Source organism: Pollicipes pollicipes, unplaced genomic scaffold (genome assembly GCF_011947565.3).
Source record: "Pollicipes pollicipes isolate AB1234 unplaced genomic scaffold, Ppol_2.1 Scaffold_7261;HRSCAF=8764_pilon_pilon_pilon, whole genome shotgun sequence".
Taxonomy (NCBI): Eukaryota; Metazoa; Arthropoda; class Thecostraca; order Pollicipedomorpha; family Pollicipedidae; genus Pollicipes; species Pollicipes pollicipes.
This window is the reverse complement of record NW_023597054.1, coordinates 56,961,746-57,028,497: the sequence shown is the minus strand read 5'-3', so window position 1 is coordinate 57,028,497 and position 66,752 is coordinate 56,961,746. Positions and strand designations below refer to the sequence as shown.

The 66,752-nt window shown below is 52.2% G+C and overlaps 1 protein-coding gene across 1 annotated transcript; it reads right to left on the bottom strand.

Moving 5' to 3' along the window:
* Nucleotides 1-24,511: 24,511 nt before the first annotated feature.
* LOC119112895 (osmotic avoidance abnormal protein 3) lies at nucleotides 24,512-64,529 on the bottom strand. Its single transcript, XM_037237201.1, has 15 exons — nucleotides 64,421-64,529; nucleotides 60,683-60,862; nucleotides 59,346-59,426; nucleotides 46,001-46,327; nucleotides 45,087-45,435; nucleotides 38,270-38,409; nucleotides 34,794-35,034; nucleotides 34,158-34,354; nucleotides 33,667-33,743; nucleotides 33,111-33,348; nucleotides 32,421-32,682; nucleotides 31,569-31,708; nucleotides 31,113-31,236; nucleotides 29,386-29,490; nucleotides 24,512-25,812 (listed from the first exon to the last, which is right to left on the bottom strand). The coding sequence occupies exons 3-15, from the start codon at nucleotides 59,415-59,417 to the stop codon at nucleotides 25,721-25,723; spliced, it is 2,364 nt and encodes a 787-aa protein (XP_037093096.1). The 5' UTR covers nucleotides 59,418-59,426; nucleotides 60,683-60,862; nucleotides 64,421-64,529; the 3' UTR covers nucleotides 24,512-25,720.
* Between the last annotated feature and the right edge of the window lie 2,223 nt (nucleotides 64,530-66,752).

Below are 66,752 nucleotides of genomic sequence, written 5' to 3'. Positions count from 1 at the left end.
TGACGTCACAGATCAGTTGTGACAGTGTTTTCCATTGTTCCTCAAATAAGTCTTTCTCCAATATTTCCCAGCCAAGATTTGCTCAGCATACTAAGCAACAGTACCAAACCGTCAGGTTCATTACTAGTCGTAACAATTGTAGATGGTCTCAGCACCTTGCAACATACGTGATCATTCTGCCACGCGGCGTTTTAAATTGTCGTGCCCTTTGAGACAGATGGCTTTGAATGCTCGCCACGCAGTTGTGAGCTGAAAGTGCAAAGCTATTGGCTGCCTTTGGTTATGTCCGTGTAATGGGTAGCTCATCGGCTTGAAGGGCGTAGCTAATTGTTGGCTTCTATAGGCGCTGTGCGAGGATCTTCAAAGGATCTTCCATGGAGAGTGACCTCGGTCCCTGGCCTTAGAAGCCCTGGCGATCTAGCAGGCTCGTTGTTTGTGTATACCCGAACTGTACCTTCAGAGGTCAATGTTGAGGTTAAGAGTTGAAAAGGGCGTTAAAGCGACGCATGCCAAGGATTCATCTGGCGCTTCCTGCCGCTTAGAGGAACGGCGGCTTTGGGTAAGGGGCCGGGTATCGCCGGCGTAGGCCTCGTACACCGCGCACTGCAACGTAGATCTAGCAATTGACCGGTTGACAGGCGTGAGTTGAAGCACTTCATATTGCCAATTTATCGTAAAAGGCTGTCTGAATGTCTTAGGAGTGTTAAAGAAAGCCTCACGCATCTGCTGATATCAATATTGTATGGGGCATTGTACGAGATTCCCTTGATCAAGGCCATGTTATGAAATACGGGGCCTACGTCGGTGATACTAGAGGCCGCTGGATTACCTGGCCCACGAGTGCTTGAGGTATGAGTTGAAATGCATGGTCTTGTTCTAAATTGCGTGATTTTAACTTCAGGTACCTGTAGGACCATGTTCACTGGTAGATGTACAGCTGAAGGGATGCTGTTTTGCAAAATTCGTGAGGGCGAGAGAGAGAGAGAGAGAGAGAGAGAGAGAGAGAGAGAGAGAGAGAGAGAGAGAGAGAGAGAGAGAGAGAGAGAGAGAGAGAGAGAGAGAGAGAGAGAGAGAGAGAGAGAGAGAGAGAGAGAGAGAGAGAGAGAGAGAGAGAGAGAGAGAGAGAGAGAGAGAGAGAGAGAGAGAGAGAGAGAGAGAGAGAGAGAGAGAGGAGAGAGAGAGAGAGAGAGAGAGAGAGAGGAGAGAGAGAGAGAGAGAGAGAGAGAAGAGGAGAGAGAGAGAGAGAGAGAGAGAGAGAGGAGAAGAGAGAGAGAGAGAGAGAGAGAGAGAGAGAGAGAGAGAGAGAGAGAGAGAGAGAGAGAGAGAGAGAGAGAGAGAGAGAGAGAGAGAGAGGAGAGAGAGAGAGAGAGAGAGAGAGAGAGAGGAGAGAGAGAGAGAGAGAGAGAGAGAGAGAGAGAGAGAGAGAGAGAAGAGAGAGAGAGAGAGAGAGAGAGAGGAGAGAGAGAGAGAGAGAGAGCGAGAGAGAGAGAGAAGAGGAGAGAGAGGAGAGAGAGAGAGGAGAGAGGGAGGAGAAGAGAGAGAGAGAGGAGAGAGAGAAGAGAGAGGAGAGAGAGAGAGAGAGAGAGAGAGAGGTAGAGAGAGAGGAGAGAGAGAGGAGAGAGAGAGAGAGAGAGGGGGGGACTGCTCAGGAAGACATACATGGATGAGCTTGCCTGTGAAATGTATCTGAAACAGTTTTTCCTCAAATTTCACACACTTCAGGGATGGGCTCAGGGGCGGACTGTTGCAAAATTAGCAGAAGGGAAGGGGGAGGCTCCGCTTCGATGAAAATAAATCCGGGTCATATGATGGCTGGTCCTCCACTATGAAGATACTCAAGGAACAGCCATCCAGCAGATAAAGGCTACTGAATTTTTAGCAAATCTGTCGTTGGCCACCATCCCTTGCGCATGAATCTGGGCATCACCAATATGTACGAAATTACACTTCCAAGCAATTTTGGCCTGGACCCGATCCGGTCGTGCATCGCACCGTTTCAGGCAGCTGTCCACCACCAGACCTCACAGCACATGTAGCCCCGACTGACGAACACCGACCGAGCCCACCCGGGTTGAAAGGCAAACGGCCGCCGGACGCTTATGCCCAGTGAAGCCTGGAAGGGGAGCGGGGGGCGGGGATGTGTGATGTTGCCATTCATAGCAGGCAGTGCATGACGATTACAAACGATGCATTCAGCGCAAAGGCAATGGGATGTCAGGCTTGTGACCACGGAACGCTAGCTCGCCTCCCGCGGAAAATGCATCTCGCTTACTCTGAAGGGCTGTGTGCCGGAGGCATTATGACACCTTTGACTACATATGTCGCGTGGGTCAAAAAGTAAGGAGAAAATACTTTCATTTTGGGATGCATGTATTTCAGTCCTCGCATACACATGTTTGGGCAGTGAGCATGTACAATTCACGGTTGCAGGCTTTTGCGATCGGTGGGGTGAGGGCGACAATAAAGCCAAGGTTATACTAAGGACGGGTACTTTTGGTAGACAGTCAACAACTGTTCACGTGAGTAACGATGGCTGGCCACGCATCCCAATCGTTGGAAACTGCAGATGACAGGTGCAGTTATACTACGGATAGGTACTTTTGGTGGATAGCCAACAACTGTTCACGTGAGTAACGATGACTGGTCACGCATCCCAATCGTTGGAAACTGCAGATGACAGTGCAGTTTTATTCAGTTCCACATTTGATTGCTGCAACACTCGATGACATAGTTCACAAAACGTAAAGTACGAGCCAGGCACGTTTTTTATAAAAAAAAATCCGGTTCTCACTGGAAAAAATATGATGCCTTAGGTCTCAATGACACAACACTGCAAGACGCACGAAAATATCCCCAAAACATATCGAATACGTTACGTAGCTTTCTTTACGTGAATCACAACAAATAAACAAAAAGCTGTGATGCTTCCTTGGGCATTTAGCGTGATGCAAGGCCATTGAAAATTCAGTGGTGGCCAGCTTTTCATCGTTTCTGTTAAGAAGACTAGCATGCTGTGCGCACCAAAACCTTATGCAAGTCATTCATGAAATGCTGACAGGAGGGAACTTGGAAAGCATAACATTGATTCGCACGCGTTCGGATGGGGGTCAACTTGACCACCCGAGGATTTTTCAAAAATGGTTTCCGAGCGGCGCGACGGAGGCACGCCATGTTTTGCATAGCTGTAGACAATCGAAAAGCGGATTGCATGGTAACAAAATTAGGTGTACCTTGTAAGATCGCTGACCTACGGCAGGCCAAAGTGAGGCTATGGATTCAGCGAAGTCAATTTCCAGATAATCGTTCAGTCTGATGGAACAACAGAGTGTTAGACGAAGCCATACATCTTTGAAATGCTTTCTTAAGCAACACAACAATTGCATAACCAAATCTCATTGATGTAGGGTCAGGTATAAAGGTCAGACCAGGGTCAAAACCAGCCTGTTTTATTACTCTAGAGCTTGCTGTACGGGTTAGTTTATGCTGCTTAATTGAAATTGATTAATGGCAGGAACCGCGTTAGTCTTCTTCCATGGACTTCTTAAAAGTCATGACAGGCTGCTGACATAAAAAGACCCAGGTCAGGATTTCGCAGTTAAGAACATGCTGCCTAGCATAATCTTTGTCGCTCATTCAAATGCAAAACTCAAAGCAGTCTTATATGATTCTGGTCACCATGACCTTCAAAAAGTCAAAAAGGTCACTGACCTTGAATGAGTACGTGACCTTTTGCTGAGAACAAGTATCTAGGTTTTGAAAACACTTAAGGAGATCAACATAGAGCTTGACCTCGTTTGACTTCACTTGACCCGAAGATCATGACCTAGGAATCTCAAACTTTGACCAAATTGACTTCACGTGCAGGCTAACACACCCTGTGAATGTGGTGTCCCTAGCCCTCTTAGTTGCTGAGATCTCAGAGGGTCAAATTGCCCCTTCACCCGAACGAAAGGTATCCGATCGGCCACCCGGGCGCCCAGGCGGCCGGTCAAGGTTTTCATGTCGCAAGAGTTGTTGACATTACTAACCCCACACAATGACTATGAAAGGTACCAATAAACCCCATTGATCTCAGGCCTTAATGCGACTGACAGCCACACGCAAGACAAGCATCGACGTAACACACGTAAATTACTGTTCCATTGGCACTCGGACAATGGGACAAGTGTCAATAATGTGCCTCAGGAATTCTTAAGATGGTTAGGGTAACCGAGCATAGTTTTGCCCAAATCAATCATTTGTTGAAACGGTGCTGTGGCATTGCTGACCAGCTCGATATACTTTAAAACTCGTCCTGATCGAGTGGGGAGTCGATGCGCCCCCTCCCCCAAGGTTTTTCGAGGACGCCTTTCCGGAATGTCGTGCAACAGCGCCCAAACGTTCAGTAAGCTATGGGGCATGCACTGTGCGTGTTTTGACGCTGAAAGCATGTCCCTAGTTTTATTTTGGTTTCGAAGCAGCAGTTTTTAGGAGCACTGCACGGCGATCTATGGCCTGTGAGGGCGGCAGGAGGCAACCGACGATGCCGTGAGACGCGCGTAGAACCGACATGGTTACATCGACGTTGCCATACTACATACATCATACATATATGATCAAAGAATATAAAGAATATGCGCAAATGCACTCCTAACTCAACAAGAACACACCCTTTCAGGTACTGTGTCGCTACAAGGCATGGTCTCGTGTATATGAGATTGTACAGCTGGAAAGTGAGACTTTTGGGAAATTTTAACCTTTAGCCTGGCACAATGGAATCAGTTATTGACTTAGCGACAAAATTCCCTATTATAAGTTGCGAGATCTCGTTGAAATTAATCCACTCGTGTTTTCCGATAAGCTCTGTCATTCTAAATTTGTAAACGACGGGGGTCACATCGACCCCACATCACTCTGCGTTACGAAACACGGCGAATTAGGACGAGGGTTAATCGATGATAAAACGAAAGCAACGCAAAAATGTACACCGTGACGCAGCACAGTATGGAAGTACGTTCTTTTACGATTCACATTGTAATAAAAACAAAAATTACGAACCAGCAAAGGCAACTACCCCAGGTAGGTCAAGAATCGTGTGCACACAGTTCGTTTGCCAATTTATGCAAATTTTCAGTGTCGTATGCCGTTAGTACATGGGCGGGACGAAACTTCTTATAACAAGCACTGATATCGCGCTATGCGATATGCGCTATGCGATTGCATGCCTATTTTCTAGCTAATTGTGAGTACGGAGTTCTCGTTGACCTGCTACATTGACAATTCTCGACGTTTCGGGCTACCGCAGCCATGTGATCATAATCGTGATCATAACCGTGAGCATAACCGTGATCATAACCGTGATCAAAGCAAGCTCAAGCACCACACAGGATGAAACAAGCTCAATTGCAGCTATTGATAGACACTTGAGTGGGAAAGACCGCTTTAGACAGTACAATTGTCCGTTTAGTAAATATGCTCCTCAATGCGCCATGGTCTGATTGCGTCATCGTAACCGGAACAGCATTGATTAACAGCCAATTGACGACCGCTGTTTTTGGAAATGGGGCTCGCGAGCGCCATATATGAAGCCTCGACAATTACATTTTAAGTGACGTTATTATGACGTCATGAGTGCCAAGGTGACACGTTCATCCCCTGTCCTATCCATCACATTCCATGTCTGCCACATCAACGTGCAGAGTTTTTATTTACACCTGGAGGTGTACTTTCCGCGCACATGTCTTCAGCCACAGACGTTGGAGAGCCTCTCACGAATGTGACTGACGCTGCGGTGTGACATCAAATGGCAACGCGTTTTCGCGTAGCAATGTTTGCGGTGTGTTTCGACAACGTGGGGTTTTCCACCGAAGAGATCGCTTTGCCATTTTCTATCCGATCAACCTCGGTGGCTTCATCATCCCAACAAAAAAGGGCTCTTCCGTCCTGCAATACAGCTCTTCTTCGTCTGGCCATCGGACTCTTGTCCCACACGCACACGGGGAGGAAGTGTAACGCTGGCTAAAAACTCCGCCATCTACTCGCCACCCCCCCCCCCTCCCCCTCTTTTCCTCGCCTCCTTCCCATCAACTCTCCGAGTCCCGTGTCCTTCTGCGGCCTCTCGGTGGTGGAGCCCCGGTCAGCGGCGGCGGCGCACTGCGTGGCGACATAGTGCGCGCGCCGCCAGCTCACTGCCGAAGGCCACAAGCGCGGCGCCCAGGCCCAGCGCCAGACACATAAAGGCACTCTGCATGTCGTGCAGCGTCATGGCGCGCACCTGCTCGGTGGGGAGGCGCTGGTGCTGCTGGCGCGACACGGCGTCCCGGATCCACTTGTCGACGAGGCCGGCCTGCAGTAGGCGCAGCACACTGCGGCTCAGCCGGTCCACATAGCAGGCGTCCGTCCGGATCGGCCAGGCCAGCCCTGTGGCGAAGAAGCTGGCGCTGCTGAGACGCAGCTCGGCGCCGTCCGGACGGTTCGTCTCAGCCAGCCGCAGCTGCGTGAACTCGTTCATGTAGACGGTGTCGCGTCGCATGGTCACCGTGTGGATGTCGCGGAAGCGGTAGGGCACCAGCTTGCCGGCAATCTGCGCCATGCTGCGGTCGGCCGAGTCGGCGAAGCTGAGGATGTAGGACCAGACGGCTGAGTACGGGCTGCAGGCGACGGACAGCGCGCTTCGTCCCAGGTCCTGCAGCGAGTCGACGGCCGGCGCTACGGCCGGCTTGGACAGCTCGGACACCAGCACCGTCTGGTAGCCGATGCCGATCACCATGCAGAAGAACCACCACAGCGCCAGGAAGAAGCGTGCGTAGCCGCCACGCGGGTTGACGCTGTTGGACTGGCCCATCACGCTGGTCAGACTGAGCAACGCGGAGCGCGCCAGATTGGCCTCGGCGCGGCGCAGCGCGCGCTTACAAAGTGGCGAGCCCGGCGCGCCGCTGTCGCCGCCGTCGCGGAACACGTCCGGCAGGAAGGTGAAGACCAGCGCCGAGGCGAGTAGGCTGAGTAGCAGCAGCAGCCAGGTGGCGGAGTCAAACGGTCGCACGATCACCACCCATCGCGGTAGCGGCCGCGGCTTGTGGCTGATGAAGCCGATGTGCTCCACGTGGAAAGGGTAGACGTAGTTGATGGCGCGGCGGCGCGCCAGTGTGTCCGATATGTCGCCGACGGCCACGTCGGCCAGGTCACGGTCGAGGATGCCGATCACGCCTGTCCACGAGCCGTTCACCTCTTTTCCGAACAGGCCGTTGGAGTCGTTGGGCCTCACGAAGCGCACGCCGAACCCCTCGGCGGCGGCGATGGTGTCGAGCAGCTCTACCTCGACGCCCACCTCGCGGCCATCCCGGAGCCAGGCGAACACGGTGGCGGCGGCGGCCGTCGACGTCACGCGCAGCTCTGCGCCGCGCAGCGACAGCGGACTGACGCGGAACTCGGGCACCCGCTGCCAGGCGCCGGGCCGCGCCCGCCGCCGAGCGCAGTCGGTGGCTACCGGCCGCCACGCAGGAGTCGAGGCGTTGTGCGGCCGCAGCAGCATCAGCGGCCGACGCGAGAAGGCAAACTGCGCGGCGACCAGCCGCTCGGCGTCGGCCGGCGCGGCCGGCGGCAGCGCCAGCACCAGTCGCAGGCAGAGCCGCGCCCAGAGTGTGTGCGGCCGCTGCCGAGCCGCCGCCGGCATTGCACGCCAGCTATCCGGCTTCAGCAGCAGCAAGCACAGGTCGAAGCGGCGCCGTGCCGCCGCCAGCCGCTGCCGCTCGTGAACGCCATCGGCGAAGCGGTGCGTTTCTAGCGAGGCGGCGCCGGCGTGTAGCGTGGCCTGCGCCGACGCCGCTGGGGCCGCCCAGCCGGCGTCGAAGACGAGGAGGGTGCTGCGGCCGGCGGCGACGACGGCCAGGTCCGCCGTCAGCTGACTGCTCCAGGTCGGCTCGGAGCCCGCTGCTGAGGCCCGGAGATGATTGGCGGCCGGTGCCGCGGATCCGGCTAGCGCAAGCAGTATTCCTGCGAATCAGATCAACGGGCCAGGCGTCAGAGGCGTTGACTCGGGTGTTGCCGTTGAATGAGCTATTGCGGGTGTCATGGTTAGCTGACCTCCACCGGCGCGCAAAGGGGTGCCACTCTGTTGCTTATAGAATCAATTTCCGGGGGCGGGGCTGAACCGATGGCTTGTGGCGTACCCTGCTCCAAAATCTGATTGTTGTCGCGATTTCGTTTTTTTACGTCACGTTTTACACGCTTTACATTTTTTGCGTCACTCCAATGTTTCTTGTTTTAGAAATAGTACTGTTTCTTTTCGTAAAATCTCAATTTCCCATTTCTCCATCATCCCACTCAAGAGACGTCCGACGTGCCGCATGGATTTTTAAGTTGCTGGGAGTAAGGCCGTTCATGGTGGCTATTTTCATTGACCTTACTATGACCGACTGATCCTTTTTTCGCTGTGATTGCCCACCATGTTGCAAACCCCAGCGCCTTCCTTGGCCCAGGGCATCCGCTTAATGTCATGCGAACCTCATCAGCAGGCACGCATTTCAAACGCAAGGGTTTATTTGTTTAGTTAATGAACGCACTTGAGACCATTCATCAGTGTGCTATTGAGAACAATAAATAGAATTGCTGTACCGAGACGGCTTTCTTTTTGGAAAGGGTGGCGCCGTCAGCAAGGGGGTAAAGGTAAAAAAGTAACGAGGGTTGCGTGCCCCCAACCATTTTAAAATGTTACGTAACACCTGCGGCGTTGAATGAAATCGTAGACTTAAACGCACTATCCCATCTTTTTTTGCACTTGTCACGCGTAGATAGATCATACGAGTCCGACTTCATTGGTAATGCCAGTTTTCCCGAAATGCTTCTGAAAAGCTCAGCAATTTGATTTGAAGGAGCCGTTTTGGCCGGAGCAATCTCTTGGACTACCTCTTTACCACTACGGAGGTAATTAGCTCGATTTGTTTAGCTCTTCTCAACGTGTCTGTTGTGTGGTATCCTCAATACACCAATTCGCCAAACTCCAGTGCGATAAATAGGACGTGAGCTTAAACCCTCTATTTGGGGAAGAAGTGAAACATGTGAAACCATTTCCACGCGGATTCAATGAAACTTTGCATTGTGACTTTCATTTCTCCCCGATGGCGTTAAGCAAACTGACTGTTTGAACGGTGCTTTGGCTTTGCAAAGCACTCCATTCAGATGCTTCGTTCAATGTTGCATTTATAACGCCGAGGTATACACCAGCGACACACCAGCTGGTGAAGTGACGCCTGCGTTTCACCAATGCAATGTTCACCAAAGGCTTACGCCGCACTTTGACGATTACGTAGGTTCATCTCTACTGCCAACAACCGTAGCTGATCAACACGCAAATGCCACACATGCCCACAACCGCAATATTGGTGGATATAATTGCCACGCAACTTAAATAAAGATATTTGGCTTAACTTTACCGTTTTACAAAATATGAACTGAAGCGCGCCACGGCATCGATAAGCACTAATGGCGCTGCTTGCCACGAAGTGATGACGTTTCACATGGCAAGAACCGCTTACCAAAATGGCACGTCGGTGCTACTGCAGATTATCAATAGTAGTTTTGCCTCTGGGAAAGTGCCATGGAAGTTGAAGATATCGCCTGTGGGGCGGAGTTTTAGATCCGGTCACATTGGAAACTTCAAGCAAATCTCACTCATTTCCATAGTCTAAAATCGGAGAAAAGCTCGCGCGCGGGCAGGCCAGCACGGGTTTTGTAGAAGTATTCAACTGACGGCAATCCAGAGCTTGTCAGTAAACGTAAGCGAGCGTTGGATATCGGCGAGGGGGCCTTAGCTGGTCGTCAAGGATAATTGATTGCGTCATCATCACTTGTTGTAGAAACAACATGTAGCGCCACGGGCATCATGTCCATGGCTAAACTGCCTACATTCAGGGTCAGTCAAGGCATGACAAAATGTTGAAACCCGAGCTGCGTCGCTCGTCCCAAGAATTGCAGCGTGTGCCATGGATCGTGCTTAAACCCCTTTGTTAAGTGCCTTCAAAAATGGACGTAATTTTCACGTTGGTGCCAAAGTATGCGGATGACGCCAGGTTCTTGTAACAGGAGCCCACGGCATCGAAACAAACTTAATAAAGTCATAGAGGAAGCTCTTGGATTACAGCGCGACGTATTTCGCGTCCAGCGAGATGAAGGAGTACGCAATGATAATTGACTCATGACCGCGGTCAGGGAAGTGAGAAATTTGGATGCTATTTTCGATTAATTTCTGTCTTGGAAATCCCAAATTCGTGTGACTCCGCAGAAGTACAGGGCGTTTCTGGTTGCACTTTAATTTCATCGTCATCTGATGCTAACAGCCTCATGCGCCAAACAGTGCAGTCGCTGCTTGTTATATGGCTACATGCAAAAAGCCGCCTGTTGGCGTAGACAGCTCCACCAAGATGGGCCGTATGCCGCTATATCTGGGTTTGAAGTGCCTCCAGCAACTCATCACACGTCGTCGGCGTCGTCATCATCTAAGTTAAGGAAGAATGGGCCAGGGTCCTTCACCTTCGTTTCTAGCAGAAGCCTGTAACATAAGCGAGCTTCCAGTGTGCGTCCAGCCCTGTTGACATGGTGGATCCACCGACGCCGTTTTCTCTTCTCTTATTGAGGTAGCATTTCAAATTGTAGGACTCTGGTTAGGTTCTCACTCGACTGCGACATGCATAATGTAACGTTAGAATTTGTATTAAGAGGTCAATAATAATAGTTTCCTATTCAGCGCGCCCATACCATCATCACACAAGATGCGGAAGGATGCGTTGTTTATTCGGTATCCGTGGCAACCAGTGCCATGAGTGACATTGCGCGGCTGCTGCTTGACAGCTGGGCCTCAGTCGCGTCGGGACGCGCTGAGCCACATTGGATCCCTTACTGTCCTGTCGCGTCTTTTCGTGCCGTATGGGAAATGCACAGCATGGGGCGGCACGTTCGGCTCTATGCTCAATTGTGCTTGTGTCATCGCCGATGCCATGGATGGTCTAAGCGAGCGCCATACACGCCATGACACAAACTAATTATTGACGCTCTCACAGCGGGAGGGTTTCACTCAGCTGGGGAGGGAGGGAGGGGAGTTCGCCCCGTCACACGGCGGGAGGGTGTGGCTCAGCTGGGAGGGCCCGCCCCGTCACACGGCGGGACGGTGTGGCACAACTAGGAGGGCTCGCCCCGTCACACGGCGGGACCTTGTGGCACAACTGGGAGGGCTCGCCCCGTCACACGGCGGGACGGTGTGGCACAACTGGGGGCGCTTGCCCCGTCACACGGCGGGGCGGTGTGGTTCAGCTAGGAGGGCCCGCCCCGTCACACGGCGGGACGGTGTGGCACAACTGGGGGCGCTCGCCCCGTCACACGGCGGGACGGTGTGGTTCAGCTAGGAGGGCTCGCTCCGTCACACGGCGGGAGGGGGGGGGGGGGGGGGGCGCTCATCTGGCAGGGTGCTCACCTTGCCACCGTGAGGTACGGGGTGCGAGACGGGTTTGTTGTCAAGTATTGTATCGCCCGCAACTAAGTCGGTGTAAGAGGCTCCGACGCTAACAGACCTGAGCTGTAGGTGCGACGTGAACCCCAGTAACAATAACAGGGACGCTAATACACTTTGCTTATTTCGGCTGAAAGCATATATGCACGCGCATCCAAGTGCACCACTATTTGTGAGTCTATTCCGAATGGTTTGTTTAAATACTATTCGTGGTTTATGGTTTCTTTAAATGGTTTGTTTAAATGGTTTGTTTAAACACCATTCACCATAAACAAATGGTCATAAAACACCACTATTTCAATAGATGTCAACAAGAATACACGCCACCAGGCATTAGAAATACAAGCCTCTTACTCGCATGCGCCGAATTTCTTCTGCCGCAAGGCAACGTTAATTACCAGTAACCGTGCAGCAATGTCTAAATACATGAAGTAGCAACAGTGGGTCGATGAAGTCTGTCGTGTCCTGCCACAGGCGGCAAGCCTGGCCATGGTATCCCTCGTCAGGCAACATTCAAAGCCTGACAAAGGACAATGTCTTGGAAAGAGAAAGAAAGAGAAAGACTTCTAATTAACTGACCTGCAATTTACTCTGTAGCCTGGCGTGACCACCAGAGGATCGCATTGCGTAGAAAGTTAATTTAACTGCCGAAAAACGTCAATTGGACAAGGGCCGAATGGAGTCTGAGAAATCAACGGGTACTTAGTCCGTGGTCCACTTTTCCTCACCGCACATATTAAGAGCATGCAAGCGGCAACTTCACTTTATGTAACTATTCTGCACAAATGTCGCCTGCCACGATCGCACCGTTTGCGAGTGTGTGGAGGACTCGAACCCAGATCGCACCGTTTGGGTGCGTGTGGAGCGCTCGAAACCGGTATCGAAACCGCACGGGCTGAAGTAACCAAATTTACAAGGTGATTAGGTATTGCAGTGAATATGAATGCATGCAAAACTCATTACTCCAGGAAAATATCTTATTTAACACACGCCCAGGTGGCCGGTTAAATACCCTTCGCTCGGGTCGGGCCGATTTCACCACCGTGAAATCCAAAAAATAAGGTAGCTGGAGACACCAAATTCACCGGGTGGATTGGTTTGTACGTGAACTCACTTGTGCCAATATTTGAGGCTCCTGGGTCATGACTTTGGGATCAAATAAGGTCAAACAGGTTAGAAATGCCCTTCGCTGACATTCATGCCCTGACTTTGACCTGCCACGCGCCAGCGATTTTGCAAGGCGCACCTAAATGTTAACACCAAAATATCTGCTACTCAGTTCACTACAGATATACATAGACTGGCGTGTTTGACACCCGAGCGCGTGTGGGGTAAGTGTCGCTAGGCTGGCCTTGGGGTTGGTTGGGCGGAAGCAATCCATCGCTGACAGTGCCGGTATTGCCAGTATATTCGACCGACGAATGATGCCCTGTCAGTATTTGTTGGCCGAATCATATCTGGTTTATTTTGAACGACGAGCTAGAGTTTATTTGCAGTGATTCAAACATGCATATCTTCCGATTCATTTCGGGGATATTTGTGAAAAACTTGTTACCTTACCAAGAACAATAGGCACCACAAATATTCCATGAACGTTATGAGCTTATCGGGAGTCAGGTTCTCACATCCGAGCGCCCCATCCGCGGTGTCGCCATGAACTGCCCAAAAGACAGGCGCAGGCGTGTTGCATTCCAAAAATCGGTTGGGGCCTCAGACGAAAAGGTTGACCTCACCTGACCTCAAAGCCTGAATTCTCCCTGAATTTCGGCCACTTGAATTTACATCCTCATTGCTGAAGTTTAACCAAAAACTCCTTTTGATATTCCGTAGATCTAAAATTGCGTTCCTGCGGAGAAGTGCTTCCCATTTCAAGGTAATGTGAGCTGCCTTTTTGTGAAAATTTTACAGTGGGGTGTAATTCATAGGAGAAAAATAAATATTAGCTTATCTTACTAAAGGATCACTGATGGCTGTCTTGTCGCTGGTCGTGTTGAATAACGACCACAGCCATAATTATGCGACAAATGCAATTCCACTTTCGGGGAAAACATTGTTAACACGCGCTCGGGTGGTCCGGGTGGCCCCTCACTCGGGTGGGGGTCAATTTGACCAGCTGAGATATCAAAAACTAAGAAAGCAAGAAACACAAAATTCACAGGGTGTGTTGGCCTGTATGTGAAATCACTTGTGTCGAAATTTGATGTTTCTAGGGTATGAGTTTTGGTCAAATCATGTCAAATAATGTAAAACTCGAGATTGGTGTACGAAAATTGTTGGGTAAAAAAGCTTGGATTTCTGCATTCAAATAAGCGTCAGTGATTACGCTAAGTGGCATGTTACTATGTTGAGCCGGGTCATCTTATGTCAGTGACCTGTTCTGAGCTTTAAGAAGTTCACTGAAGATGCATACTGGGGTCTCTGTTACAAATAGATTTAAAATGAGTCCCAGAAACTACCCCATACATTACGCTCTCGAATAAAAAACGGGTTGGTTTTCACTTTGGTCTGACTTTTAAACTTGATCCTAGGCCAATGAAAACTGCTTATTCAACTGCTATGTTGCCTTAGAATCTATCTCAGACATGTATGACTTCGTTTCACATTTCGTTGCTGCATTAGATTGCATGGTTCCCAAGAAATTGCCGTTGCTGAATCCACGACCTGCCTTTTACCTGTCATATGTCAGCGACCTTACAAGATACATCTAAATTGTTGATTCCAAAAGATCCATCATTTGGTTGCCTACAACTATACAAAATGTGGCGCGGCTACGCCACGCCATTCGGAAATTATTCCAGAAAAACCTTCGGAGGGGGAGGGAGTAAATTGACCTCTCACCCAAGGACATGTTAAAACCTTGGGGGAGGGGATAAATTGACCTCTCACCGAAGCACGTGTTTAATTCGCATCTGAGCCATCCCTTACTTTTAAAAGCTGTCGCGTATTGTAGTCGATTGTTCTTCATCCAAAACCTAGTGTTATCATTTGAAAAAGGTCCAAGACCTGCAGACTGGCCTGACAAATGAGGAAGAAATGCATAACAAGACCATCAGGTAACTACAGTGCGCTTGTTGGTGCAAAATTCACATGATACGTATTTAAGTGATGTGTTTAGGTAACTACCCTAAAGCATACCAATATTTAAGATAATTTTTCTGCATTTATTTAGCCCCATTATCCCTCTTTGCTCATATGCATTGAGGGAGCTCATAGAGGCCTTGGGGGAGGGCTCGAGCCAGCATTGGGGAGCTCAGGCCCCCAAATGTGTATAAAGTGACGTCCCTGGACAGGCGGCTAAGCCGGAAGGTTTCGATGACCCATACCGGGTATCGGGATAGAAAGAAATTTGCTGGCATTTGCCGGCAGTCCCCCCCCCCCCCCCCAATGCTGACTGAGCACCTCAATGTTGATCCGACCCTCTCCCCCTCAATGCACATGAGCAAAACAGGGACAACTAGGCCAATAAAGTGCAGAAAGTGTCTGAACTGCTAGTGCGCTAGGTCCTAAACACATCACTATCTATACCATCATCATTATGTACTATCATTATCACCATCACGTCGGCTTCAAATGGGAAGTCATTCCTCAACATAAAATGATTTTGGAACAGATACATATTTGAAGCTAAATTTTGGCATCAGGTACGCAAATCAAAGTGGTCAAAATAGGGGCTAATTCAGGATTTGAGCGTTGGTCGGGTTAACTGCACTGGCTTAGCATCGCTCCCCAACCGATTTCAGATAGCAACCCCAGTTAGCAGGCATCGGTGTTCATCACAGCTTAGAGGTAGCTATCACTAAACGTGCATTACCTAAGCAGTGCTCCTCAAACCAGGTCCCACGATGATGTTTCTGATAGAGATCTAGTTTCCTATTCCGTTGAGGGCTCAAGTCCCCTTCCCTCTCCTAACGCCGCTAAATTTGAGATGAAAATGGGCCAGTTTCGGAGAGAAAAATCCTTTTTGAGGTATAATGAGGGCACGTTCAGCCATTTTTTGCTGTAAAGTGGCTCAACTTATTTTGTTCAACTGCACCGCTGTTTGGTGTTCCCGGCTTCGGACAGATTTCGAATTTGCGGTGGTTCTTATGTCTACACACACACGTTGTCTTTAACTGTGGCTAGAATTTACATTGAAGTTGGTATTTGTCACCCTAGACTCCATTGCTGCGTATTGGTGCGTATTGTGTTCCTGGTGGTGTGTCCGATTTCCGGAAACGCGCGCCTTCAAGCTGCTGATTAAACTGGTCACGAATCTATCCTAGGTTTCTTTTACAAGGAATGTTCCGAGCCATGGCTTATAAGAGACCTTACAGCTCATTAACACACTAATGGGCTGAACTCATCAATAATGACAAGAAAGCGGTGCCTGCATGCCATATGCAGAGAGCGGCGCGTGTCTGTTCCGATCGCCGGTGATGTGAGCGTAGCGTAGTCTGTCTCTTCTTTTCCGCGAGAACAGTTGCCCGGGAAACCGGGAAAAGTCTCCCGCTTGGAATGCACGTTCTCAAATTGGCGCCCGGACCGGCTCGCGAAAAGTCGTGAAAAGGTAAAACAGACAACTTCAGACTGTAAAACTCCCTTTCATGCCTGACGAGCTGTAAAAGTAGGTGAATGCCGCCCTGCTCGAACGGTTTACACGGTCTTAAGCTAACGTGGGCTAACGATCCCAGTTTGAGATTAATTCTAGTTCGATCAACCCTGGAGACCCCAGCGTGTCCAGCAGGGAGTGGGACTTTTCACACATATGTTAATGGGCCGAGAGGAAATGTAAGGGAAAATGAAGTGTGTAAGATTGCCAGCCTGGGGACCACCATAAGGAGAGGACCACTGGGAGAACACATGACAGACCCACGCGCAGCAATGGCCCGTAGTGCAACGAAAGCCAAAAAAGATAGCGACTGATGATGGTACCACGAACCTCAAGATATTGGATCGCTGTGCATTCGATACTCTTTGCCCTATCTCGAACAAGCAAGATATATTTCATGTATGAGAAACAAAGCGAGGCATTTGTGACCAGGAGAGCACATGGCAGACCGACTCGCAGCAATGTACCATAGCGCAACAAATACCAGCTTCAAAAGGCAGCTTAAGACAATTATATGCGTGGGGGGTCTTCTCCATGTTCAGCCTGGCCTTCGTAAGATTTTTTGGAGACTTTGTGCGTATATCTTCAAATTACGCGCATTGCTCGTAAGGAGTACCTTTCTGCCAGTCATCATGCATGTGTCAACCACGCTTGCTAGTCCCCTCTGCTTGAACATCCTGAGTCTTGCTGAAGATGCAATTCCCGAAACGTGACGAAATGCATTGCACTATTGCATTTTCGTTTCTTCCCGCAGAAAGTGCGCTTCCAAAACGCATTGTTGTTGGAGGTTTTATGCAGCCAGATTGTCTTGGGCGTGAGGTACCGATCACGCACGGGCATCTGATCCGCATGTGCTCAAACTAGAATTGGAGTCTTCGCCAGCTCTCTAGTGCGAAGGCTTTGGTATATTCACAGCATATGTGGGTGTGCTAAATGTCATACTTTAGAAAACAACACTGGTGCTGGTCTAAGAACTAACGTACAAAAAATTCATCACAAGCCCGTACGTATTATTTATCGCCTTTGGGGCGCTGTGCAGTGCCAGTTTCAAATTGTGTGGTTGCGTTGTGAAGAGACCGCGTTAAAAACATTGATCAAAACATCGGCAAGCCCAGATAGCTGGCTATTACCAGTAGCCTGTGCCATATAAGAAAATGAAGCTCAGTATAAGCCCCGTGAGATGTCGAAGCTCATCTGCCCGGTAGTGCCTAATTAATCCGTAGCGTGGTATCATGAAATGTCAGTAATACAACCGATCGATCATTGACTTGCTCACTGGGGAAATCAGGTAGTTATAGTTTGGTTCGAGAGCATACCCATTGCATCTAAATGCTATGATTCAATCTTGTTTTTGTCATATCTAGGCTTGCAAGTGTACTTAATAGATAATCTATTGTCTCTGCGAAGAAGCATCCCGAATTATACCTTGACCTTTCATTTTGTGCCTCACCAGACCGCTGTAGGATGTGCTTGTTCAACTCTTCGATAACTTTGCTCTAAAGCATTTAAAGCGTTGGGATAACATAAGGGTTATTCTAAAACCATCACGTAACATTACCGTAAGTACCTTGAAGACCCCATTCATCATCGGCATTGAGCGTCGTGGTCCAAATTCCTCTTTCCACCAATCTGCGCCAGTTCATAACGTCGCGCATGCTAGTGGACGTCCATGTTAAACTGGACAAAACTAAACGCATCCCTCCACAGGCATAAAATGATAAAAGAATTGTGCGTTTTGTGGAGGTACAAGCCATTGCATTACATGCAGCGTGTGCGTAACCCGACTGATAGTAGGCATCACAAGGAGTAGACGGTTTTTGAACTCCCCACCTCGCCCCCTGTTTCCACGCATATATATCCACTGCGCTCGTGGGAGCAGGCTACAGCTGCAGACCCAGTCTTGCACAGCATCTCCCCCCCCCCCCCCCACACCACCACCAAGAGTTGTGGGTCCTGTCAACGTGTCTTTCTCACCTGCCAGAAGCCAGTGCATCGTTCAAGTGACGCCTCCGTGCCGCGAGGCGGGGCTTGCTCCGCTGTCCGTCACCAGCGGCGCCGGGTCACGGCCGCTGACCTCCTGACCTTCCCCGGCGAGCCCGCAGCAGCACAGCGGGTCACGAGACAGGGCCGCCCCGACCGCTGTCTGCCGCCGGCCGGCCCAGCCCGCCCTCTTATACATGGCGCGTGCTCGGAGCTGGCGCATGTGCGGCAAAGGCCCTGCCGTCGAGCGGCTGCGAGCGCCACTATACGTGCCAGGCTCGATACGGGATGCCAATGTGCTGGATACAGGTGAGTGGAGAATCGCAAGGAGGCGAGCAAAGAGTCAGTTAGAAATCAAAATAAGTTAGATTTGCTTGAGGGCTGTCTTGCAAGACTGTCAGTATTACATAGAAACAAAAAAGATTGGCATCATGTCGGCGTTAAACAGTTCAATAGATAAATACATGGCATAGCATTCACCAAATATCTTATCATAAGCTTTTTTGGGCTGTGTTGGCCAACAAAAATCGAGAATCAATAATTGAAGGCAATCCAAATGGTTTGTGCGTGACACAAACTATGCAATGTTGTTCCGCGCAAAAAGAAGACGCAAACTAGTATGCTTACAATGCGTAAGAAGATGATAGCAATTAACAAAGACAAACGGTAATATGGACAACCTACAACCACGATATTTTGAACAAGAGGTAAGTATGTATTCTCCACAGACGCTAAACAAGCGCGCTGAATACACACATGGCCAGACATCTGTCGATTTCCACTGCCTGTGCGGCGACGGGACGCTCTGTCCCAGACAAATCGGGCCAGTATCACAGCCTCTGATGTCAGCACCAGTCCTATATTGTAAGCCACCTTGCACCATTCGTCAAAGATATCTGAATATCCGTAATCTGTTTGGTATCATAGGCTCTAGTATTTCAAACCACCTCGCGGATTGTAATCGCCCATGTATCACAGCTCCTAATGTTTCGCGACTTATAATGTACCACTGGTCTGAATACGCAATGATATCTGATGCAACTTGATGTTTAAAAACGCCTGATGTCTCACATTACTCGAGCCTATCATTAAACGACGCATGCCGGTCATGCGGCCCTCAGAGACTAATGTGTCATATGGCCTTACGCTCATTAGAAAGTACGAGGGAGCACCAGTGTCATGACCATGACCACAGCTTGAAAAGCTGAGGTTTGTAAACATAACCATCGCTTGCATTATGCCATCGTCGCATTAGTACCCGATTACGTATTGTAAGAGGAACATTGGCAGAAGAAGAGCTCTCAACTCGTAGAGAACGACCATTAACTATCCAACCGGGAACATTTCTCCAATTGTCGACAATGCTGTCTGAAATATCTAAAATCAGAGATATATATATCACCCCTTTTCTGTACCAATCTCATTACTTGTGACATGTTTGACCTGGTTACATCTGTCGGTACCCACCTACCTAGTAGAGACAGGGACGTAATTTTTCAAAATAAACTGAGAAGGGCATTATGGCTATACCTACCCGCAGTAGCGGCGTATCCAGAACAGCAGCCAGTCGAAGAGCAGCCCTCACGCTAATCTTTTGAGAAAGACAAACGGACAGCGGACAATGAGACCCAGCGGACAATCTGCTTCCCCCAAGTCCTCAAGATAATCAACAAAAAGAGATACACTACTGCTCTCGAAAAGCCGTTCAACCGTGAAAGAACATTCGTTTCCTGCTGACATTGTGTAAAATGGTTGTGAAGCTATGTTGTGTTGGAATGCAAACAATATATTTTCACTGGTGATATGGCCACTATATGGCAACACTTAAGATTCGTGGCCATTTCTAGAATTAAAGATTTTCGGAATTAATTACCCGCATATGAGCCCATGATTACTATCAACGTACCATATGTAACCATGTCTTCAAAGACCACTTCAAGACACCCTAATACCACAGGAGTACGAAGTTGCTGAGACTATCAACGTTGAACCGCTGACCTACCAAGGCCAAGTCTGTCGCTGGCAACACCGTGCATCAGAATATCTATGCCATACAGGAAAAGTAAAATCGTTCAGTCATTCTCGTTTCATCTCCGCTTACTAACGTTAACGTTAGCATGACGTCACTGGTGCCGAGACGTCAGAGCGGCGGGCAGCTGGTCGCCGGACGCAATGCTATAGGACAACCGGAGTATCGACACATTCGTGCAGGTGACGAAAAAGCCGCTAGCAGAAGGTGCATGCACCCAGCGAGCCACGTGCGTAGAATCGTATGGCGAATATGATGATGCACTTTGTCAGCCTATGCTGCACATCTTTAAAATACAATGACATTAAAAGTGAAGGCTCCTCAGGAGATGTATTCACAAAAGAGCGACAGGAACACCGGCTGTCTTTATACCCAAGGCGAACAAACTGTCAGTGGCAAACAGGTAAGAACAGCGAGCCGATCACATAAGATTCGACGATGAGAATGATGATGTGTGGGACAACCTTAAGTGACCAGTCATTGTAAAGCACCTAGATCTAACACGGCCTCGTACCTCGTGGTCGTGCCGCCGGCAGTGCGAGCGAGTGGCGAACGTGGCGAACCTGTTATCTGCTGCGGTTGAACAGCGTGACAGCAGCGTGGCGAGTGTGTTGTCTGCTGAAATACAAACCACCTTGCTCGGTCTATACCTGTCAGTGGGACCGGCTATGCTCGGTCCGCACCTGTCTGCGGAGCCGACAGCGCCCGGTCATGACCTGTGCGCGGGCCGACAGTGCTTGGTCCCTACCTGTGCCTGCATGGTTATCACGAGTGTCGTGTCATGTATGTTGCGTTCTTGAGACGTTTGTGCGCGTCGCTATGTTTGACGCCAAACTAGCATGTGGGTAGAATTAGTAGCAGCAAAACTAGGGTGCAGAGCAAGGTACGTATCTGTGATACCATCATTTTTAGTGGGGACAACGTTAACTGTGCAATTGATGAGTCTCTGTGCATTCCATCTGATTGGCAGTGCGCTCAAATCATTACATTTACTCAACCTACGAGCCCGCTTTGTTAGGCCACGACCACTCAAAGGCCACGATAATGTGGACCCACAGACTGCCAGGTGCGCGAAGTCTCATGGGCAGCACGCGAGCCCGTGTGAACCTGGTTCATGGCTGGTTGTGTTTTGGCATCTGTCGCCCCTTGTTCAATCTTCCGTGGCGACATTAGTGCCTCGTAACAAAAGATCGCCTTCTCATGCTAAATACAACTTCTGTAACACCGAGTTACTTAACCTCGCAAAAAATAAATCTACGATTAGCATTCAGCACAGAACCGGCCAGGTCTCGCACAAGCACGGGGGCAACGGAAGTGCTCCAAAAATGGGGGCGGGGGCGATATCCATTTTGTTTGATCACTTCCTTCCGGTCAACGCCCAAAGGGCTCAACGCTAAATTTTAAAAAGTGCGGGTTTGTTCCCTTCCCTATCACCTGCGCCACTATGCAGGCGTGTTCGCTTCCTACGCCGATTGAACCTGAACAGATTTGGTGAACATAACTCACAAAGCACATCACTATGCTTGCCATATAATTCGACCTGATTGGTTCGCGGATATGTGTACCTAGTAGTAATTTTTATTTGTTTATAGTAAGGAAAGAGTCCCATGTTCAGGCTTCCTATATCCACCAGTTCACTGGTGCAAGTTTTCGCTTTTCACGCTGATTGCATTTGAACTACATCTAACCGCACCCGGGAGATGAGCTAGCAATTAACACGTACCCGCGAGGCCGGCTAAATACTCTTCACCCGGGTGTGTGTGTGTGTGGGGGGGGTCATTGTGACACCTTGAGATCTAAAAAATTGAGCTAGCTAGAGACACCAAACTCACAGGGTAGGTTGACCTGTACCTAAACACATTTGTGCCAAAATTTGAGGTTCCTAGGTCATGACCTCAGGTCAAATAGCGTCAAACTCCAGATTGATATCCAAGTGCCCCGAGAACTCCTCCTGCAACCGCCGTGAAGATAGTTACTTGTTCTAAGCAAAACTTCGAGGAGGTCAGTGAACTTTTCTGCTCTTTATAAGGCCAAAGTGACCAATCACCTATGAGATTGTTCATATTTTGTCATTCGAATAAGAGTCGGAGATTGCGCCACGCGGCTTGTTCGTGAAAACGAAAACTGGCCTGGATCAACAATTCTGTGACCTACTTTAACCTTGAAATAGTCCGTGGAACACGTCTGTTGCAGTCCCTGTTTTTAATGAATTAGAGATGAGTACCTGAAACTACCCCATAACGCCATGCTCTCGAGTAAAACCCAAAGTGAGTTTTGACCTCTTTTTCACCTTTGTATCTAACCCCAAGTAAATGGGGTTAGTTGTAATTCTAAATTAAGCTGGTTTATTGCCTAAGAAAGTCCAACACTCCCTAGTTGCATCATGTTGATCGATTCCCTGCAAAGTACCTCCGCTGACACCCATGGCCTGACTTTGACCGGCAGCAGGTCAGCGATCTTACAAGGTGTATCTCATTTGTTTGCATCAAAAGATCCAAAATTCAATTATCTACAGCCGTGCAAGTTTTTGCGCGCCTAGGCCACGCCGTTCGTAAATAAATGTGGAAAAACCTTTGAGTGTCAGTTTCACCCCTACCCAAGCACGTGTTAACATGCGCTCGACCCAGGTCGATCGTGTGGTATCAAAAAATTAGATGTACCTTTTAAGGTTGCTGATCTAGGGCAGGTCAAAGTCAGACCATGGATTCAGCGAAGTCAATTTCTAGGGATTCGTTCAATCTGATAGAACAACGGAATGTTAGACGAAGCCATACACCTGTGAGACGCTTTCTTAGATAACGCAGCAACTGAATGACCAAATTTGATTGAACTGGATCAGCTATGTATTTCAGACCGAGGTCAAAACCATTCTGTTTCTATTATTCCTAGGGCTTGTTATAGGGGGTAGTTTCTGGCGCTTATTTCAAATTTATTAATAACAGGACCGCATTAGAAATCTTTCATGGACTCCTAGAAGGCCAAAATAGGTCACTGACCTAAAATGATCCAAGTCGGTATTTCGTTTTTAGGAGCATACTGCCTAGCGTGATGTTTGTACCTTATTCAAATGCAAAACTCAAGGCAGTCTTCTATGATTCTGGCCACCATGACCTTCGAAAGGTCAAACAAACAAGGTCATTGAACTTGAATGAGCATGTGACCTTTTGCTTAGAACAGGTATTTAGGTTCTGAGGATACCTTTGATACCAACCTGGAGTTTAACATTGTTTGACCCTATTTGACCCGAGGGTTATGACCTAGGATCATCAACATTTGACCTTAGTGAGCTCACATACAGGCCAATACACCCTGTGAATTTGGTGCACCCAGCCCTTTTAGTTCCTGAGATCTCAGAGGGAGGGGGGAATAAACTGACCCCCCACCCAGCGAAGGGCATCCAAGCGGCCACCCAGGCGCGTGTTAACACATCACCGAGCTCCCAGTTAAACTCTAGCACTCGGCTCCCTGTGCAATGTACCTACCCTCAGCGGTCTGCTCATTATCGGGACGAAGGCAGTCCGATGTCCCGGCCGCCCATCTCTGAAGCAATGCTCGCCTAAGTGTTTTCAGTATCCACGCCGTTTTCATTGCAATGGTTTGTCGCATAAGCATGCACAGCGCATCATAATACCCAAACTTGAATATGCCAATGACTCGTGTTTACATGCACCTACCGCAAACAGTTTGCCCACTACCGATGCAACTTTAACGGAATGTCCACCATACAGCCAGGTGGTGTTTTATCAACGCCGGGGTTTTGAAACGCACCCCACGCACATGGGAATGAAAACCGTGGCCTCTGGGAGGACCTGGGCATTATTCACCATTGTACACATACTACAGCCATCCGGAGCCCTGTTGACTACAGTACGTATCATAACTGTTTTCCCTCTCCCCTCTCTCTCCTTCTCCCCTCCCTCCTCATAGGTACGTTTGGTGTGCCAGAGAACGCACTTTTGCCTGCTTCTGAAAGCGTTTGAGTCGTCTACACCTTCTCAAACTGCCTGCAAAAATGCCTCTGACAAATATGCCTTTCTATGGGCTGCTTACTGTGGCTTGTCCAGGAGCCGCTCACGAACGCCACGGCGGGGTTGTCAGTTATATTTTCGGGGGGGGGGGGGCCGGGCGGGCCCGTAAAAACCAAATCCACGAGGGCCTCTGCTGTATTGGATCAGAATGCACGCCCCACTTGTCAGGCATTCCGCCATCCAAGCAATAAAATACACACTTTCCGGTATCAAAATTTGTCTGGGTCAGCACAGACATGGCTGACAGGCAGATGTGCTCAACCACTGTCTGCGCCGCCTGAAGCCTTGCGTGCATCGGAACATCATGCAGATTATGGACCCATCTTTCAAGACCTTTTTGCGCCAGCTGAGATAAGCTCATGACCGGACCATGCAGTAAAACGTTAGGTCTTGAAGGTTCCAGCATCAGTGGTTCGGTTTCATATATTTGTCGGGCGAGACATGTCAAAAGATGGTCTGGGACCCGCACTGTGAACAAAGCAGGTCAAGTGCATGACGGAAGCGTTGCGCTTTTGACAGCCAATTGAATTACTTGGGCCCACGAGATCGACAACGAGGGTACGTTGGCGGGGAGAACCCAAGTCGGATGCATATTCAGTACAGGAGCGACAGTTCCCTCAAGGGTAAAGGTTGGCTCCAACAGTACGCTTTGGCATTTGAGACTATTTTTTCCGTACATCGCCATGGGCTTATGTTCAAAGCCGAAATTACTGCCCGCTCCTCATCCTTTAAGTACACAACGTGACACTCATGACGTGGCAAAGTAGACTTCAGCTCACAATTCTGCCAGGGATGTCCAAAGGCATACATGAGCTAGATCTTGACACTGCCAATGAACAGTACCGAAAAGTTTGCAGTCATCTCCGAGAAAGCCAAAATTTTCAGCCCTGTTGAAACAATTAACGTGCAATTGTGTGCTCATGACAACTGATTGCCACGTTGCACCGAAAGTATCACAGACATCTGTGCAGCGCATGCCAACCACAACTTCTGAGACCAACCAGCAGGTGGCAGTAAGACATCTCACGAATAGCGTTCATCAATACACCACCAAAGACATATCCAACAGATGTCTTAAAAAATAGCACTATTTCTGGGCGCGGTGCGCAGAAAATGTGTTAGAGATCCTCCCAGGAGGACTACGTGTTGATGCAAATATTTACTTGGGAAATACTGAGACAAAATGAATTATGGCCAAGGCAAACATGGTTGACAACGTGCATACAGTTTTGCGTCCAGAAAGAGTCTACCAGTTGGTGATCATTTTTTATCCGAAATTCCAGATGACTGGCGCAGCCACCTAATAGCATTGACTTCGTCAAAAAACCTCAGCACATCCGCCACCCGCCCGCCGCGGCAACGTCGCCGAATTACACTGAGCTCGTTCGCTAACAACAATAAGCAGCCCGTGCGCCGTCCGCCGGATCCCCAAAGGTCAGGTCGGCGCTGGCGAGCCAACTGAACGCTACTCCGGGGAGGGCAGGCTGCCCCGCGAACACACACACACATGCACACACACAAGGCGCGCCAGCTGGCGCCTAAGGTGTGGCTGCAGCACGCCGGGCAGAGGGCAGGACCACGGCCACCCTCCGTCCGCTTCGACACATCGCCGCCGGCTATATCAGGTCCATGGTGTTCTTCTTCTTGTCGTGCACCGGTGCCAGACGGTTGGGTTTCCTCGTCGACACGGGGGAGAAGCTGGACATACCTGAGGGGCAGCCACAGGACGCGTCAGCGGCTGCAACTTCCACGAGCAACTTCCGATGCAAATATTCCGAAACAGGTTAAAATTAGGCTTGCTTCCATGAGAGCTGGCACATTTATGCTGATAACCATGAAATATGGCATGGCTGCTGGCGCATATACTATGTTTTACTTTTCAACCATGCTGCCGGCGATATTAGCCTCCCAGTACGCTGACGAATTGTCAATATCGTTGAAAAGTGTTTTTGCTTATTGTTTTATATGGCGCAAACTAAGCTAGTGCTCCCTACGTCACAAACTAATTAAAGCGGTGCAGTTTCCTACACCTGCAACAGTATTGGAGCGGACTGGTGGCGCAATGAGGAAGTGGGGGGAACATGACCAACACGTTGAAACGCGGCAGACAGCATGGAAATTAGGTACGATAACTGCACTTCCGTAAATTTTCTGATACTGCCCACTTGACAACATAGTTGAAATACCAATGCAGTCTCAAATATTATGCCATCAAAGTTCACGCGGCACACAGGGCATGCATTATGCAACAATGCGGATGGATGAAGCGTGGAGCTGTTATTCAGATTCGAATGCGTCAAACGGGACATGCAGGCGCATGACATCATTCCACACCCACAAACGCCACAATGCAGGGGCTCTCCATTGGCTTAGGCCGGAGAGGGACGGAGCATACTTACCAGCTTGCCCCCGGCCCTGCCGCCAGTCCCACAGGAGACCCCCAACTGGAACCGCAGGAGAGGGACGGAGCATACTCGCCAGGCTGCAGTCCCCTTAAGCCAGTCCCACGAGAACGCTATTCAAGGCTATGGTAAGCCGCATTGCATAGCCCAAAATTCTGATGTCCTTGTTATCGCCTACAGATGTGTGTTTCCACATCTACATTCCCATATGCTCAAATTCACCACACACATATTTACTTCCACTTTGTACAAGGGAATACTCTAAGAATACGCAAACGAGGTCAGGCAATTAACAGACTACAGCCAGGCAGGGTATCTGAATTTGAAATCATTGGGAAATTATGCGTGTACCAACACCGCGATGATTATTGTATACAGGTGCACACGTCAGTGGTCGCGTCTCGGCCCTTTAATACGGCGACAGGTTAGTTGGCCAATAAACGGGCCCTGCAAATCGCCACGGACCTCATTACGCATGCGTTTGCTTCGCAATGCAGTACTCAATTATGCATGTATGCATTTCAAAGAACATCGACGATGGCAAATTAGTTATTGCTGGTACACAGCCATCTTGTCACTTTTCTAAACCACTCGACTTACTTCTTTGAACTATTTGGGATAAGCAACCTTTAGCGTATGATAATAGAAAAATAATGAAGTCCGTATTGGTAACAACCTACCCAGTACAATACCAGTGGTCATATATCTCCATAAAATCATCCGATAAGGTCTGCAATATTGTCCTCATATCACTGGGAACTCATCTCGAGCAGAACAACATATTTCCCTCAGTCGCCACGGAAGTCTGCTCATAGTGGTGAAAAGGACCTCTTCTGAACCGGAGGGCGCATTGTGCTCCAATGCTTCGTTATCACAAATGTCATGACACGGGCCTCCTGACATGCCGCGGACATCGACTGTCCCCGGTCTCCGCGCTTAGGCCGGGGGTCTTCTTTCACTCATGACACGGGTCTCCTGCCATACCTGGGCTCTCAACCACTCCAGATTCCCACACACGTTGTTGGGGGCCGTTCTCATCCAAAGCAGGTGTTTCCTGCAGCACGGTGACGTTGACGGTCATGACCAGCTGCCCTATCCACATCACTACTGCTGAACATGTACGACAGGCCTATCACGGCTTTCGGGGGTCCTCTGAAACTTAAAAACAAAAGAACGGAACAAGCAAAAAAAGAAGTGCGCACAGCTTGTTTGACGTTAACTCACCGGAAAACCTGTTGCACGCGACTGTTGCTCCGTGCAACTAACGACGAAGGAGCTTCTTACCGACTTTTTTACCGACAGAATAATCGGACGAAATAACTGGGGGACGTTACCAAAAGTGTCGTCGCCACGTAAGTGCCAGGGGAGTAAAGCAAGCCCCAATTATAGGGTGGGAAGTCGAACCTTCCCCGCAGTGGCTATGTGTCGGACGTTCTCCCTATTTACAATAACCATTGATAACCTCCCCCGGACACGGGCGGCACCACCATACGTACCTCCGACCACGCGGCCGTCGTTGGGATGCACCGTGGCCGACCCACCAAGCCTGGCGCATGCAGGGCGGCTCAGAGTTGGGCGCTCGCCGGCAGTGACGACAAAGACAGTCCAACGCTCACAGTCGGGCGCGCATCGGGCTGGCGCACGCACACCCAGTGCAGGGAGCAGGCGTGCACGGCCGGGGCGGGCAGGCGGGCATGGCCGGTGCGGTCTGCCGGCGCGCCAGGCACCGCCGGCCCGGGACAGTTTGTATCGGCGGCGTGGGGACGCGGGGCGCGAGGCCGAGGCCGCTGATCAAACTCCGGTCACCACGTCGTTAGCGGGCGTGAGGACGGTTGCCACGTGATGAGGATAACTGTCACGTGATGAGGACGGACAGGTGAGGCTAGCTGTCATGTGATGAGGACGGACAGGTAGGGACGGTTATCACATGATGACGATGGACAGGTGAGGATGTCCGTCACGTGACGGGGACGGCTAGTTGAGAACGACTGCCACGTCATAAGGGCGGCCAGGTGAGAACCGGCTGTGGCGAGATGAGGGCGAACAGGTGAGGACAGCTGTCGCGTGATAAGGGTCGGTGGATGAGGACGGCTGTCAAGTGATTCGGACGGGCCCCTTCCGCTGGTTGGAATGCACACGGCCACGGACCGAGCAAGGCGCATGAAAAAATAGCGGGAGACCGCAAAGGCCTGCGGTCAGATAGAAAGGGCAGGGCGTTACGAAAGATACATGTCCTGCCTGTCCTCACGCCGCTAGTGAATGCGTAGTTGTATGCACAGCATGTGTAAATAAGCCAAATGACCGCCTGAATTCTGGGTCGTACGCTCAGAATCGTGAATTTTCTGGTATGTCCGTGGATACGCAACAACCACGTGATGGGAAGAAACAAAAGATTTGAATAGCCCGGACAGCAGCGGGAGGTTTAAAACACCAACTGGCAGATATGTGAGCAGATTTTAGATATTCGTAAGGATTTTTACCGGCCTCATGCATGACTATTACAGAAATCCGGCATGAGAAACATCGCAACACAGGCGAGCGTACAGACGCTGCCGGCGGCAAACGGCGCCGCAAGGTCGCGGTCCTAAAGAGCCGGGCAGGGTCTGACAAGAGGAGAGGCCATGGCCTGCGGAGGCGAGGTCATGGCCTGCGGAGGCGAGGCCATGGCCTGCGGAGACGAGTTCATGACCTGCGGAGGCGGGATCATGGCCTGCGGAGGCGAGGTCATGGCCTGCAGAGGCGAGGTCATGACCTGCGGTGGCGGCGAGGGTTTGGCAAGCGGACCGGACATGGAGTGCGCGTGCGACCACCGCGCCGGGCGTGGCTGACAGGGGCATGGCGAGTGGCAACATCGCCCGACCACAACGAAAGCCAGGTACCTAGCCACTGCTTGGACGCCGACCAGAAACTCAGCGAAGTGTCCAGCAAGGTTTGGGAGCCGGAGGGGCTCCCGCTGCCTAAGCTCTCATTGGAGGAGTGCGCCTCTGGAACGCAGCAGGCACAGTGCGTTAGCGCTCGGCCAGTCTGCCGCCCGCGACCGCGTGCCACCCGCCCGTCGGGATACAAACCGCCCCGGGACCCGACCGGCCAGGCGGAGTCGCGGCACCGCCGGCCCGGAGGACGTGCGAGGACCCGCACACAAGCGCACGGCACGGCACGGCACGCAGCACAGAGCGGACGGGCAGGTCCCGGTCGGCCGGCGGGCGGGTGTACCGAAGCTCGTCAGTCCCAGGTGGCCGGTTGGGGAGTTGCCCCACGAGCTGCTCCTCGAACTGTTGCTGTTCAACGAACCGTTCAGCGAGCCGTTGAAATTGGTCAACGTGTTGAGGGCGTTGTGACTAAAGCTCATACCGAAGCTATTGCCCCCGTTGGGGCGCATGCGATCTGCAACTGACGTGGGAGCCAAGTTAGACGACGGGGGCGGGGATCACGCACCAGGGGCGAGCTGTCACATCACATACCGTCGTCAGGGATCACGCACCAGGGGCGAGCTGTCACGTCACTGACCGTCGTCAGGGATCACGCACCAGGGGCGAGCTGTCACATCACATACCGTCGTCAGGGGTCACACACCAGGGGCGAGCTGTCACATCACATACCGTCGTCAGGGATCACGCACCAGGGGCGAGCTGTCACGTCACTGACCGTCGTCAGGGATCACGCACCAGGGGCGAGCTGTCACATCACATACCGTCGTCAGTGGTCACACACCAGGGGCGAGCTGTCACATCACATACCGTCGCCAGGGATCACGCACCAGGGGCGAGCTGTCACATCACATACCGTCATCAGGGGACACGCACCAGGGGCGAGCTGTCACGTCACAGACCGTCGTCAGGGGACACGCATTAGGGGCGAGCTGTCACGGCACTGGCCGTCGTCAGGGGACACGCACCAGGAGCGTGCTGTCACGTTACCGACAGTCGTCAGGACTCACACATCATGGGCGAGCTGTCACGTCACCGACCGTCGTCAGGGGACACGCACCAGGGGCGAGCTGTCACGTCACCGACCGTCGTCAGGGGACACGCACCAGGGGCGAGCTGCCACGTTACCGACAGTCGTCAGGACTCACACATCATGGGCGAGCTGTCACGTCACCGACCGTCGTCAGGGGACACGCACCGGGGGCGAGCTGTCACATCACATACCGTCGCCAGGGATCACGCACCAGGGGCGAGCTGCCACGTTACCGACAGTCGTCAGGACTCACACATCATGGGCGAGCTGTCACGTCACCGACCGTCGTAAAACCATTTGTGGAACAGTGAATCCTCGCCGTGGATTAGGATGTAACCATGGCTCATTGGTGCACATGACGGCGGTTTCGCAGCAAAGAGGACTACCTTGTCTCGCTGGCACGCAATGTGTGTTTAAGAGCTGCCGGAGGATTACGGCTCTGAAATACCATCGCTGTCACGTGATCAAGACAAAATTGCTATGAATGTGTGCCAGGTATATCAGTCACGATAAGAACTGAGGAGCGCGCCACGGAGGCCATGTCGAAGAAGCGTGGTTCGTAATTATATTTCAATGGGTGCATGGATGATTGAATGAAGCGAATCCGGAGGCTGGTTTTTGATTTTGGCTTTCGCAAACACCTCACCTTGGTTAAGTTTGGCCGCTTTCTCCGCTGTTTGCTGAGTTTTGAACAATATTTCTGCTTGCCGGTTTCCAGCAGGTTTGAAATACTGTCCAGCGACATTCTCCTCAGCACTGCGTTCCAACCGCTGGAAGAGTAACGAGTTTGTGGTGGAACAGATCAGGGCTTCCATACTGCTTCATACCTTTATGTTGTCATTTTGAATGAAGATGAAATTCGATGACGTGTGGCTGGTGACAAGCAAGACACGAAAACACGAGTTATTAGACAATTGAAAGGGCTATCCATATCTGGCTGACTTACCTTGGGAGTCCGGTTGGAATGAAGGCAGAGCTTGAGGCTGTTTCATTATAGCAGCAGCGAAACCCAACGAACGAAGGAAAATCCTTCCTCAACCCTCAGCTAACCCGTGCGTCTTTCCCCGCCGGACCTACACCACGACCGTCGAGTGGAGCTGACCTTGAGGAACTTGTCCTCCTCCTCGCTGTCCCATGCGATGCCGAGTCGAGCCGGCGCCGTCTGCGAGGGCGCGCGGCCGCCGCTCTGTCCCGGTCCCTTGAAGCTGCTCAGACCGGGGCCGCCCAGCACACCGGAGGGGCCTGGCACCGGGAATGCAGCGGTTAGCGCGCAGGCGCCGGCAACCCCACGGTGCCGGGCCGAGGCTGCAGAGCCCCGCCGCTCACTCCACAGCCACAGTCGGCACACCAATCCGGCTGCCCTTGTGGGGTCAAGCTTTCTAAAACTTTGGTTGTACAAATTCAGTCGCCACTGTCTTGCTCGGATGCTTTTGGTGTCTAGAGTCAGCGCCCATGCTGGGCAGTGCTGGTTGCGTGAGGCCTGAACCCACCATCTGATCGTGTAATTTCGGGGGAACTGCAGAATTTGGTGACGAATACTTTAGCGTGCCTAGATGCACGGCACGGTCCGTCCTGCCCTTTGAAGTGACTTGTTCTTTAGCGCGGCCGCAGGCCAGCACAGTCAGGGGCCAATAGCAGGCGCCTTAAGCGATTCGAACCTACCCCGCCACGGATGGATGAATTGGGTGGCAGGTGCTCTAACCAACTGAACCGCTGGAAATCCTTGCCCATTGCGGAGACGGGTATTAGACACGTAATTTAAGGATTAAAACCCGTATGTCATCAGATGGCAATGTCCAATAGTCATGTGGCACGTACACCTGGCAGTTAGGGGCACACTGCGTCAGAAGAAGAACCCATTTTTTAAGAAAGCGCTCACGCCACCGGCGGCCAACAATGTAGAACAGGCTAGCGTAGACGTCTGATCCTGAAAGAGTCTGTAATTTTGGCTCACCGGCGGGCGGCAGCTTGGTCTTGACCACCTGGACATCGGGCAGCCGCCAGCGCTGGTCGATCTCGTCCCACACCGCCTGCTTTTTGATGGCCTCGACGTCGGCATAGTTGCAATCCTTGCGGATGGTGGGCTGCACGCGTTCCATCAGTTGCTGCATCAGCTTCAGCTGCTGGTCCTGACGCCGGATCGTCTCGAGGTAGTCGTCGCGCTCTGTGGCGAACTCCCGCTGGATGTCGCGGATCTCCTCCTCCTGTGCCCGCAACTGAGGACGGCGACGGCGGATGATGCCGTTCGTCCAGCGAGCAATGGTGCCAGTGAAGAGGACACTACTTGCTTCATGCGGGGGCAGCGGTGACATGCAGCCATGCCTGTCTTGCAGCGGCTGAATAATGATGCTACTTCTGGATATCAGCAGAACCAACAACCGCAATTATATCTAAAGATGTATGCAACGGCCGTAGCTTGCACCCAAACGCCAACAGCAACTGCAGGAATAGCTTCGGGAAACTGAGTAATTCAAGTACCGATAACAATAATGATCAGTGTGCATCACCTTCGAACAAAAACAGGAGGCAATGCTCGTGAGACTAGCTCTTTACTAACACCATGCTAAACGCGGCAGTTAACTCAATCACCGCGCCCACAGAGCCGGTCTCCAACCGCCCGACTGCACGTCTCACCCATACGCACCCGGACTTTCATCTTCTTGGCGAGCTCGGTGCGTGCCTTGAGCGTGGCCTGGACGTCATCGTAGGCCTTGACCAGGATCTCGTCGTCGTCCTCACCCTCGGCCGCGCCGCGACCCACCGCCTTGGCGATCTCCTTGCGACGTCGCTGCACCTCCTCGCTGACCTTCTTGCGCTTCTGTACGGCCTGCTGGTTGTTGGCCTGCTCCCCACCCACCATCTGATTCTGCAGCGTCTTCAGTCTGCGGAAGGGGAGGGGATGGGCTGAGCCGAGCCGAGCCTGTTGTGCAAAGCGGTCTGTATACACCACTAATGGGATGCACGTTGAGATTATGCTGATTTCGCCGCTGTTGTTACCGCAGCTGACGGCCTACATCAGGGCATGTGTTCTGATCTGCATGACAAACACGAATAAATAGACGAACGTGTAAAGTCACGCGGCAAACGACCGGATAGCAATTGCAGATGGTGTCAATCTAACAGTTTTGCATCTAATCAACTTCAGACTTGCTGCAAGACGTGAGCAGCCGTCCTAGGACATTTTAATGCGATGCGCGTACTTCTCGTATATCTCCGGATCGACGTTGTCTGGAATGGCGCCGCCGGTCAGCAGGGATCTCTGGTGTTCCAGCTCTTCCTGCGAACGTCCAAGCAGCTGATCAGGTGATGGCCGGCGTAAGCGTAGTGGCTCCCATCACTGCCCCGAGCCGCCGGTGCGCAGGACTATGTCCCCCGGCGACATTTCAGAGGTAATATCCTGTCCGACTGGCACGAATCACGGGCTGGTATGGCTACTGAGCCAGCTGAGAACGCTTTCATGTGTCATCGTCGACATCACATGCTTTCATTGCCACATGTTTATCAGAAGTGCATCATCCTCATAACCACAACAAGGTTAAATATTAGAAACGTGCATAACTCCCCTTTCTGCAAACGACGTAGCAACGCAACGGACTCTCTCCCCCTCACATTCAGCCACTTTTCATACTCCACCTTTGGTCTGTCTCTTTCAAAGCATCGCAGATACCACGACGCCAACAATGAGCCTGACCTTAAGCCTCTTTTCCCGCTCCAAGAACTCCTGTCTGATTTTCTCTGCTTCTTTTTCTAGCTTCTTTTTGTTTTGGCCTCCGGTGGATTCTCCTAACCTCTTCTGAGCCTCCAGCTCTTTACGCATTTTCTTCATTTCCTCTTCATACTCGGCTTTTAGCCTCTCCCTTTCTTTGGCAACAGCTTCCTCGTCCACAACTGAGAAAATGGAGAGAAATACATAGTACGTGTAAATGTATCGTGGCGAGGAGAGAGAAAATCTCGAAAAAATAACGCAACTGAAGAAGACAGGGGTATCAATAGTGCCAATGACAGAGTAAAAAGCGGGCACAGTGTTGCTCTCCGTAGACTATTTATCACCAATAATGCAGGAAAGCGTATGCAAAGGTCCGACCGCAGTGCAAGCAGCCGCTCCATCGTGATAAATGGTTATGTCAATTTGCGACGACAGGTCTCATTCGAGGAGCGATGGGGCAATGGCATGTCCTGAGGAGATGGAGAACACCTATCCTAACAATATTTTTCCTTTCTTTGACACAAAGGGCCCTCAAATTGGGGAGATGACCTCCAAGCAGCCCTTGACCTCCCCCGTGATGCAGTTCTGGATCCGCCCCTGCCAAGTTAGCCATCTACCGACCTTTCTCAAGCTGGGCGGGCGCCGGCGCACCACCGTCTCCAAGTTGCTCCCGTAGCTTGCGAATCTCGTCCTGGTACTCCCTGAGCAGCGTGTCCTTGGGGTCCTCGTTGATCTTGGGCTTGTTCTTGATCTGCTTGGCGCGGTTGGCGTAGCGTAGCGTGCTCAGCGTCTCGTCATAGTTGTTGTCGGCCGGCGAGAGGCAGGCCACCATCATGGTCTTGGTGTTGCCGCCGAGCGAGTCCTGCAGGCAGCGACCCGCCGTCAGAGCCGCCCGCGCCGCACCGTTTCGACCCGCTAACGTCGCCCATTGTCCAAAGGAAAGCCGTCTGTTTGTGGCGGGAGCACTGTCTCACGCCTCACGCGACGCCGACCTGACGCTTGAGCGGATTCGGTCAGCGGAAGCGATCGCCTAAGCCGGTGGATCACCGGCGGCGGCGGGTCAACTGTGGGGTGGTGACACCGCCGCCAGCGTGGCGGCAGCGGTGTCACCAGTCACACCAGTTCGCCTGCCCGCCCCGCGCCGGCTGCCGGTCGATGGCGGGTGAATGGGGTGCGTGGCGGCCACGCATGCCACCGCGCGTACAAATGGAACGGCCTTGCCCTAGATGCCACGCACGGCAGTCCCGACAACCCCCCCCCCCCCCCCTGGCCCGCCCCAGCGGTGGGTGGAACGGAGCGGCCCGCCCCAGTCCTTCACTGACGGCGCCGCGGCTGGTGCAGAAGGCGCCGCCGCCACACGCAGTCCCGAGAGGGTGCTTCTTGAAGCTGGGCGCCCTGGCCGGCGTGGCTCCTGAGGCCGGGCAGCGATACGGTCGAAACCAGGTCTGTGCCACACGCAACCGGGGAGTCGGCGCCAACAAAGCTAACACAGCTGGCGAATACGCGCTTGGCGCTGAATAAACATCGCGGACACACTTTTCTGAGCAAACATCCCATTGTCCCAGTTTCCCCTGCTATAAGCAATGTTTTGAAATCTAGAATCGCCAAAATGATACATCACGACAGCCCACATTCCAAAAAATGACGACGAAGAAGCAGAAAGTGTTGTAGCGACTCAGCGTTCATTCACGCTGAAACAATTGTTTGCAAGCGTTGATCTGTTACCCTTGCTAGGCCTAGTAGCAGGACGCATTGCAAAGCAACCGAGAAGAGGGATAATAGATCTTAAAAGGCCTGACGCGACGGGAACTCCGTGAGGGCAGCAACATTGCGGGCAACGCAGAAGATATCTCGTGAGTCAGGGGACCACGAGCCCGTGCTTCGATGGCAGAAAGAGTGGGACATGTACAAACACATCGGTCATACATATGTACATACATATTGGTCATGCACATGCACATACATATTGGTCACGCATATGTGCATATATATTGGTGTGGCATTGCAGACACAAAGAAAGAAAAACACGACGATAAATAGCCCAGCAGTTGTTGATGGTATCCTTCACTTCTGGCTTGGGTAATCACTGAGCATTCAACATGTATAGTACAGCATACTAGCACACAGTAGATTATAGGACATGGACAGCGCTTGATATCAGTGATAGTATGCGAAACTGAGGACATAACCCCAGGCGGTCCGCGACCAAACTAGAGGTGCTTGGTGTAATCCGACGTCCCAGTTGATGTAAACCAAGACTTATCTGGTGGGAGTAGTGGTCAGCTTGGTATGTTAGGCAGTGGATGACACTAGCAGCAATGGTGAGACCGCGGTCAGACCGAGGTCCTGGCAAAGTTTAGGTGTGCCAGTTAGCGACCCCGGTGAGATTATGGTGAGCAGAAGCCGTTTGCATAGCTTAAAGGGCGGGAGTTTGATTCGTAGGCGTGCTTACTCTAATTCAGGAGATCAACATAAACAACTAGCTACCTTCGTCTGTACCTCCCCGGCTAGTCAAGCTTCCTGTCTGCATCGACAGATTCAGCTGAAATTCATGGACGCTGAGCACCGACCTCCCCTCCACACCTTGAGAGCGGTCTTCAGCCGCCGAATCGCTCCCTCGTGCGCCGTCGCGCCAACTTCACGGCCGTTGGCCCGAATCAGCCGGGAACTCGAACCGTTATCCGCTGACCAGGTTAGAAAAACAGCGCCCGAGCCGGCCCTCGGGCGGCGGCCTAACCGACCCCGGTCACGCGAGCGTCGTGGCGGCGCAGGGTCGGTGGCCGACGCTCCGGCGGATGGGGCTGAGGCCCGGGGTCGACGGCTGACCCTGGTGGATGGGGCTGAGGACCAGCATCATCGGCTGACCCTAGCCGACGCTCCGGTCGATGGGGCTGAGGCCCGGGGTCGACGACTGACCCTGGCGGATGGCGCTGAGACCCAATGTCAACGGCTGACCCTGGTGGATGGGGCTGAGGACCAGTATCATCGGCTGACCCTAGCCGACGCTCCGGTCGATGGGGTTGAGGCCCGGGTCGACGGCTGACCCTGGTGGATGGCGCTGAGGACCAGTATCATCGGCTGACCCTAGCCGACGCTCCGGCCGATTGTGCTGAGGACCGGGGTCGACGGCTGACCCTGGTGGATGGGGCTGAGGACCAGTATCATCGGCTGACCCTAGCCGATGCTCCGGCCGATTGTGCCGAGGACCGGGGTCGACGGCTGACCCTGGTAGATGGGGCTGAGGACCAGTATCATCGGCTGACCCTAGCCGACGCTCCGGTCGATGGGGCTGAGGCCCGGGGTCGACGGCTGACCCTGGTGGATGGGGCTGAGGCCCGGGTCGACGGCTGACCCTGGTGGATTGCGCTGAGGACCGGTATCATCGGCTAACCTTAGCCGACGCTCCGGTCGATGGGGCTGAGGCCCGGGGTCGGCGGCTGACCCTGGTGGATGGGGCTGAGGACCAGCATCATCGGCTGCCCTAGCCGACGCTCCGGTCGATGGCGCTGAGGCCCGGGGTCGACGACTGACCCTGGCGGATGGCGCTGAGACCCAATGTCAACGGCTGACCCTGGTGGATGGGGCTGAGGACCAGTATCATCGGCTAACGCTAGCCGACGCTCCGGTCGATGGCGCTGAGGCCCGGGGTCAACGGCTGACCCTGGTGGATGGCACTGAGGCCCGGGGTCGACGACTGACCCTGACGGAAGGCGCTGAGACCCGGGGTCGACGGCTGGCCCTGGTATCTGCAGATATCAACAGCGACGCACGCCGACGGCATGTGGGCTGGAAACGAAGTCCGGTGGCACAGGTCGTGGATATCCCGGATTTTTTCCGACGTCACAACACGAGGCTCTGATCGGACCGCAGTTGACCTTGTCGCATCCTTCTTGACCTTCTTCTCAGGTGGCACACGAGATGGTCACAAACGATCGGCTACGAGCTTCTCGCTGGCTGCTGCGTAGATCTATGCGAGGGACGACCAGCGATATGCATAATTTATTCGGCTGAGCCGACATCACGCGTACCACACAGAAAGAACCGCCACCTAGACGGAGCCGTTCACACAAGAGAGCACCGACATCCTTGAGCCTTGCCTGTAGTAGTCGGGTGAGTTTGGAGTCCCGGTAGGGTATGTGCTTGCTCTTGCCGTCCACCAGCGCCGAGATGACGTTGCCCAGCGCCGACAACGAGAGGTTAATCTTGGTGGCCTCCTTCAGTCGGTCCCCAGTCGCGCCTGTGGCATGGCTCGTGTCAAGATTAAGAGCAACTATCGGCGCCATGCCCATCGTATAGGATAGTCGAATGATGCGTGTGCATGCTGATGCAGCCAAATCCATACGATGTCAGCAGGAGGTTAGATGGAGGTACTGGAATAAGCCGTTTTTTGTTGTGATTGGGGACAGCGTGTTTTGTGAAGTCGGCATTTTCATGCATGATCTTTCTTATTTACTAGCATTGTGATAGAGTTAACTTATACCGACTCGCAATGTAAAAAAGTGCATGCGCTCGCAACGTGTTGGATTATAACGTTTTAAAGTTAAAGCAGATGAGGATTTCTGAAATCCGATTTCAGTTTGGTTGCTCAGGGCCTCATTGCAAGGCATGGCGGGATCGATGCGTACCGGCCCTCATGACCATGGCTGTGTCCGAATTTTAAGGGAATAGTCAACCATCAATATATCCTTATTTGATAGCAACGTATTGCTGAAAGATATCGTAGGCATGTCCCACAACGCTGTAACGGTTATGGCAACATGAGTGCAGAGTTTATTGTTACAGATCTTTTACTAGAATCAAGAGAAGCTAATGGGAAGGTTGATGCCTAAATAGAAAGCGCACGGTGTGCGACGTAACTTGGTGTTCTGTCATGATACCGCAGGCTGGCTGATTTGCTTTATATGGTGAGCATATATCGTTACCACAGAACGTTTTTACAACCGATCACCTGTTACTGGCTTGGGTATAGGGTGCCGGTAGTGTAATGGTTAAGGCGTTTGCGTTTACCACTGCACGCCTGGGAAACCAGAGGTACGGGGTTCGATTCCCCGCTTTGCCCGCCCTTCCTACCATGGCGAGAGGCAGGCGACGCCATATAGCCTCAGCAGCTGAGTGCGTCGTAAAGCCCCAATGACACTGGCTCGGGCATTCTGCCAACCACACCCGTTTGTGAGTTACGGGTTACCCCTCACCACTTCACGGCTCAACATGGAGAGTTTAGAAGCATTAAGAGATAATCTACAGGCTTGGCATAAAAATCATCAACATTCGCGGACGAATTAACAGCTAACTATAACATCGGTAAGATTGGTTGTATAATGTTTTAGCTGGCACTCAAGAAAAAGCATGTTCTCGCAGGTCAAATTCATACTGCGATGTGGGTAAAGGTCAAATCAAAGTCAAGTTAGGTCTGGTTTACGTGACCTCATTAGACATGATGGTTTCTGGTCTTGGAACGAAAAGGAGGACAGGGAGGTGAAGCCTCCAAAATTTTCCGAAAATTTAACACTGACATATGAGCGTCGACTAGAAAGAAATAATCAAAGGGTGCATCGGCCCAACATTGGCAAAACTGCCGTAGTACCATTCTGCAGTGGTAATTTGTTAAGAGACACGCAAGTTATATCGTGTATGGCACAAATGAGCGGCATACATCCTTTCGGTTCGATGGTTATAAGATGACCTCAAATAAATTGTTTTGTTGACCTCAGGCTTGATGTAACCCGCTATAATGCGACTAACCCAGACCGGCAAAAGCACAAACGTTGGAATAAGTACATGAAACTGCCCCAAACAAAAAGAGTCACAATCATTGGTTGCCTGTGGCAGGAAACGTTGTTGTACGAACTCTCACTGATAACGTTATGACGCCATGAACTGTCCCAGTATCCAAATATTTCAGCCGTTTCAAAATGCTTGAAAATTAGCTTTTCAGAATAACCAGAATGTAGTGGGTACGCCTGGTGCGGTTCGGAAATTATTCCAGAAGCTAGGAGCTGGGTGTGCATTTAACCTTCAGTAGGCTGCATTTTAAAGGCGGTTTAAGAGCAAAGTCTCGAAGTGCAGCTACTCCTTGTAAAATACGCATGAACTGTTATGAACGTTACGGTTATAGCTTAAAGGGGACCTAATCAAAAGTACAAAAACGGAAGGCAGCAATCTTGGCTAGGTGGGTAGGATTTCATGCTCAGAACGCTTCAGAGCTAAGGGATTTGAAGAGGGAGGTAAAATGTGAGTGATGCTGTTACAGCCATGGGTGATTTTTGTGCCCCGTTTGGGACTTAGCTTCTAATGTTTGTCTTCGCCCTCCACTGCAGAACATAAAAGAGGAAGTTGGAAAAGGAAAAATCCAAAATCTGCGCTGCTCCACAATTTGATCTTAGCCCCCTGCCGCCTGCCGCCTGCCGCCTCTTGCATTAAAAGACTGTGTTACAGCTGACGGAGCGTCCGAGGGCTGGAAGCCGTCTGGGCGTAGCAGGTTGCGCCATGACCCCTGTGAGCGATATGAATAAATCCAGTCGCTGGCGTTCAATGAAAGGGACGTGACGATGTGTGTCGCGGTCCTTTTCCATCGAAAATGGAGCCGGGCGGCTCCAGGCCGGGGCCGACCGGCAGCTGGCGCGCAGTGCAGCCCCGTTAAGACGAAGTGTGTAAGAATGCAAAACAGCGGACGAAGCGGGCGGGAGGGCGGATGCAGAATGGCGGATGCAGAGCGCGGATACAGAGGCAGATATAGCAGATATAGAGGCGGATACAGAGGCAGATATAGCAGATATGGAGGCGGATACAGAGGCAGACATAGCAGATATCGAGGCGGATACAGAGCGCGGATACAGAGGCGGACACAGCGGATACAAAATATAGAACACGATTCGCTTTGTTTCCTCAGCAGCCTTAGGAAGCTGACCAGAGCATGGCTACTGGAACGAAGGGATGAATATGCTGTGACTACCGGTTTACGGGAGTCGCGAAATGAAACTTTGTTGGAAAATTCCGCGGGGGAGTCAAGATGGGTGGAGCATCTCCCAATTTGAGAGGAATGGCTATAAGCAGCATATGTGCTTTCCATGTGGCCCTGAAGATATTTAAAGCGTTCCTGGAGACCGTTCCTCCACTTGATCGATGTGGATAGCCCAATCATAAACTGAAATGAAATGAAAAGCGTGTATTATGATTACGCTCTTAATAACAAAGTCGTGTTTCTCCGGTCACCTACAAGTGTATTAAGAAAGATATGATGTTATTTCAGGGATGGTTTTCCAAGAGCCTGGGTCCTACGGCTTCCACGGGGTGGACACGTGTGCCACTTGTGGAAGAGGCACAATAAGTACATCGGTAGTTGGCAAGACCAGTGTTTGTCCATGCGAGCTTTGTTTTGAGCAAAGCATGGCATAAGAGTCCAAAATTGTCCATGGCCAAGTAGATTGTCCGTCCCGATAGCTCAGCTGGTTAGTGTCTCCCTCCGAGTCGTCCAACCGCGGTACCCTTGGGCTTGGAACACTTTAATCGCTCGCTATTGGCCGGTGGCAGCGACCGCTAAAGGTCAGGTGACGTCCGAGGCGAGGGCGGAACGTGCCGAGCATTACGGCACATAAACCTTCGCAGCAGAATCCTGTCGTGTACCTGAAATTTCACAATCGGTTGGCGGGATCAGGGTTCACGCAACACACATTGCTAAATGCGTAATGTGGACTATGATCCCAAAAATCCATCCAATAAAAGGGTTCGGACAAAATCTTTAATAATCTGTAATATATATATATATATATATATATATATATATATATATATATATATATATATATATATATATATATATATATATATATATATACATATATATATATGCATATATATATATATATATATATATATATATATATATATATATATATATATATATATATATGTTGCGTACTGCTGACATACCGGGCTGTGTTCTGGCCATGCAAATTGGTAGCCGGTTGTTGCGCATCTCTATTGATCGTTAACTACATGTATGCATGGTCATTTTGACGCCTTTTCTAAAGCGGTTGTTACAAAAGTGGGGTGCAGAGTGCGCTCTTCATCTCAGGCAAAGCATTGGATGCCGTCGGCGCAGGAACCCACCCAGGATGTTGCGCACACGAGTTATTCATTATCGCCTTTCTGAGCTTGTTCCTGTGAATTCTGATCGCGATCATCCACACGAGAATTGGTGATTCACCGTGCGAGACATGTGGCCCTAAAAAACTAACAAGAGCTTTCATGAGAACCTGGTCTATTAACTGCATTCTGCGGTAGGCACCCAACACTATGGCTGGGAATTAAGTGAAGGTGTGAATAGGCACTTGTTCCTGGCAAAAAAATGGATAATGTCGTAGTTACTGTTGGTTCCTTTGACGGTCCTGCAAAACAGGACCGCGGTTCCTGCTGGGTTCCTCCACCTTATCCCGGGTTTATCCTAGCTTGTTTTGCATCTCTTGCCATATTGTAAGCTGACTATCGGCTGTTGCTGGATCACTGGGCTAGTCCCGAGCTAAACCTTGGCTTCTGTTATTATTATACCGATGCTTGTTACTGACTGAATCCAGGCCCCTGCTGGTTCCTCAGTATCGTTCAGTGCCTGATTCTGGCCCTTGCTGAATCCTGCGGTTTGAGTCGAGGCTGCTTTCTACGTTCTCACTGACTCAGGAATTGAACTTTCATATTTGAGTCCACGCCTTCTCAATTATAATCCTGCGTGTCAGAGCTCTGGAGTATTTGGACTTGATTTTGACTACGTCATAAATCAGGTGCTCTGACTGGTGTGCCTGTGCCTCACGTGAGTGCTATTCAAAGGGTCACGGTGACGGTACGTATTGGCATGAATAGCTCCGTTGCACCAGTGCCAAAGCAAATCCATGGCGCCGCTGGAATGTAGACATCATTGCTCGGTTTGATGTCTTCCAATCTAACGCTCGCCATCACAGATACTGCTGCCTTTTGTGAATAATCGACCAGCCTATTTGACTTGGAACAGCCGATAAATCGATCTCTAGACTCGGTAACGCCCGAATCGCTGACAAAATGAGGGCCCCCAATGATGCCTTTCTGGGCTGCTACGACATCCGAAGCTGCAAATGGTGTGTGCCGCTCCCCTCCCCCCCCCCCCCCGGCCCGTCCTCCACAGAGCGGCCCGCACAGTGCACGTAGCCGGCGCACCGTGGCCGTCGAGCCGCCGCCGCGCCGTGTACGTCACACAACAGGCCGGCCCGGCCACCTTATGGCATGGATCGATGCCGGCATAACCAGCTGGCCCCCGCCGAATCGGCGGCTCGCGCCGGCCGCGGCACCGGCGTGCGTGTCGCCGGCACCTGCCGCCACCGCCGACACGCCCGGGCACAGAGCGATGACGACAGAGCGCCAACAAACCGAGAGAAGCTGCTGGGGGCTGGAGGCAATGTCTCATAATATAGGCTGTTGTATGAATGAAAGATTGCATTGAATGCCAGGGTCGTCATGACCGCATGTGTCAATAGGGATGGAAAGCGTCCTCGAATAGTGCACTTTCAGCCGGCCACTGTGCATTCCAAATTCCCCATCGAAAATATTTTGCAAGTCAACTATGGTAAGTCGAACTTATGAATGTCATGTGACATTGACTATTTCGGGCATACGGCACGGAAACACTGCATCTCACAAACCTTAATAAACACATCACCACATAGACATAAACACATAAACACGCATCCTCTGCTTTGTGAAATATTGAGCATTGCTGGCATGACGTGTAGATCTGTATCCAGGACATGGACCCTCAGCCACCTTCCAAATGTGCTGGTACTGAGCCCAACCCCTCACTTCTTCCTTCCATACCCCCAAATCCCAGCTTACGGAGCCAGCGCATCGATGCTCTTCATAGATGACCTGTTGGTTTGCCCTGGATGTGTCTGCCGCGACAGCCGAAAATGGCCAGGATCGTCCCAAATCAATACGTAAGCGTAAATGCCACGGAAAAATGCGGGCTTCCAACCGCGGAAGTTTATTAAGAGCTCCTTATTCCCGCATGCAGATTAAAAATAGCTTATCATTACTCAAATAATTGCATAGCGCAGGAGTAAGCTAATTGTTATGGGGCTCGCCGGAAAGCGATGCAAGCAAGAAGCCGTGGGAAGTGCGTTCTGAGGCCTGGGCTGGAGCAATGCAAACAGCACGTCCGGAAGGGTGAGCATTTGCGATTGAGCCCTGTGTGCCACTGGAGCCGTGGGAAGAAGGCGCAGGCTGAGCGACGGGCGTTACTGCGTCCCGCACAATCTGAGAGCGATGCGCAGCTTGTGCGCAAGCTTCCGCACTTCCGCAAGCTATCTAACTTACACACGTTTGAATACCTCAAGCCTTTTGAATTTCGTCCCTTGCCGCGTGAATTACTTCACCAGGGCCTAAGAGCCGATTCAAAGCAGCCACATGTGGATTGGGCACGGTCCCAGCTTTGAGTGATGACGCTGTGCTAGGTCGTCATGCTGGGTCGACCCCGCCCCATTCCATGAGCTGCGTATGAGCGCTATCCATCATCGAGCCGGCACCGACGGGCTCACGCGAGCGCTCACTCCAGTCACCCCTGCCTGTCTGTGCCTCCCTCCCTACAGTCAGCTGACGTCGCACACCCCCTCCGGCCCTTCCCGGCATGCACTGGTGTCAGCGCGGACCCGCCTTGGTTTGTCCTTACCCCCGTCACATACAACTCTACGCCTGACCCAAAATCGGATCAATCCGTACCTGGCTTAGCCCGTCCCCATTCCCCCCATGCAGTATCTGTCTTGCCATGTCCACACTATCATCCCGTATCTGGGTTCCCTTGGCTCTACTCCCATCATCCCGCGTCTGTCCTGACCTATCCTCATTCCCGCCAGGGCGCAGCTCTCCCTGTCCGAGCCCGCTCCCGCCGCTCTGTACCTGTCTTGGCCTGCCGCTCCGAGCCAGCCAGGTCGACCAGGTTGAGCTTGCCGGCACGCAACTGGTCCTTCCCCTTCTTCGCCGGCGTGATCATCTCCAAGAAGATGGTGAAGATGGAATGCGAGCGCGACGAGTCCTTGTTCATCAGCGTCTCGCCGGTGGAGCGGTTGTTCCAGCCCTTCTGCATGAGCATGTCGCAGTCGTCCTTGTTGTGGCACGGCTGCCGGCTGAGGTCCTGCACGTAGACGCCCTTCTCCGGGTGCTCCTTCAGCTCAATCTTCTTCTTGGGGTCGTTGCCCAGCAGGTCGCGGATCTCCTCGTTGTAGATTTCGAGGTACGAACCGTGAACCTGAAACGTGGTGAGGGGAGTTAGCGGTCGAGCACGGCGGTTCTGGGGTGGAGAACCAGCTGGCACACCTCAAGCCCGTTGGCCCTACCTTCCTGCAAGTTGCTGAACTTAACCGTCACGACCATCCCACCGCAGAAACTTAGTGACCAGAATGATGGTTTGCAAAGCATGACATTGGACCTCAAGTCATGCGTGTTATGTGTAGTATGCTTGGCTTTTTAATGACCGTGAGAGTTTTCGGTTATGCGAAACCCTAGTACCGATCGCCGTCAGGTAATTCGTTAGTACGCGACGTATGCCAGCTGTTAATGCCTCGCTTCAATATGAATTTATCTATGAGTTCATGACTCGAGCGTGGTAACTCATATCTTGCCCTGCAGCATCACCTAATGTTCCATCAGCTGTGCTCAATGCACATCATGCTCGGCCTGTCCGCTTCCCATCATTTTCTCACAGAAACGTTAATTCTAAGCGTCACCAAAGCGTCGAATCATCGTTTACCCGTAGTGTATACTGCCCCGGTAATGACGCCATGCCACTGGGGGCAGTATGCGGTAATCCTCACCAGGTATTTGGTCTCGGTGGACGTGCTGATGACATCAAACACGTGCTCAAAAGCTCGTGGGATGAGCCCCAGCTGCGTGGGCGGGTCGGGGATGCCCTGCATGGAGAAGGACTTGCCGCAGCCGGTCTGGCCGTAGGCGAAGATGGTGCCGTTGTAGCCCTCCAGCGTGCCCTCAACTAGCGGGTAGGCCATGTCCTTGTAGATGTTCTCCGTGATGGAGTCCATGTAGTATACGCCGTCAAAGGTGAACGTCTTGGGCGGTGCGTTCTTATCCCCGGGGTTGATGATGGAGACTTGCATGACACTGTCGTCCATGAAGACGACGACCTGCAGACGGAGGGTGGGAGGTGGCACGGGCTTCCAAACAGCAGCACACGCCCTCAAGCAGTTAGGTTGTATTAATGCATATAATAGATGCGGTAAGGGGAGCACGTGGCCTTGGGGTGCACCACGTCTGCACACTCCTGAATAGTGGTTCAAAGATCGCTGGTGGGGACCACCCAGCACCCAGACCACATGAAGCATGGACGGCCAGGAATGGTCGAACTGGCCGCGGTGTTGGCGCCGATGAGTAGTCTCCGTTTAGAACATCCAGCCAACCAGCGCCACTGAGCCCGCGACAAATCACAACGGTGTCACCACACATTGGCTAGGGTGGACGTTCGCAAAGCACGCTTGCTGCAAACTTGTCTATGACTAAACACATGGTGAATTGTCTCATCTGCCGCTGTTGCCAATCGGTGCATATGTTCGTATCATTGCATATTTCCAATGCTGTGTAAATTCGTTGTGCACGCAACGAACAATACGTACGTGTTTTATCCAAGTACGTGCTGTCCTTGCATGCGTCGTATCCAAGCAATGCTCGCGACTTCCATTAAACACAACACACCCAGTTATTAGCATGGACCAAACCTTCCAGGCACTTCGGATGGCTTGACCCCGCCCCTCCAGCACTTCTGAACATTACCAATGCATTTAAAGACGTTGGGGAGGAAGAAGTGGCTCGAGACGTGGTGTGCCCCAACGATTGTGATAATTTCCACCGCTGCACCAACCCAATCAGGGTACTCCGCAGCTATGAGATATCTGTAGTTCCTTTCACAGAGCAGCTTCTCGACCATCACAAGCAGCTGAATCGCTAGGCTTGTTTCAAATGCGCAGCCGTTTTGCCTCTCTCCCGATGCACCGCCCAAGTGAATATTCATTTACTTACTCATACTCGGGGCGAATCAATGTCTATGTTGTTTTCAGCAAGGGCTGGCTGCGATGGCAAACACTGGAAAATTTTGCCCTATGCAACGATCGTCATTGTGGTATTATGCCAATTGTTTTTGTCAAGTTGTCGATAAATCAATGCCGATCACATCCTAGTGGCTCAGTTCTTATGAAGCCGGTCGTCTAGTGGTCGCTAGCACTCGGGTTGATTGGCTCCGCCCAAAATACGGCCCTGCCAGAGCGCGCGCGCCTGGCAATAACTGCGTTGTGCCCTCTGTTATGTATGCGTGACGAAATGGACGCCACAGTTTACCTGCCCTGAGCAGCCATAACCCGACCATCAAAGACTGCTGGACAGCAGGCGGAGGGTGGAGACACTCGCACGAAAGTCCGACCTAGAACGGCGGAAGTTTGCTCATCGCCATCGGCCGGGCCGAAGCGTCGGCCCGAGTCGAACATCCGCCGCCGCCGAGAACCGGAGAGCCGTAAAAACTTTGGACCACCTTGCTGCTTGAAGCCTGCTGGAGCCTGCTGCTTGAATTCAACCGCCCTGGACTTCGAGCAGTCCTTGCTAAATCGCACTGGATGGCTTTGCTTTCCCACTAGACATGTGTCACGTCATTAAAGGCAGCAATGTTGCTTCGGGAACGCATCGCATTCCACAGAGGGCTCATTCCGAGTCAACTCATTAGCCTGATCGACAATGATCGATTCAACATACATCTTGGAGCATTCTCAACCCCTTCGGAGGGAGGTATGTTGTGCCTCCATGGCGCGTCGCGGCCGCTCGGCGCCGAGCGCCAGATGTGTGTGTGTGTGGGGGGGGGGGATACCTCCTACCTCCTATACCTCCTGGGCGGTATCTGGGGGGGGGGGGGGGGGGCAATCCGGGGGTCGTGCTGTAGACACGCGCGCGGCGCCCCTCAGTCGTCAGCCTGTTGTGGCCGTGTTGGCCACCGCGGCCAGTCGCTGACGCCCACCTCAGGATGGTAACGCTGCATGACGGCCTGCCGCGCGGGCGGCGAGAAGCGCGCGCCGACCGCAGACCTGCACCACACACATGTACCTCCTGCAGGGACCGACACAGGCGGGGAATCAGGGTTTCGCTGGTGCCGGCGGCATGGGGAATGACGCCGAGACCGCGCATTGAACCCAGAGCTGGGTAGGGCGGGCCGGGGACGGGGACCGTAGCAAGGTCCAGGGCAGATGCGTGTGCGGGGAGGGCAAACACGGCTGTAGGAGGATCGGGAGTCGGAAAAGCAGCTGTGACCTACGACGTCTGGTGAACCGGGCCTGGTGCGCAGTTCAGGACAGGTATCCGTCGGGATTGAAAAGCAGCTGGGACCTACGACGGCTGGTGAACCGGGCCTGGTGCGCAGTTCAGGACAGGTATCCGTCGGGATTGAAAAGCAGCTGGGACCTACGACGGCTGGGAAACCGGGCCTGGTGCGCAGTTCAGGACAGGTATCCGTCGGGATTGAAAAGCAGCTGGGACCTACGACGGCTGGGAAACCGGGCCTGGTGCGCAGTTCAGGACAGGTATCCGTCGGGATTGGTACGATGGCTGATAGGCGCAGGCGCCAGAGTACAAGGATACACGCCGAGGCAAGTTGGTGTGCGAGAGGTGAAAGGGGAAGGTGACAGTACACATAAGTCAGACGAACTTCGTGTCTGGATGTCGTGGTAATATGGTTTAACAGCTCTCCAAAAGAGGCAGGCTGCTAGATATGTGATGAAGCGTTCAGAAATCCGAACTCGTGCCGGGATATCACGACTTCGCAAACGACAACGAAAAAAAAAACACGAACTTCAAACCAGTGAGGGAGCATGGTGCAAGGCACTTCGTTCCTTTTAAGCGCCCACTTGGGATCTCTGCCGTCTTTGCGTTCTTTAGGCCGAATTGGCTCTGAAGCCTATGCGACCGAGCGCTTATAATGGATGGGTACTGCGTCGAATGGACTAAAACACAAAGCCATTATGAATTGAATGAAACGTCGTTTTACAACACATAATCCCATTTGCCTCGATATTGCGTGTTTCAGTACATATATGAGAGCATTAATATTTCAACAATATGATTCATTGGCGTCTTACGGACAGCGTGCAAAACAGGGAACACGTGTAGTCCTTTGAGTAAATGTAAACCATGGGATCTGCGACTTTAATCGGTGACAATGCCGTCGTGTACAAACGAACCTTGTTATCTTGATGGCTCCTTCCATGCATATGGTCGTCGTGTCGTGCAATATCAGATCACTCAAAGTAGCTACACATAGGTACCAAGAAGACGCGACGGAACGGGAAGCGCCAATACCAGCCGGATACAGGAGTCGGGGTCAACAATGGGACAAGGGCCACTGCCGTCTTTGGTGCGTTCACTGCCAGCGGCGTGGTCTGCGCCTGTGCAGCAGGAATCAATCGCCTCAGAACCAATTCGGGTTTCGTGTTTCTCCCAAACGGCAGCGCTCACAGGCGAGAGCATCGTAGCGTCGCCCATTGGCTGGTGGTTACTGTTCCGTGCCGTGCCTCCCCCGCACCGCCAGCTCGCAGCCCCCTGTTGCCCGCCGGGTCTCTATGGCGACCTCGGCCGGACACGCGTGCGGCGCGGCCACCGCCCCTGGCCGGCCGGCCGTATTGATGCCCGTCTCTGTGGGCTACCGGCCGTCCCAGTGGCCGCTGGCCTTGGCGGACGTCGGCAATCGATGGATGAACACCGCACAGCAGCGCTGACGAGCGCTGAACGGCGCAGGACAGCAGCGCCGGAGCGCGCTAAACGGCGTAGAAAAGCAGCGCCGGAGCGCGCTAAGCGGCGCCGGACAGCAACGCCGGAGTGCACTAAACGGTGACGGACAGCACCGCCGGGACGCACTAAACGGCGCCGGACAACAGCGCCGGAGCGCACTAAACGGTGCCGGACAGCAGCGCCGGAGCGCACTAAACGGTGACGGACAGAGTGGCGGACAGCAGCACCGAACAGCAGCTCTGCACAATACACAGCAGCGCCTGACGCGCGCTGAACGGCGCCGCACAGCAGCGCTGGACAACTCACAGCAGCGCCAGGCGGGCGCTGAACGCGCCGAACAGCAGCGCCGGGCCCCGCCCCGCGGCGAGCCCGGCCAGCGCCGTCTCAGCCGCGCTGGCCGGAGCGCGGCAGGTGTCACCGCACTCTCGAGCGATCGAAGTCGCGACTTGGAGCCCTCAGATCGTCGTGCCGCTCTATGTCGCCCCATTCGCTTTACAAGCGGACTTAAAAGGAAGACTGTCGTGGTTTTGGCCGCTGATAATATGTCCCGTTCTGACGTGAGGATCTAAATCGGGTTGTATCAACCAGCCATGGACGCTAATTAGTGTAAGTCCAGCCAATTAGCGCTCTTTCTAGCACACGTGAAAGGACAATCTTTGAGAAAAGCCTGTCCAAGGACACGCGCGTGACTTTTGTGAAGGACAGTGCACAGCGTACTGAATATTTCATCCTCCTTCTCATCGATAATAGCTACAATAGTGGCACACCTCTGTTCTCTTCCTACTTCCACTGGCGGCTGGATGTGTTTGTTGGTGTGTTTGTTTGTTTTCACGAAATAGACCAGTTTTACAACTACTGAGAATTTTGCTTCTGTGACTTTGCTGATGTCCGTGAGCCACCTGCGTGACGTAGTCTGCATATATATATATATATATTAGATACACTATTACAAAAGCAGATATTGCAATTTTTCGACCCTACGACCAAAGCAAAAAAGCACGAGCAAGGCTAGGAGCAAGTGAAGACAAAACGGGACAGCAACAAAAGCATGTATATTGACCATCTACAAAGAAGTAGACATATTTCTGTCCTTCTACCTCGACGATTGAGTGCAAGGCTTGGAATTTCTGCACATATTTGTTTATTTGCTGTACGGCAGACTTTTTAGGCGTGAAGCTCACATTGTTTTTGGGCCACGCGTGCACCTGCAGTAAACGAAGCACATGCCATTTGAATATCAGTCGCAAGTGGAGTTGATAGGCTGGTGGAGTACTGCTTCAAAAGTCGGTGTGATATGCGGAGACGATGCTGATGCCGTGCGCGGAGGTCGGTTGACACGGATGTTACTATCGGCTGGGGGACTGAACCCAATGCGAGTGACTCTACCTCTTCACTAAACATCCCTGTTTTTGGTAACTCGGTTTGCGCTAACGGGATATTTCACTTAACATTTCAGATGATTTGTTTCATTCTGCCACCCCGTTGTTTTCGGACCCAGAGTCGCCAAGGCCCCCTCACAGGATTAAAGTCTTCATTTGGTCATAAGGCTGAAGGTTCCGAGAGGCACCGGCTCTAGGAAAAGCTCCCATTCATCCGAGTGACTTTGAGATGGCGCGGGCGTCCGACCTAGTCTGGAGACCAACAGACGGACACGAGGCCGCCATGGCGTGGGCCTCCGAACTATTCTGGGGACAGTCAGACGGACACGAGGCCGTCATGGCGTAGGCCTCCGACCTATTCTGGAGGCAATCAGACGGACATGAGGCCGCCATGGCGTAGGCCTCCGACCTATTCTGGGGACAATCAGACGGACACGAGGCCGCCATGGCGTGGGCCTCCGACCTATTCTGGGGACAATCAGACGGACACGAGGCCGCCATGGCGTGGGCCTCCGACCTATTCCGGGGACAATCAGACGGACACGAGGCCGCCATGGCGTAGGCCTCCGACCTATTCTGGGGACAATCAGACGGACACGAGGTCGCCATGGCGTAGGCCTCCGACCTATTCTGGGGACAATCAGACGGACACGAGGTCGCCATGGCGTGGGCCTCCGACCTATTCTGGGGACAATCAGACGGACACGAGGTCGCCATGGCGTAGGCCTCCGACCTATTCTGGGGACAATCAGACGGACACGAGGTCGCCATGGCGTGGGCCTCCGACCTATTCTGGGGACAATCAGACGGACACGAGGCCACCATGGCGTGGGCCTCCGACCTATTCTGGGGACAATCAGACGGACGCGAGGTCGCCATGGCGTGGGCCTCCGACTTATTCTGGGGACAGTCAGACGGACACGAGGCCGTCATGGCGTAGGCCTCCGACCTATTCTGGAGGCAATCAGACGAACATGAGGCCGCCATGCAATGCTGAACAAATGGGTCGGGTTTACGGTGGGTCACCCACAATGATCAAGTCGAAATTACTCTTTGGTGATGCATGTAACTGATGCTGATCAGCAAGGCTGCTCTGTGAGTGCGAAGTTATTTGTAGTCATGGACATCCTGTTTTTAAACTTGTGACGATTGACTTGAATATCCGCGACGTCTCTTCCGACGGCCCAAAAACACGCTTACGTCTACGTCTATGTCAATAGCGCTGTTGGTGCTAGACATGACTAGAGCAGGGGTAGGTCGCATCAGAGGCGATGGTTTCGTTATGGTTGGTTTGGTCAACGGCAATGTTCGTGACTGTTCAAAGAAGACTGTTGTTTTTGTGTCAGTGGCTTGATCGCAGAAGTTGGTGCAATTTTAAGGTTGGCCTTGCCATGACTACACATGGCACACCACGCTTTCTACCTGCGCCCACAAAATAACTTGAGAAAATTACAGAATGGCCGACGAATTGCATTCGCAGTTGGAAGTAGAACGCAGCTTAAATGGTAATGCGTTGCGGTACGGGTTGAATGTAATAGCTATATGCAATATGTGAAGCCACGCATACCAACCACATATACATAGCCATATTTGTATAATTGGATACTGCGATATGGAAGCTGTGGTGGCGGCGATACCAGCGTGGATACACATTAATATAGGTCGAAAAATTCCGTCAAAAATGCTCGTTTCTGCTGCTGCACTACGCCACCTTCTCACACTATCGACTAGTCATACATTCTCACTGCATGAATAACTTTCAGCATGATTATTTGATCGGAATGAACTACTCAGACTACAGCAGGTTCATTGTAGGCCAATCTTGTTTAGCCGCTGAATGGCGGGTAAAGTTGACTGGAAATATGCAGCGGCTATAACCCCACCAACATCCGGATCTGAGCTAGATGATATTCAGCTTAATGAGACGGCAGCTATCAATTCAGCGAAAATCGCCTAGCACGTCCAACTGATCCAGTTACGTAAAGCCGTTCTACACGCAATGCCAACAGCCCGGCCACAGGCTTCAGAATGAAACCCGGCTCCGCCGCAGCTCGGGGGCACTTAAGAGCGTCGACCTTGCGGCGTGGTAACGATTCGGCACCGGGGCGAGGTTACCATGGCTCTGAGCGTAACAGAGCGGCCGGCCGGCCACGGCCGTGCGGTCAGGGTCGATCGTGCAACACGACCCAGGCGTGCCCCGCGGCGACGGAGGCTGGCAGCCCATGTGGGCCACGCCGGCCGCCCCCGGCCCGGGGGCAGGGCGCACGCCCCAGCTAAGTGTGGGCACCATCTCGGACGACAAACGACGCCTTCCGATGGGCGCGGCAGGTCAAACGGGACAGCATCGCCCTCCGCGGAAGCGTCCGAGTACACTGTCACTGGCTGTGCCTGAGACCCTTCATTACGCCCCGCGCTGTCCAGTCCCGCAGCGCGACTGACCGAAGGGGATCGGGCCGCGCAGCCGGCCGGCCGCGGACGCCCCGCGGTAGCTGCCGCCGAGCGAGCATCAAAAATACATCCCGTTTATCACCGGGTCGATGCGTCTTACCGATAATGGCGGGCCACGTTTTATCGAATGCCTGCGGCGCGCGCGCGGCCGCTGGCGCCGGATCGGGCGCGATGTGACGCGCGGGTCGGTTCGTGTGTGACGTGACGTGTAGTGTCGGGCGAGACGTGGCGTGACATGACGTGCAGTGTCGTATCGGACGTGACGTGTCCCGGCCCTCTCGACACGGGGACAATAGTGCACCCCGGCCGCCCCGTCAGCCGACCGGGGCGGCAGGTCACCGTCACACGCACTGACTGGCTGAAGCAAAGCGTAACGGTGTTCGCGTGATGACGCTTACGTAAACATCGTGTCTTTTGCCACATATCTATCAAGCGTTGTTCAAAGCTGCGACACTTTAAACTCCTCACAGCTTGTTAATGAAATAAAGAATAAAAGTAGCATTGTATTCTATGTTGCAGGCCAACTTTTACATGCTGACTAACGGCGGGAAAATATAAGTTTTTACTGCTGCAAGTCAAGACATCATTTTCCTTCAATTCGCAGAATTTTTATGTTTCAACTGGCTCATCATAGGCAGCAGAACTGAACATATTTTTATTTTTAGTTCGAACTTTTTGATTGGATGGATTCCGATCATTAGCGCCCACGCTGACGAGTACCTATTGGTTGGACCCTGACCCTACCATCCGACCGTGAAATTCCGGCAGGACTTTGCGGCGAAAGCTTAATGTCCTGTGATGCTCGGCGCGGTTCGTCCTGCCCGTTGATGTCCACTGCCCTGTAACGCGGCCGCTGCCGCGGCCATGGTCGCAGGCCATTCCAGTCAGCGGAAGATCGCAGGCTCCTAAAGCGACTTGAAGAGGGGCAAGCATGCACACTCGCCGCCACTTAAGACGTTTTGACAGTGCAAATTTACGGAAAGGTACTCTTCGCTTTTTCTGAGATCTGGAAGGGCATTATCCGGGTCAATCCGGCTCCGAACAGCTCCCCATAACTGAACAGTAGTACAAGGATCTGATCCAGAAGAGGCTACTGCCTGCGGTCCAGCAGAGGCGGCTAGGTCTAGCCTGGAGCTACTGCCTGCGGTCCAGCAGAGGCGACCCAGGCTAGCCTGGAGCTAATGCCTGTCGTCCAGCAGAGGCGGCCTAGGCTAGCGTGGAGCTACTGCCTGCGGTCCAGGAGAGGCGGCTCAGGCTAGCCTGGAGCGGCTGCCTGCGGTCCAGCAGGGACGGCTCAGGCTAGTCCGGAGATGCTGCCTGCGATCCAGCAGAGGCGGCTCAGGCTAGCCAACAGTGCCCTACCGATTCACCCCGTAAAACGCGTGTCGTGATGGATTCCTGCTCGAGAAGCATGTTGAAACCGTCCCGCGCCTGCCCTACTAGGCACACCTGGTCCCATCAGACCGTTGTGCCTGTCTGGAACTATGAAGGACCGCGTTCGTGGGTGTCGCTAACCGGCGTCGAAAGCGCTCAAAACCGTCATCCTCCAGCAGGATGAAGACATCCAATTGAAGAGTTTCTATAGAACTCTTGGAATGATTGAAAAATAATACAACATAATGAAATAATGGAGTCAGGCGAAACGGTGAGAACGTTTTCTGAAGAAGGAGAGGAATTGCTCTGAAAATAGATGAAGTTTTAGCCCTCTGCATTAATAAATATATTTCTGTAAGCAAAATGTGTATTATATTTGGGTAGCGCCGTGTACCCGGAGAACGCCCCAGCACATAAACTAATATGCAATGATGTCATGCGACCTCGATATACGACCTCGCCATTTTGAGAGAGAGAGAGAGAGAGAGAGAGAGAGAGAGAGAGAGAGAGAGAGAGAGAGATAGAGAGAGAGAGAGAGAGAGAGAGAGAGAGAGAGAGAGAGAGAGAGAGGAGAGAGAGAGAGAGAGAGAGAGAGGAGAGAGAGAGAGAGAGAGAGAGAGAGAGAGAGAGAGGAGAGAGAGAGGAGAGAGAGAGAGAGAGAGAGAGAGAGAGAGAGAGAGAGAGAGGAGAGAGAGAGAGAGAGAGAGAGAGAGAGAGAGAGGAGAGAGAGAGAGAGAGAGAGAGAGAGAGAGAGAGAGAGAGAGAGAGAGAGAGAAGAGAGAGAGAGAGAGAGAGAGAGAGAGAGAGAGAGAGAGAGAGAGAGAGAGAGAGAGAGAGAGAGAGAGAGAGAGAGAGAGAGAGAGAGAGAGAGAGAGAGAGAGAGGAGAGAGAGAGAGAGAGAGAGAGAGAGAGAGGAGAGAGAAGAGAGAGAGAGAGAGAGAGAGAGAGAGAGAGAGAGAGAGAGAAGAGAGAGAGAGAGGAAGAGAGAGAGAGAGGAGAGAGAGAGAGAGAGAGAGAGAGAGAGAAGAGAGAGAGTAGAGAGAGGAGAGAGAGAGAGAGAGAGAGAGGAGAGAGAGAGAGAGAGAGAGAGAGAGAGAGGAGAGAGAGAGAGAGAGAGAGAGAGAGAGAGAGAGAGAGAGAGAGAGAGAGAGAGAGAGAGAGAGAGAGAGAGAGAGAGAGAGAGAGAGATATATATATATATATATATATATATATATATATATATATATATATATATATATATATATATGTATCATCCTTAAACACAATTAATTTCAATCATTCCTCAGCGCAATTTTTTTGATGAGATTTTCAGCTGAAGCAGGTAAAGGCAAAGGCACAGGGGTGACAACTAGAAGTAAGATGTGGTGGGCAAAACAACTAAATGCAGACTCGTACTACGTCACTGAAACTTAGAACTCACTGAACTCGGACACAAATAATTGCGCAACAACCGCACCGCAGTCTTAAAAATGCAACCAGTTCGGTTTCTTTTATCTATCTAATGAATGAAACTAGTGCTACCGCTGGAATTGTGATATTCAAACATTTCATTCCCATTGAAACAAACAATACCTAATAATGGCAGAGCATTCACTAATGTCAGTGCGCATGTTGCAAGAATCCTTATTGCATGCAAGTTGTATTGACCTATGGGTTTAAGGCGACGGCTCGTTGACCGATGTCGCGCTTGCTTGTGAGCTGACCAGGTGGAAACCCTTGTGACCAAACTGGCCCCCGTACTATTATCAGGCAGCGGACCTCCAGCCCTTTAGAAGCAGTCACGCCGTCGTCGACAGCACTGCAGCTCGTCTACCAAAATAACACAAAAATCACGGGGTTGCGAGGAGGGACAGTCATCTGCTGCATCCGGTGTGCTGTCTCCCGCACTGAGGGTGCGGCAAGGTCGTGAGAAGGGTGTGTCGCACCTCTGCCGCCTGCAGCAACACCTTCGATTCTCTCTGGCACGTGTCGTGACGGCCTGCCCACGAACGCTGCGTGCGTGCCATCTGCGCCACTCAGTCACTCCAGGCGACGCTCCGGCCTTCGTGGAAGTGTTGACAGCGGTCCGCCGTCGGCGTAGTCAAAGGGCAAACGTGTCGTCACAACCGGTGCAGCCGAGCCGCCTCAGAATCGATACACGCAGGGTCGCGGCTGGGAAAATCGGCAGGGACTGACTCATGTTCACGCAGACAGTGACTCACTGGCGCCCCTCAGCTCACCTGACAGCATGACCACGTTCTCCCACTTTCCCAAGGTCTACAAATACTTTCGAACTGACGTGGAGCAAACAGCGCAGGACACCCTACGCAGCGCTGAAGGCAGGGTTTGTTCGCACGCGGCTGGCGCTGCAGGTAGGTTTGTTCGCACGCGGCTGGCGCTGCAGGCAGGTTTGTTCGCATGCGGCTGGCGCTGCAGGCAGGTTTGTTCGCATGCGGCTGGCGCTGCAGGCAGGTTTGTTCGCATGCGGCTGGCGCTGCAGGCAGGTTTGTTCGCATGCGGCTGGCGCTGCAGGCAGGTTTGTTCGCACGCGGCTGGCGCTGCAGGCAGGTTTGTTCGCATGCGGCTGGCGCTGCAGGCAGGTTTGTTCGCATGCGGCTGGCGCTGCAGGCAGGTTTGTTCGCATGCGGTTGTCTCCTGAGTATCACACAGCAATCAAACAAAATGGTCTCCACCAGACCGACCCCGGGTACATGCACGCCAGGCCGACCCGCGAGGCCCAGTCTGGGCTCCTGACCGAACAGCGGTTAAGATTAGGACATAGCTGTTTCGGGCCAGGAAATGGCGATTCAATTAAGTGTTTATTTTGGCACCGAAAGGCGTACGGTTTCCCTTTGGGAGGCGAAAGGGAAGATCTTTATATTCTAGATCGCTTCTCGTGAATAAGTTACAAAAGTGTGATGCATCTCCTCATGCGACATGAAGGACGTTATGTAAGTACACAATCAGATAAGATCAACCAACAATTAATCAGGCAACAGGGACGCATATACGTATGTCATGAAAACTGAGTGAACGAGGAAGCCGAGGCAGTAAGAAAGACACCCATTCAGATACATACGGAAAATACAAAAAAATTAAAGGCAAAAAACTTGCATGTTGCAACCAGTACGGCATTAATGCTATACTCTATTCTGATGAGCAAAGCACACTCTGTTAGATCTGTCTACGCCTTTCAATTTCGGGCTCCTATCATCCCCTACAAACTCTCAAAATGTCGGGTCCAGTTCTCAGTGGTTGCTAACTAAGTGGTCTGCCGAGACAGGTAGGCGGTCTGCCGGAAATGACAAGACGCAATGCAGGGACCATGTACGGTGCACGGTATCCCGCAAGGCATCAAAATTTGCACTGCGGCCATCCCGCCGCAGCCTAGAGCAGAGGCGGGGTCGTCGCACGCGCGCTCATCCTAGGTCCTGTCCACTGGGAGACCGTTCTGTTCGCGCGGTGATAAGCTGCACACTGGACCGGTGAGGGAATGGCGCTGTACGACAGGACCGCCGACCTGCTCGCGCTGGTGGGTGAGCTGCTCACAACAGCTGGTGGGCTCCTCCCGCCAGCGTATGACCCGCACCCAGCAGTGGCTGAGCTGCACCCAGCAGTGGCTGAGCTGCACCCAGCAGTGGCTGAGCTGCACCCAACAGTGACTGAGCTGCACCCAGCAGTGGCTGAGCTGCACCCAGAGTTAAGTGACGTGCTTCCACCAGTGGGTGATGGTGAGCGGTCTACTTCCACCAGTGGGTGATGGTGAGCGGCCTACTTCCACCAGTGGGTGATGGTAAGCGGCCTACTTCCACCAGTGGATGCGCTACTCTCAGCATCAAATGATCTGTTCCCACCAGTGTCAGTGAGCTGCTCCCATCAAGTTGTAACCTGCTCCCACCAGTGAATGGAGACAATGGATGCTCCCATTGTGTACGCTCATGCCATAAATCTTCTTTTTCCTTGGAAATTGAGCATCTCACCATCCTGGCCTGGCTCTTGCGAGGTGGCCGGCCCTTTTGTTCATTAACGTAAACCCAATCTAGGAACATGCGACACAGGCGCGGCTATAACCGAGCAATGCCAGCTTTGCGATCTGGCCCAGCAGCTCCAGTCGGACAGCGCCAACCGTGTGGCAACCGAGCAACCCTCTGTGTCGTGTGCGACCGCTGCACCTCGCTAAAATGTGATGCGACTGGCATACCTCGCAATCGAGCTTCTTCTCTCGTCCGTTCATCGGTCGACATCTTACGAGCACCTTGACAGACTCCGCCATTGTTGCAGGCTGAAAGAGGAAGTCAAGTCAGCCGACTAGGCCGCGAGAATGCGTGCACCTATCAAATAGCACAATGGAAAATGACATAGAAACATCGTCCCAATTCACAGAGGCCGTCACACGCTTTCGCTTCTGTTGTGGGAACAGAGACAAGCTGGCGTCTACATAACGTGGCACGCAGATACCATGGCGCAGACAGGACTCCCAAAAACAATTTTTGAACTGGCTTGAACTGATTTCGAAGTCAAGTTTCCTCATCCTTTTACGTGGAGAGAGCAAATTTATTGAATGGTACCGGTGTCATGCATAGGGTAAGTAGGCGGGTGCCCACAATCATTTGTGTCTGCATGTTTACAAGGTTCCACAGCGCAAAGGTGGAAAATCGTGGTGCTACAGTGCATTGCCACATTATTGGCCACATTATTCTGCTGTTGCCTGGAATTGCGCGATCAGATGGTAGGGGTCAGGGCTCACACAACAAGCACTGCTTAGCGTGAGCTCTGATCCCGGAAATCCATCCATTCAAAGGGTTCGGATCAAATCTTTAGAAAAAAATTGCTAGCTCTGGGAACACCGGTCTTCTTATCCAGTGGCTCTCAAGGTGCACAGGAGCTAAATATGCACGTCATTAACGGTTGTGACATGCGTTTGGCTCATTCGTGGGCAGATCAGATCCTGGGAGCTTCTGGGGCATAATGTCAAGTTAGCTTTCAAACTTGTGAAATTATGAGCCGCATCAACTGAGAAGCAATGTAAAAAGGCTCCGCACTCACGGCCACATCAATTCAAGTCTTCAAATCCGCCCAATGTATAAAGGTGAATTTAGATATTGAGTGCCATTAAGAATTCATACATTCACATACGGAGCATTATGGGTGGCCACGGAATAGCTTCAGAAGGCCTCACATTACCCCTTGTGGCTAAATGAACGCGAACTGACTTACTTGCATGTCAGCTCTGCTTTGCGGCGCGTGTGACGTTATTTAAAAAGCGTAAAGAACTGGCGTGATCCCGCTTAACCCGGCCGAACAAGTCAACTGCACCAGTTATTGCAACATCACTGGAGTAGATCTTGTAGTTCACCTGCAGGGCTACCAAAGAGTTTGTATTATTCTTTAGTTCGTGAGTTGCAAAATGAGCTAAGCGGTCGCAATCCCCTTCCCCTCTCCCCGTGGCGTAGAAGGTAACGGAACACTGGGCGTTGGGAAGTTTAAGTGACATTGAACGGAACATTTGGTTTGGAGTCAAACAGGACATGCTCTTACCTGAGCTTACATCGGTGGTGCAATGCTACTGATGCTCGTTTGGCGTAGATTGTAGACCTTAGGTCACGTCTTGCGCTGCCATCGTAATAAACTTCCAAAACGTAACAGAGCTCGTCGATGCTGACAGTTGTCTTCACATAGTGTTTGTCGATGTTGTCACGTTCTTATAAGCAACAGTCACTGAAATAAAGACCGCAGTGGTAAATGCAGGCAAACAACACAGCCGATATCGCTAACCTTTGTTGCATCATTTTAAGAAATAACTTAAAACAAACAGTGATCCTTAAAGCAGCCGAAGTTCTGGCATGAGCACGGACTGAGTAAATACAGGGCTAAAACAAAGCCTAGCCACTTCGATCATGAATATTTCGTATGGATACAATATTCTTGGTTCATAAATCATTAATAAAGGTGCATTTTTGTGAACCTGTATTCAAGAAAGATTCATTGATACTCAACACACACATACACCCTAAATGATTTCCGAACCCAGCCAACGGTGGCAACTTAATTGTGTGTGCTGAATGCTACTGCTTAACAGCCGCACCTTTCCAGGATTTTTGGCCGTTAGAGTTAAACAGTGAAGCTGTTTCTACTTCAAAGTTCGATTTGTGTTTGGATACCGCAATGAGGATGTTAGCATTAGTGGGTCGTTTGGAAACATGCAATAGCCTTTTTATGTTTCATTTAAAGGGAAATAATATTTCCTGTGCTTTGGCTTCAGTGTTATATCAGAGGCGTTCCATTTGATAGGTAATACCATTTTCTCAAAATCAGTTCTGAATTCCTCAGAAATCTTATTTCAAGTAGCCGCTTCGGCGGGAGAAATTTCATTGGACTCCCTGCTGACCCCTATGAAAGTAATACCTATTATTTGCCTTGTTTTTCCCTCTTCTGTTATGCTTGCAATACACCAGTCCGTCAAAATGTTTGTGTGATAAATGCTGGGAAATCTTGAAACATTCTTTTCAGGAAAGTTATGCAAACAATGAGCTATTATCACGCATATTCAACGAAACGTTGGACCAAGGCTTTGATTTCTCCATTTTCACAACAGTGGTTCTTTTCGAAGCACACACTAGCTTTGGAAACCGGAGCATCTCATGATATATAGTGACGCACTAGTTCAAATTTCAATCAATGCGTTTCTCGGCGATCTCCCTCACAAGCGATCACTTGTACTGACGTCATGCATACTCGTAGGGATGCCACTTTTAAGACAGTAGACCCACAGTGTGAGGGCCAAAACAGCTCAGAAGTGGTACCTCTAGTAGAAAACAGCTAACGACGACCCTCAGCAGATTCTACTGTCATGACGACTGCAGCCATAACTGCCGTGGTCATGGGGATACCAAAAAACGAAGAAGTGTAGTGCTGTGACAAGACGCTGAGAGCGTTCTTTTGATTCGAAAACAGTCAACAAATGTCCCCTCATTGTAGTTTGACGGTGCTGCAGGGGTACTACAAAAAGCTATTCCTGCACGTGACTGACCCTCTGGTTTCAGCGGAGCACGTGCGTGAAATATGCCCCAAAGGCCGGGCACTTTCTTGAAGTGCCGTTGACCGGGGCACTATACTACATATACTGGTTAGTGCACGCCAGCCAACAGACCATGAACAGTTGTACCTCATCAGCAAACGGCACTGCCAAAATTCAGACCAAAACGTTCTTCAGGGGCTGCACATTTGCTCAGTATGCTTGCCAATGCCTTGTCAGAATACGGTTAAGCCTGCTCTGGTGTACTGTCGGTGCCTGTGGAATCCTTCAGCAGATCAAACCAGAGGTGAGCTTTCAGCTTGGTTTTGGAATGGTATTCGCACGTTTCATTAGGATGTTCGAAATTTGTACACAAGTTGGTAACATTGAGGTGAATGCATGGTGGTTCGGATACGCACAAACACACAAATTGTATTTGCCATGCGCAATCACTAACGTCGGGTCAGTGACAAAAACCACTGAGGTCAGCACAGGGACTCCACATTTGTTCGCCAAATGTGTAACCGAGACAATCACTCGGCCGATGCAGGAAAAGATAGTCTGTTTAATGTGTGCGCAGACTTTTCAGGCACATCCTTCGTGAAACGTGTCTTAAAACAAGCTTTTCTATGTGGATGCCTAAAGATTTTTGTCAAGTGCTGTTTTGGGCATGGCCTCACGGAAGTCCGGTACACTAGTACCGCATCGACACTGCAGTGCAGCCCGGTACACTAGTACCTCATCGACACTGCGGTGCAGTCCGGTACACTAGTACCGCACCGACACTGCGGTGCAGTCCGGTACACTAGTACCGCATCGACACTGCGGTGCAGTCCGGTACACTAGTACCGCATCGACACTGCGGTGCAGTCAGGTACACTAGTACCGCATCGCCACTGCGGTGCAGCCCGGTACACTAGAACCGCATCGACACCGCGGTGCAGCCCGGTACACTAGTACCGCATCGACACTGCGGTGCAGATCGCCTCCTCTAGGACTCCAAACTCGTTGGCAATGGACCCTTAAAGGTTCGCCAAACACGATGGAATAGCTAGCAGCATGTGTAAATAGAATACACAATCTTGTGACTTATATTCGAAACCGCGAAGAAATTTGGGAATGGCTCACAAACACCATTGTTGAGATCAGAACACCGAACATTGCAACCATTATTTCAACATGCCATGAACGATCATGACAAATAACTTGAACCTTAACGACATGCCTTTTCTGCGCCAAAAGCGGCTGTCAAAGCACAATGAGCCAGGACAGCCATACTATAGAATGTCACCAATGGCGCATTGCCACCGCTCATCAGAGCTGGGGGATCACCACAAGGACGAGCGCGGCGTGCGGGCCGGCGGGCTCACGGAGATTAGAGGCCAGCCCGAGCTTAACAACTTTGTGGGGGGGGGGGGGGGGGGGAGAGAACTACACAGCGTGGCTATCTAGAGTGATCGTACTGTTCAGATGGCATAATCCGAGCTGCCAGTTTTCTTTCCTAACGCTTCCGGAAAGAGATGTCGTTTGTTCTGGCGCCGACAGGGTAAGACACCTCTCGCGAGAGGTCGATCACACATCCTGGTCATTTGGAACTGGACATGCAAGTGGTCCAGATGCTGATCACTGACGATCGCATCAGGGGCGACGTCTGGTGCTGCCATCGATCATCCCATACCGAATCCTCAGTGAGATGCCCCGCTTCATGCACCTTGTATGACGCCTGGTCGAAGCGCTTGATGAGATTGACATCAAGCCCCCCATGTATATCATAGTAGTGACGCCTGCAGGGTCTGGGCCTTGCTATGCGTGCTATGATGCCTATCTGCGGCACCGCCGTGCAGCCAGCACGATGATGCTGAACATCACCGTCATCTGATGTTAACTGATAGCGACATCCAACGTCGCCGCCACCTGATGACGACATAATCTGGGGATGACTTACGTCCCATTATGTCAATAGGTGGCCCCTATTTGCTTCTGGGGTGGTCTCAGTTTCTGTGCGTTCCGGGCTCTGGTGCCATGTCATGGCATGGCATGCCATGTCCGGTGGCACGTCATGGCATGGCAGGCTTGGCCCTAACCGCCACGGGGCCCGGGGAGGCCGGGACCAAGGCAGGTTCTGGGAAGAGCGGTTATTGCATATGTTGTGTTTTGGCCATAAAAGCGGCGTCAACAAGGCTCGAGCTACGACCAACTTCATGGTGGGGTTACGCCCCCAGTCCAAAGGGCCTAAGCCCAAACTTGTCCAGGTCACTCACCAGTCACCGATCGGTGCCCCTGTGCGGGGTGCGGACCGCACCGGTCCTATATTGGTCCACTGTCGATGTTCTGACAGCACTCCCCACACCACGACGTGCGCTCCCCTCCGGAGCCGGGGCACAACTGTTGTCACATGGCTCCCAACGTCAACAAACGGTTGCCATGGACAGTGGTGCAGCCTGTGGGTGGGGCGGCGAACTAGGCTCACCTGGTCGGCCGGGCCGACGAAGCCGAGCCGTGCAAATGCAGCAGTGTCCGTTCATGCATCGCTCCCTCGCCAGCATATGCCGTCCGGTCCCCTGTTGGGTAATGCAGCACTGGGCCCTCGAGCCCCAGACTGGAGTTCGCAGGCGACTCGCATGAATCTACTTAACGGAACGATGCTGGTAGGTCCAATGACAGCGGTGTGAAGAAGCCCACGTAGTGAATGGGTGAGTAATTACGAGTGATCCGTCACCGTGGCATCGGCGTCCAAGGCCGGGTCGTCACGCGGATAATGCGCCTCGTAACCCAGTTAACCAGACAATGCGACGCTAGGACGGGCCAGGGTTCCACTCCGGGGAGGAAAGCTGGCGCTGGCTCCTCAAATGCAGCCCAAGTGACGCTGGGTGTGGACCACGAGAGTCGTGGGGTCTTCTGCTGGCGAGATCAGTTGCTTCGCTTTGTTGCACGGGACCCAGTTTAGCAGCATTGGTGCACGATAACGGTGGTCTGACGCTCGCAACGAACAGCCGTCCGAATCGTCCCTGATAAAGCATGAGGCAGAAGGAGCAGCAATATCCATATGGTCGTGACGCCACGAGCCATTGCATTCGCAAGAAGTCATTTACTCAGGCCCGTAAAGGCTTCATGAGTGCTGTTTTAAGAAAATAGGTTTCACCAGGCGTGACTTCAGTCCAGGCCAAACACGTGCAAAGATCTGCAACACTTGTACAGTGGCCTGTTCGAGCCGGAACTGGGCTGCTCCAGCGACTGGGAACAAGGGCGTGTCGCTGCGCTGTTTCGGGTATGGGCCACCGCTGCTCGCCCTCAAAGAAGCTACCACAGCCATCTTGACCTCCAAGTCAGCGCGAACATGGTGAGACCGATAAAGACGTCTCAATACAGGGACCGGCCATGTCTGTCAGAACACTGGGCTGCGGGGGCGTGTGTCTGTGCGGCAGCTGTGACCTGTCTGAGAACGTCACCACCCAGCTCTAGGGGTAGCCTCGGGTGGACGAGCTGTTCAAAAGACTGTTGGTGCGGGAATGCTTACCAAGCTGATCCCGGCCGAAGCCTACCTACATGCCGAGCTGGACGAGCCCACGATGCGATATCTGGCCATCGACACCCACGAAGGCCTGTTCCAGCAATCACGCCTGTGATGTGGCGTAAAGGGGGCCGCGGCGCTCCCCGACACACCGTGTCGCCGTAGCAGCGAGGGCATCCCAAGTATGGCGGCTCATGTGGACATCTCTGCCACCAGCTCAACACCAGCAGAGCGCGCGTCTAGAGTACGCGGAGCCCTGGTGTTGGAGTGCGTCTCGCGTGCACAGAGCCCTGGCCCTGGAGCGTGTCTCGTGTGCACGGAGCTCTGGTGTTGCAGCGTGGCTCGCGTGCACGGAGCCCCGGTGTTGGAGCGTGTCTCGTGTGCACGGAGCCCTGGTGTTGCAGCGTGGCTCGCGTGCACGGTGCCCCGGTGTTGGAGCGTGTCTCGCGTGCGCGGAGCGCTGGTGATGGAGCGCGTTTCGCGTGCACGGAGCCATGGTGATGGAATGCATCTCGCGTGCACAGAGCCCCGGTGTTGGAGCGTGTCTCGTGCGCACGGAGCCCTGGTGTTGCAGCGTGTCTCGCGTGCACGGTGCCACGGTGTTGGAGCGTGTCTCGCGTGCGCGGAGCCCTGGTGATGGAGCGCGCTTCGCGTGCACGGAGCCATGGTGATGGAATGCATCTCGCGTGCACGGAGCCCTGGTCCTGGAGCGCGCCCCGTGTGCGCGGAGCCCTGGTGCTGGAGCGCGTCTCGGAAGATCGCCTGGAGATCGACGAGACAAACTGCGTGAGGCTCGCTTCGCCGACGGAGTCGAGAACCTAGGCTACAGAGCTTTGCAAGACAAACGTTTAACCAGCGCAAGAGGAGGGTCGCGCGGTCCGAGAAGCCCCCTAGCCCGTCAGCTTGCGGCAGCCGCGCTCCCACCTGGGAGTGCCGCGGTCCTACAGCCGCGCTCCCACCTGGGAGTGCCGCGGTCCTACAGCCGCGCCCCCACCTGGGAATGACGCAATCCTACAGCCACGCTCCCACCTGGGAGTGCCGCGGTCCTACAGCCGCGTTCCCACCTGGGAGTGCCGCGGTTC

Excerpts from the sequence above, each read along its gene's own strand:
- LOC119112895 (XM_037237201.1), bottom strand. The coding sequence starts at position 59,417 with ATGGCGGAGTCTGTCAAGGTGCTCGTAAGATGTCGACCGATGAACGGA. Across the intron at positions 46,328-59,345 it reads AGAAGAAGCTCGATTGCGAG|GTCGTCGTCTTCATGGACGA; the intron begins GTATGCCAGTCG and ends CTCCGTCTGCAG. Across the intron at positions 32,683-33,110 it reads CCAAGAAGATGAAAGTCCGG|TTGCGGGCACAGGAGGAGGA; the intron begins GTGCGTATGGGT and ends CGCCGTCCTCAG.